The following is a 71,806-nucleotide window of genomic DNA, read 5'->3' on the forward strand; positions in this document are numbered from 1 at the left end:
AGGACATTGTACATTGAACTCGTCATCATATCTGGTTGGCAAGCATGCGAATGGTGTACGGAGTGTATGGTTGATGAAACAGTGAATCAAGCATGTGTTGATGCATTGTTGTAAGTACTGGTATGTAGAAGAGAGGGAAATATCAATGTGTAGGGTTATTGGGGATGGGGGAGGGTTTGATAAAAGTTAGTAGGGCTCTTTTTAATTTTCTTATTAGTACAGGATTAGATAGTAGGGTTTAGTTTCTTTTAATGTTTGTTTCTTAATTCATTTAGTCTGTCAACTGTGATTGACTACACACTCCAGTACAGCAGTCAGCGGCATTCACCTCTTAACGTTTGTTTACGGACACCCATAATATTATAGTAGAAGAAGAAGAAAATCAAGGGATTTGCGCTGCTATTCTAGACATTACATTAATCCTACTCAACCTCTTAGCTGTCAGCAGATTGTCGCGTTCGGAGAAAAAGAAAACATAGCCATGGCGGCAGAGATTCATTCGAGGCCTCAAAGCTCAAGACCAGTTCTTCTAAATAAGATCGAAGGACACTCTGACGCGGTCAATGCTGCAGTTTTGATACCGAAAGAGGACGGAGTGATCACGGTTAGCGAGGACAGGTAGGTTGGCTGACGCCCCATTAGCTACCATGCTAACGTTAGCAGTTATCCAGACCAAGATCTAGCTATTAGTTAGCCAGATAACGGTAGCTGGCTAGCTTGTTAGCCTACTTACTAGGTTATCATTTGCATGGGGACCAGACAGTACATTTCTAAATGCACCGTCTGGAACATCATGACACTGTTTGATTCTGGAAATGGTCCTCAGGTCCTCTACAAGCCGGAATGTTGAATACAATTATATTTGAATTTACTCTGCCGATTGTCCGTGATGTTGGTCCTTCAGCTTTTCGAAATTCTTGACAGAATATCCACAGGAAAGGATTGTTTTGTCGACTTTTTACAACACCGGTACTGAAGTTGAAATTTCTATCACCCTGGCACATGCTCAAAACCATGTAAACACCTGCAAGACCATAGAGATCCTATTAAATTACTAGAGGGGCTAGCTACAAAGATTTGTATAACTAACCCAAGATTGACCAGAGCCTGTCTTTCCAATGGGAGCAAATGAATCATAGTGGACAGAACAAGAGAGGCGGTGGGCAGAGCCAAGCACGAGCTAGTGAGATCCTATTGGCCCGTTTTAGCCTTTATTTGCATATTTCCGTCAGGGAATCCTACTCTGAAGTGCGCTTGTGCAATAACTCGATTCGCCCTTGCACTCCTAAACAACGCCATTTTTTTTTTAGAAACAACGCAATTTTTTAAAACTTTGACAAAGGGTAAAATCTACAAAACACAACTAGACCAAATGTTGCTAGGCCAAAATCCATCTCGTTACATCTTCTCCCACTGCCAGCCACTGGGCTTCCTCTCATCACCACATTTGGTAGTGAGTGGAAACGCCAAACGGATGCTTCACATATATACATCCGGTGAAATATCTTGCTCATTGTTGTATCTGTGCTAGCTATGTCATGAACCTAAACAGTTCCATAATGGGGCGAAAATGGAAGCCATCTTCCTCAGGGAGAAATCCAAAACCAGTCTAATTGGAATGAATGGCAGTAGAGGCATAAGTGCTGCGTTTCCTACTTTTACTTATGCAGGAAAATAAAAGTAAGGCATGTGATGTATCAGAAATTGTCTGATGGAATTATAGTAAACCTAAAATATTGTCATATAATTATAAATACAGTTTATACATCTTTTATACACATTTCTGCATAAATAGCCTCTAAAATATATGTAAACAGACCATAAATGTCTCAGATTTAGTTTTCTTGGAAAGCTGTGATTGCTATTAAGATACAATATCAGTACTTGTTGCATTTACAACTTGTCTAAGTCCTATCATCAACTGATTTGAGCCAGTGTATGGCTGTGGATTGACTGCATTGTTTGAATGGAATAATTCCTCTAAAACGGTCTGGCTAGCTAGCTAACACGCATACAGTGCAGATAAATTCTTATCACAGCACTGGCAAACCATGGTTGACCAACTCCCTGACCAACATGGCTGATCTTTGGACCATCATAATTAGGTTCATGTCCATTTTAGTATTCTAATTCCTAATTCTATGTGCAAGATTTCGGTTGGTATGCATGGTTTTGTTAAGTGAATTATTTAACAAACTATTTCAGTGTCTGTGCGTCTCCCAAAATCAAGAAACGGACAGAGTCCCGGTCTGCATAGTCAGAGATATTTATTCATTGAGAATTCTGCCATCACAATTTCAGAGTCCATCTTTTATACTCATACGTCATACAAAAATACCTCCTCTCTGTAGGCAGGTTGTAGTTTTCCACTTTATAATTGCTCTCCTGACCATCAGTTCACACACATACACACACACACATACATACATACACACACATGCATACACACACACATGCATTTTCTTATCATAGTCTCTCTCCTCCCTAAATTCCTCAGTTATCTTGGTTTCTCAGTTGCCTGTAGACAGTTTTCCTTGTCCTTTGTTGTCTGTCCTAACTATTACTCACATTGCTAAATAGTAGCACAATGTCATCATCTTTACTGGTCCTACACTCACACATTACCAGGTAGTAGATTCTAACACATCTCACACAGTTTCAGAGTGTAAAAATTAGTCACTACTAAGAAAGTACTAATCATACTTAAAACAAGAACATTTCACAATTATATTTAAGGGTGGAACATTTAGTCATTACTTTTAACCTGCATATATAATTAATTTCTATATCAGGTTTGCATGCGTTTACTTCTGTCTTGTGCGTGTGCCTTGTGTCATGAGCAAAACACATCTTGATTACCACACACATAGACCCACGTTTTGAAGTCTGTTTAATAATACTTTCCTGTGGATATTTTGTCTCAAATTTCGACCAATTGAGGGACCAACACCAGGGACAATCGGCAGAGTAAATTCAAATATAATTTTATTCAACATTAGTGACAGACAAAGGACATTTAGGATTTGTCTATGGAAATGTGCGTGGCGTTGTCTACATCATTTCAAGACATCGCCACGTTCCGTGGCTAGGTTATTATCAAACATGACCAAACTGCTCGCTGTCCTCTGCCTAAAAAGCCTGTAAACCAATGATCTATATGTACACGCACCTCCATCTTGGCACTCCCCCACCATTGGAAAAAATATGGAATATGGAAGTTATACAAAATGCATTTGTTCATGTCTACCTTTTGTTTTTGCCACTTTTATTCTATTAGACACCTTCATGCATATTTAAAAATGGTATTATGTGAGCTAAACATTTTATAATATTTTATATATTTAAAAACATTTAACTTAAGTATAATTTTTTGATATGACTAATGTTACTGTCCCCACCAGGGGCGTCATGCACCTCAAAAACTGAGGGGGCACAAATTACGTGAGGATGGGTGGGGGCTAGCACCCCCGTCTGTAAATTGGATAATTTTGCATTTTTCAAACACCTGAAACAACCTTTTCCTGCAATCTAGAGCCATAATCATTTTGCTTAATTCTATGTATATCTAAGCATACCTGTTGAGCTGTCTGTATCTTCCTGACTGGTGGTTATTTTTTTTAAAGAAACTAAATATGCTTCTCTGCTGAAATCTGTGTAAAAGATGGAAAATGATGGTAGTCTTATTCAGTACATTTAGTAATTGCTTGCTTTTCTAAAGTCTACCAACCTTGCAAGCAGGCATGCCAACTAAGATAGTTAGATAAGCTAGCTACTCTAACTTGATTGATATCCTGAAATGGCTTCTTGGTAGCTAGTTATGAGGGTGGGAGATCGGGAACCTATCGGGGCTAGCTAAATCCAACTTCAAAAAATTGCTAGGTGGCTATTGTCAGGGTTGAGTGTAGAGGTGGTGTAGAATCAGGCGCAGGACACACAGAGGTTTCGAACAGCGTCTTTAGTAAAGTCCAAAAAAACGAGCCAAACAAGGCAACAGGCTACAGGCGAACTTTACGCACAACAGTAAAGTATGCTAAGGCGCACAAAGTGCGGCACTCTCTCTCAAAACACAAAATACAGAGAGAACAGAAATGACGAACTAGCACACAACGTGACAAGGAAACAATTACACACAACACCTGACCAAACTCAAGAGAACTAAATAGGACGCCTAATGAACACTAATAAGGAACAGGTGTAGCAAAACAGACAAAACAAATCAAACATAGAACGGTGGCAGCTAGTACTCCGGAGACGACGACCGCCGAAGCCTGCCCGAACAAGGAGAAGGAGCAGCCTCGGCCGAAACCGTGACAGTACCCCCCCCCCTTGACGCGCAGCTCCAGCCATGCGCCGACCCCGGCCTCGGGGACGACCAGGAAGACGCGGAGCAGGGCGCGTGGGATGACCACGATGGAACTCGGTCAGAAGAGACGGGTCTAGGATGTCCCTCCTCGGCACCCAGCACCGCTCCTCCGGGCCGTACCCCTCCCACTCCACGAGATATTGGAGACCCCCCCATCCGGCGTCTCGAATCTAGGATGGACCGAACAGTGTACGCCGGAGCCCCCTCGATGTCCAACGGGGGCGGAGGAGTCTCTTCTATCTCATAGTCCTGGAGTGGACCAGCTACCACCGGCCTGAGGAGAGACACATGGAACGAGGGGTTAATATTCTTGTAATCAATGGGCAGTTGTAACCTGTAACACACCTCGTTCAATCTCCTCAGGACTTTAAAAGGCCCCACAAACCGCCAACCCAGCTTCCGGCAGGGCAGGCGGAGGGGCAGGTTTCTGGTCGAGAGCCAGACTCGATCTCCAGGTGCGTACACTGGCCCCTCACTGCGGTGGAGATCGGCGCTTGTCTTATGTCGACGGATGGCCCGCTGCAGGTGGACGTGTGCAGCGTTCCACGTCTCCTCCGAGCGCCGCACCCACTCATCCACTGCAGGGGCCTCGATCTGGCTCTCATGCCAAGGTGCCAGAACCGGCTGGTACCCTAACACACACTGGAAAGGGGTTAGTTTAGTGGAGGAGTGGCGGAGAGAGTTCTGTGCCATCTCGGCCCAGGGAACATATCTCGCCCACTCCTCCGGCCGGCCCTGGCAATACGACCTCAGAAACCTACCCACATCCTGGTTGACACGTTCGACCTGCCCAATACTCTCCGGGTGGTAACCCGAGGTAAGGCTCACCGAAACCCCCAACCGTTCCATAAACGCTCTCCAAACTCTGGAGGTAAACTGGGGGCCTCGATCAGACCCTATATCCTCGGGTACCCCGTAATGCCGGAAGACGTGGGTAAATAGAGCCTCAGCGGTCTGTAGGGCAGTAGGAAGACCCGGCATGGGAAGGAGGACAGGCCTTCGAGAACCGATCCACAACGACCAGGATGGTGGTATTCCCCTGGGAGGGGGGGAGGTCTGTAACAAAATCCACCGAGAGGTGAGACCAGGGTCGTTGTGGAACGGGCAGGGGTTGTAACTTACCCCTGGGCAAGTGTCTGGGCGCCTTACACTGGGCACACACCGAGCAGGAGGAGACATAAATCCTCACATCCCTGGCTAACGTTGGCCACCAGTACTTTGTGCTAAGGCAGTGCACTGTCCGGCCAATACCTGGATGCCCAGAGGAGGGTGACGTGTGAGCCCAAAAAATGAGTCGATCCCGGACCTCGAGCGGGACGTACGTCCGACCCACCGGACACTGTGGAGGGCTAGGGTCGGTGCGTAACGCCTGCTCGATCTCCGTATCGACCTCCCATACCACCGGTGCAACCAGACAAGACTTAGGTAGTATGGGAGTGGGCTCAACGGACCTCTCCTCCGTGTCATACCGCCGAGACAGGGCATCTGCCTTCCCGTTCTGGGACCCAGGGATGTAAGTGATCTTAAACACGAACCGGGCTAGAAACATAGTCCACCGAGCCTGGCGAGGATTTAGTCTCCTAGCTGCCCGAATGTATTCCAGGTTACGGTGGTCAGTCAAAATGAGAAAAGGGTGTTGAGCCCCCTCAAGCCAATGCCTCCACACCTTTAGGGCTTGTACCACGGCTAACAGCTCCCTGTCCCCTACGTCATAATTACGCTCCGCCGGACTGAGCTTCTTCGAATAAAAAGCACAGGGGCGGAGTTTAGGTGGTGTGCCGGACCGTTGTGAGAGAACGGCCCCGATACCGGCTTCAGACGCGTCCACCTCCACTTGGAATGGTAAAGCGGGATCCGGATGCGCCAGCACCGGAGCCGAGGTAAACAGGTCCTTCAGTCTCCCAAAAGCCCTGTCCGCCTCAGCTGACCACCGCAAGCGCACCGGACCCCCCTTCAGAAGGGACGTTATGGGAGCTGCCACCTGTCCAAAACCCCGGATAAACCTCCGGTAGTAATTCGCAAAACCCAAGAACTGCTGCACCTCTTTAACCGTGGTTGGGGTTTGCCAATTACGCACGGCTGACACACGGTCAACCTCCATCTTCACCCCTGACGCAGACAACTGATAACCCAAAAAGGAGACCGACTCCTGGAAGAACAGACATTTCTCTGCCTTGACATACAGGTCATGCTCCAACAACCTCCTCAACACTCGGCGCACCAGGGCTACATGCTCGGCTCGGGTAGAACTGTACACCAGAATATCGTCTATGTACACAACTACTCCCTGCCCCTGCATGTCCCGGAAAATCTCATCTACAAAGGATTGGAAGACTGATGGAGCATTCATTAACCCGTATGGCATGACGAGATACTCGTAATGACCGGAGGTAGTACTAAATGCTGTCTTCCATTCATCGCCCTCTCTAATGCGCACCAAGTTATATGCGCTCCTGAGGTCCAATTTTGTGAAGAACCGTGCCCCGTGTAATGACTCCGTCATAGTCGCAATCAGAGGGAGTGGATAACTATATTTTACAGTAATCTGATTGAGACCGCGGTAATCAATACACGGGCGCAAACCTCCATCCTTCTTCTTCACAAAAAAGAAGCTAGAGGACGCGGGCGAAGTGGAGGGCCGTATGTATCCCTGTCTCAGAGACTCGGCAATGTATGTCTCCATCGCCCTCTTCTCCTCTTGTGACAAAGTATACACATGGCTCCGCGGGAGCGCAGCTCCTGCCTGGAGGTCTATCGCACAATCCCCCCGTCTATGAGGCGGCAACCGCGCCGCTCTCGTCTTGCTAAACATGAGTGCCAAATCCTCATACTCGGGGGGAATGTGCAGTGCGGGCATCTGGTTCGGACTCTCCACCGAGGTCGCCCCTACGGAAACACCCAGACATAGCCCCTCACACTGGGCAGACCACCCCTTAAGAGCCTTCTCTCGCCACGAAATAGTAGGATCATGGGTAATCAACCAGGGAAGCCCCAGTACCACCGGATACGCAGGAGAGTCGATCAGATAGAGCTGAATCGTCTCCTCATGACCCCCCTGCGTCTCCATCCTAAGTGGCACTGTGACCTCCCTAATCAACCCGGATCCTAACGGACGGCTATCTAGGGCATGTACCGGGAAAGGATTATTTACCGAAAGGAGAGGGATCCCTAACTCTACACAGAATTTACGATCCACAAAATTCCCAGTTGCGCCTGAATCTACTAGCGCCTTATGCTGGGAACGAGGTGCAACCTGTGGAAAACAAACAGGTATAGTTATGTGTACGACAGAAAGCTCTGGGTAAGTGGGGCGCCTACTCACCTGGGAGGACTCCCCAATGCGTGGGCTGCCTTCTCTTCCACCAGGAGACCCTCCCCAGCACCTAGCCGCGGTGTGCCCTCCACGGCCACAGTTGGTGCAGGGGACGGCCCCCCTCGGGCTCCTTCTCCTCCGTTCTCTAGCGCCAGCACCTCCGAGCTCCATAGGACTCGGCTCGGAGGTGCTGGAGGGTGGAATGGGCAACCCCCACCCGGGACGCCCGCGAGAGGCGAGCAGGGTGTCCAGCCGAATGGCCATGTCAACCAATTGGTCAAACGAAAGCGTGGTATCCCTACACGCCAACTCTCTCTGGACGTCCTCCCGGAGGCTGCAGCGGAAGTGATCTATGAGGGCCCGCTCATTCCACCCTGCATCTGCCGCTAGAGTCCGGAACTCCAGTGCAAACTCCTGAGCGCTCCTCATCCCCTGCCGGAGGTAGAATAGACGCTCCCCCGCCGCCTTCCCCTCTGGTGGATGGTCAAACACTGCACGGAAGCGGCGGGAGAACTCCGCATAGGTGATAGTAGCGGCGTCTATTCTCCTCCATTCGGCGTTGGCCCACTCCAACGCCTTGCCGGTGAGACAGGAGATGAGGGCGGAAACGCTCTCGTGTTCCGAGGGAGCCGGGTGTACGGTGGCGAGGTAGAGTTCAACTTGCAGCAGGAACCCTTGACACCCGGCAGCGGTGCCGTCGTACGCCGTCGGGAGCGAGAGCCGAATCCCACTGGGTTCCGGAAGTTGGACAGGCGGACTGATCGATGGTGGGGGCGTGGGTACCCCGCTGGTCTCCCATCGATGGAGGGTGTTCATAACTCTATCCAGAGCGTGTCCGATTTGATTAATCCTGTCCTCCTGTCCACGAAGACGCTCCTCGATGATTTCACTGGGTGCGGTAGCTCCTGCTGATTCCATAACTGGTGTGTAATTATGTCAGGGTTGAGTGTAGAGGTGGTGTAGAATCAGGCGCAGGACACACAGAGGTTTCGAACAGCGTCTTTAGTAAAGTCCAAAAAAACGAGCCAAACAAGGCAACAGGCTACAGGCGAACTTTACGCACAACAGTAAAGTATGCTAAGGCGCACATAGTGCGGAACTCTCTCTCAAAATACAGAGAGAACAGAAATGACGAACTAGCACACAACGTGACAAGGAAACAATTACACACAACACCTGACCAAACTCAAGAGAACTAAATAGGATGCCTAATGAACACTAATAAGGAACAGGTGTAGCAAAACAGACAAAACCAATCAAACATAGAAACATAGAACGGTGGCAGCTAGTACTCCGGAGACGACGACCGCCGAAGCCTGCCCGAACAAGGGGAAGGAGCAGCCTCGGCCGAAACCGTGACAGCTATTAGTATTACATAGAAACCACAACAAAAATAGTGTGTAAAGCTGTCATCAAGGCCAAGGGTGTCTATTTGAAGATCTCAAATATAAAATATATTTTGATTTGTTTAACACTTTTTTGGTTACTACATGATTCCATATGTGTTATTTCATAGTTTTGATGTCTTCACCATTATTCTACAATGTAGAAAATAGTAAAAATAAAGAAAAACCCTTGAATGAGTAGGTGTTCTAAAACATTTGACCGGTAGTATATATATGTGTATGTATGTATGTATGTATGTATGTATGTATGTATGTATGTATGTATGTATGTATATATATACAGTGGGGAGAACAAGTATTTGATACACTGCTGATTTTGCAGGTTTTCCTACTTACAAAGCATGTAGAGGTCTGTAATTTTTATCATAGGTACACTTCAACTGTGAGAGACGGAATTTAAAACAAAAATCCAGAAAATCACATTGTATGATTTTTAAGTAATTAATTTGCATTTTATTGCATGACATAAGTATTTGATACATCAGAAAAGCAGAACTTAATATTTGGTACATAAACCTTTGTTTGCAATTACAGAGATCATACGTTTCCTGTAGGTCTTGACCAGGTTTGCACACACTGCAGCAGGGATTTTGGCCTACTCCTCCATACAGACCTTCTCCAGATCCTTCAGGTTTCGGGGCTGTCGCTGGGCAATACGGACTTTCAGCTCCCTCCAAAGATTTTCTATTGGGTTCAGGTCTGGAGACTGGCTAGGCCACTCCAGGACCTTGAGATGCTTCTTACGGAGCCACTCCTTAGTTGCCCTGGCTGTGTGTTTCGGGTTGTTGTCATGCTGGAAGACCCAGCCATGACCCATCTTCAATGCTCTTACTGAGGGAAGGAGGTTGTTGGCCAAGATCTCGCGATACATGGCCCCATCCATCCTCTCCTCAATACGGTGCAGTCGTCCTGTCCCCTTTGCAGATAAGCATTCCCAAAGAATGATGTTTCCACCGCCATGCTTCACGGTTGGGATGGTGTTCTTGGGGTTGTACTCATCCTTCTTCTTCCTCCAAACACGGCGAGTGGAGTTTAGACCAAAAAGCTCTATTTTTGTCTCATCAGACCACATGACCTTCTCCCATTCCTCCTCTGGATCATCCAGATGGTCATTGGCAAACTTCAGACGGGCCTGGACATGCGCTGGCTTGAGCAGGGGGACCTTGCGTGCGCTGCAGGATTTTAATCCATTACGGCGTAGTGTGTTACTAATGGTTTTCTTTGAGACTGTGGTCCCAGCTCTCTTCAGGTCATTGACCAGGTCCTGCCGTGTAGTTCTGGGCTGATCCCTCACCTTCCTCATGATCATTGATGCCCCACGAGGTGAGATCTTGCATGGAGCCCCAGACCGAGGGTGATTGACCGTCATCTTGAACTTCTTCCATTTTCTAATAATTGCGCCAACAGTTGTTGCCTTCTCACCAAGCTGCTTGCCTATTGTCCTGTAGCCCATCCCAGCCTTGTGCAGGTCTACAATTTTATCCCTGATGTCCTTACACAGCTCTCTGGTCTTGGCCATTGTGGAGAGGTTGGAGTCTGTTTGATTGAGTGTGTGGACAGGTGTCTTTTATACAGGTAACAAGTTCAAACAGGTGCAGTTAATACAGGTAATGAGTGGAGAACAGGAGGGCTTCTTAAAGAAAAACTAACAGGTCTGTGAGAGCCGGAATTCTTACTGGTTGGTAGGTGATCAAATACTTATGTCATGCAATAACATGCAAATGAATTACTTAAAAATCATACAATGTGATTTTCTGGATTTTTGTTTAAGATTCCGTCTTTCACAGTTGAAGTGTACCTATGATAAAAATTACAGACCTCTACATGCTTTGTAAGTAGGAAAACCTGCAAAATCGGCAGTGTATCAAATACTTGTTCTCCCCACTGTATATAAATATATATATATATATACAGCTCTGGAAAAATTTAAGAGACCACTGCACATTTTTCTTAAATCAGCATCTCTACATGTATGACAGCCATTCCATTCCAGTGTCTGTTGAATTCCAACACAGGCACACCTCATTCTACTGAATTAGGTACTGATTAGGTGATCACATGAACCAAATCTTATTTAACGAGGAAAAGTATAAAAACCACTGCTCTGGTCATCACTATCCTCTTGCAATAGGACCAGCTGGATGGCAAAAACAGTGCTAATAGTACCTCAAAAGTAATATTAATCAAAAAATAACTATTGACCATGCCAAAAGAGTTCAAAAGGAAAGTTTTGAGTGAGGAAAAGAAGGGTTCAATTCTGGCTTTACTGGCAGAGGGATACAGTGAGCGTCAGGTTGCTTCCATCCTTAAAATGTCAAAGACGGCGGTTCATAAGAACAAGGTCAAGCAGCAGACATTGGGAACAACAAAGCTACAGACTGGCAGAGGGCGAAAACAACTCTCTACTGACCGGGATGACCGCCAACTAATTCGAATGTCACTCAACAACCGTAGGATGACATCAAGTGACCTACAAAAAGAATGGCAAACGGCAGCTGGGGTGAAGTGCACGGCGAGGACGGTTCGAAACAGGCTCCTAGGGGCAGGGCTGAAGTCTTGCGAAGCTAGAAAAAAGCCCTTAATCATTGAGAAGCAAAGAAGAGTCAGGCTGAGGTTTGCAAAAGACCATAAGGATTGGACCGTAGAGGACTGGAGTAAGGTCATCTTCTCTGATGAGTCCAATTTTCAGCTTTGCCCAACACCTGGTCGTCTAATGGTTAGACGGAGACCTGGAGAGGCCTACAAGCCACAGTGTCTCACACCCACTGTGAAATTTGGTGGAGGATCGGTGATGATCTGGGGGTGCTTCAGCAAGGCTGGAATCAGGCAGATTTGTCTTTGTGAAGGATGCATGAATCAAGCCACGTACAAGGTTGTCCTGGAAGAAAACTTGCTTCCTTTTGCTCTGACATTGTTCCCCAACTCTGAGGATTGGTTTTTCCAGCAGGACAATGCGCCATGCCACACAGCCAGGTCAATCAAGGTGTGGATGGGGGACCACCAGATCAAGACCCTGTCATGGCCAGCCCAATCTCCAGACCTGAATCCCATTGAAAACTTCTGGAATGTGATCAAGAGGAAGATGGATGGTCACAAGCCATCAAACAAAGCCGAGCTGCTTGAATTTTTGCGCCAGGAGTGGCATAAAGTCACCCAACATCAATGTGAAAGACTGGTGGAGAGCATGCCAAGACGCATGAAAGCTGTGATTGAAAATCAGGGTTATTCCACCAAATATTGATTTCTGAACTCTTCCTAAGTTAAAACATTACTATTGTGTTGTTTAAAAATGAACATGAACTTATTTTCTTTGCATTATTTGAGGTCTGACAACACTGCATCTTTTTTGTTATTTTGACCAGTTGTCATTTTCTGCAAATAAATGCTCTAAATGACAATATTTTTATTTGGAATTTGGGAGAAATGTTGTCAGTAGTTTATAGAATAAAACAAAATTTTTATTTTTACCCAAACACATACCTATAAATAGTAAAACCAGAAAAACTGATAATTTTGCAGTGGTCTCTTTTATTTTTTTCCGCAGCTGTATATATACAGTGGGGGAAAAAAGTATTTAGTCAGCCACCAATTGTGCAAGTTCTCCCACTTAAAAAGATGAGAGAGGCCTGTAATTTTCATCATAGGTACACGTCAACCATGACAGACAAAATGAGAAAAATAAATCCAGAAAATCACATTGTAGGATTTTTAATGAATTTATTTGCAAATTATGGTGGAAAATAAGTATTTGGTCAATAACAAAAGTTTCTCAATACTTTGTTATATACCCTTTGTTGGTAATGACACAGGTCAAACGTTTTCTGTAAGTCTTCACAAGGTTTTCACACACTGTTGCTGGTATTTTGGCCCATTCCTCCATGCAGATCTCCTCTAGAGCAGTGATGTTTTGGGGCTGTCGCTGGGCAACACGGACTTTCAACTCCCTCCAAAGATTTTCTATGGGGTTGAGATCTGGAGACTGGCTAGGCCACTCCAGGACCTTGAAATGCTTCTTACGAAGCCACTCCTTCGTTGCCCGGGCGGTGTGTTTGGGATCATTGTCATGCTGAAAGACCCAGCCACGTTTCATCTTCAATGCCCTTGCTGATGGAAGGAGGTTTTCACTCAAAATCTCACGATACATGGCCCCATTCATTCTTTCCTTTACACGGATCAGTCGTCCTGGTCCCTTTGCAGAAAAACAGCCCCAAAGCATGATGTTTTCACCCCCATGCTTCACAGTAGGTATGGTGTTCTTTGGATGCAACTCAGCATTCTTTGTCCTCTAAACACGACGAGTTGAGTTTTTACCAAAAAGTTATATTTTGGTTTCATCTGACCATATGACATTCTCCCAATCCTCTTCTGGATCATCCAAATGCACTCTAGCAAACTTCAGATGGGCCTGGACATGTACTGGCTTAAGCAGGGGAACACGTCTGGCACTGCAGGATTTGAGTCCCTGGCGGCGTAGTGTGTTACTGATGGTAGGCTTTGTTACTTTGGTCCCAGCTCTCTGCAGGTCATTCACTAGGTCCCCCCGTGTGGTTCTGGGATTTTTGCTCACCGTTCTTGTGGTCATTTTGACCCCACGGTGTGAGATCTTGCGTGGAGCCCCAGATCGAGGGAGATTATCAGTTGTCATGTATGTCTTCCATTTCCTAATAATTGCTCCCACAGTTGATTTCTTCAAACCAAGCTGCTTACCTATTGCAGATTTAGTCTTCCCAGCCTGGTGCAGGTCTACAATTTTCTTTCTGGTGTCGTTTGACAGCTCTTTGGTATTGGCCATAGTGGAGTTTGGAGTGTGACTGTTTGAGGTTGTGGACAGGTGTCTTTTATACTGATAACAAGTTCAAACAGGTGCCATTAATACAGGTAACGAGTGGAGGACAGAGGAGCCTCTTAAAGAAGAAGTTACAGGTCTGTGAGAGCCAGAAATCTTGCTTGTTTGTAGGTGACCAAATAATTATTTTCCACCATAATTTGCAAATAAATTCATAAAAAATCTTACAATGTGATTTTCTGGATTTTTTTTTCTCAATTTGTCTGTCATAGTTGACGTGTACCTATGATGAAAATTACAGGCCTCTCTCATCTTTTTAAGTGGGAGAACTTGCACAATTGGTGGCTGACTAAATACATTTTTTCCCCACTGTATATGTATGTATATATTAAACAGGACGAATCTGAGGGGGCATGTGCCCCTGTGTCCCCTATGGGCATAATGCCTCAGCAATCCAGGGTTTATATACACTACCGTTCAAAAGTTTGGGGTCACTTAGAAATGTCCTTGTCCTTTAAAATAACATAAACTTGATCAGAAATACAGTGTAGACATTGTTAATGTTGTAAATGGCTATTGTAGCTGGAAACGGCTGATTTTTAATGGAATATCTACATAGGCGCACAGAGGCCCATTATCAGCAACTATCAGTCCTGTGTTCCAATGGCACGTTGTGTTTGCTAATCCAAGTTTATCATTTTAAAAGGCTTATTGATCATTAGAAAACCCTTTTGCAATTATGTTTCTCAAACTAGACATTCTAATGTATTTGTCCTCTTGCTCAGTTGTGCACTGGGGCCTCCCACTCCTCTTTCTATTCTGGTTAGACAGTTTGCGCTGTTCTGTGAAGGGAGTAGTACACAGCGTTGGTTTTTTGCCAATTTCTCGCATGGAATAGCCTTCATTTCACAGAACAAGAATAGACTGATGAGTTTCAGAAGAAAGTTATTTGTTTGAGCCTATAATCGAACCCACAATTGCTGATGCTCCAGATACTCAACTAGTCTCAAAAAGGCCAGTTTTATTGCTTCTTTAATCAGCACAACAGTTTTCAGCTGTGCTAACATAATTGCAAAAGGGTTTTCTAATGATCAATTAGCCTTTTAAAATGATAAACTTGGATTAGCAAACACAACGTGCCATTGGAACACAGGACTGATGGTTGCTGATAATGGGCCTCTGTACAACTATGTAGATATTCCATAAAAAAATCAGCAGTTTCCAGCTACAATAGCCACTTACAACATTAACAATGTCTACACTGTATTTCTGATCAATTTGATGTTCTTTTAATGGACTAAAAAATAGCTTTTCTTTCGAAAACAAGAACATTTCTAAGTGACCCCAAACTTTTGAACGGTAGTGTACATTATTGCTGTAAACAATGGCTTGTTGTGGGACGAATCAACTTTGCTCCAAGAGGCTACTGCCTAAACAGTTTACAGCTTTCGTAGGTGTTAGCTATAGCAAATAGTGTTTATTTATTGATTTTAGCAAGTTAGCTAGCTAATAGGTATGGAATGCATATCCTCAGGGCATATAATTGATGTGTGTAACGCTAGCTGCACAATCCTGGCACCGACATCAGGATATTATTGATTTGTGTACGAGTTGGTGTACATTTTTCTACCTGTTGCGCTACATACTAAGGCTGGGGATTGCCAGGGACCTCACGATACGATATTATTACAATACTTTGGTTACGAGACTTATTGCGATTCTCACGATTCTATATGTATTGCGATTTGATACTGTGATCTTATTGCGATTCGATGTTCCAAACATATTGCTCACCATATGTCTGCTGCAGAGGGACGAGAGCCATGAGAAAACTAGTTTTGATCAGTCATGGAAATTAAAGTCCTCAAAACAAATGGGCTCCCTATTTAAAAAGAAGATGGAGAACAAGCTATGAAGGAAAAATACTGGAGTTTTGGTGCAGGTACAGCAAACTAGTGCAAAAATAAAATCGTCAAAAAATGTCCCGATTATGTAACTGTATGTTTTAGTTTTCAGTCATTGTGTACACCCCCTGACCCCTAACCACACAATTTAGACACAAAAGAGATGTAAGCCTAAACACCTTCCTCCAAAAAGTCATGCATAAATGGTGAGGAAGAGAGAGTAGCATGGGCACTTCTCTAGAGAGGGAGGCCATCCTCTTCTGGTCAATTTTAGGGCAACAGGCATAGATCAGAGCAAATTAATGTGGCGGTCATGCTTGGTCAATTGTACATTGAGGAGCAATATCCTGAGCAAGGTATAGAGACAATTGAAAGCTCTGAAGCGACACCCTTCCCTGCCAACCATAGGATAAGCTTCTCATGGTTGAAGAGAAAAGGAACGTTTTTGAGGAATAGAGAATCAAATAGTATGAGATGTTAGTTCAGGATTCTTTATTTTATATCTCATGACTGGACTGTTGTAATGGCACTGTACTCTCCTTTCGTGTCACGAGTCACAATGATGTCACGAGTCACAATGATCTTGTGGCTTGAGAATTACATTACATTTACATTTCAGTCATTTAGCAGACGCTCTTATCCAGAGCGACTTACAGGAGCAATTAGGGTTAAGTGCCTTGCTCAAGGGCACATCGGCAGATTTTTCACCTAGTCGGCTCGGGGATTAGAACCAGCGACCTTTCGGTTACTGGCACAACGCTCTTTAACCACTAAGCTACCTGCCGCCCATTCATGGCGTTATAAAACTGTATTGTATTGCAATAGAGGAACTGACGTTTTTACACAGTTATTTTCGTCCCAAGTAGCCCAAGGTCTAGTACTGTGATCCCTATTCACATTTGAGACTTATCATGCTGCACTTTCAGGAACGGTGCCAAGAGGGGCACTTGTAGTTTGAATATGACATTTCCTGTGTCCTATGTCCAGAACTATCCGGGTATGGCTGAAGAGAGACAGTGGACAGTACTGGCCCAGCATCTACCACACAATCTCCTGTAAGTACCACAACCGATTAGAAGTAGTCCTTAGTTGACACATCCAGTAGATGCTAAAAATAGCTGAAGTGTATACTATTGAATAAAAACATTGGCCATACACAATTGTTTTTCAATGCATATTTTTCTTTTCTGTACTAGCGCCGTGCTCCTGTATGTCGTACCACCATGACAGCAGGCGCATCTTCATAGGGCAGGACAACGGGGCCATTGTGGTGAGTGAGCTGAATGAAGCCTTAAAGATTACCTCATGCTTAAACCCCAGTCTATCTGTGTTTGACTGGACTCATAACATGCCATTCTGGTTCACACTGACCCATTTTCCAATGTTTCCCTACTTTGAATGAGAAGCAAGCTACAGGTATGAAGTTACATGGAATATGAGTGTGACTGGTAACTGATCTTTACTATTGTTTGGTGGTCCTAACAGGAATTCCTTCTGTCTGAAGATTTCAACAAGATGAACCATGTGAAGACCTATCCTGGTGAGATCTGAGATCTGAGAGGGGGTTTCCTGCCTTTACAAAGCCAATGAGAACTAAGAAGCTTTGGTGATGTAGACATGATATGATCTCTAGTGTTCCTTAATGGAGTCTTGTGTATCAGTAACGGTATAATGATCTGCTATTGCAGTGATCATTTCTCTTTAGTGTGTATTAGATGTATGTGTGTCTGTCTACTGGGCTGTGTTCTGCAGTCCCGCCCAGTCCCATGGAAAATCATCTGGTCCCTACCCAGCATGCCTATGGGCAAATGTCCCTCTGTGGACTCGAACAGGAAATAGAGGCTGATGTCATTGCTGCTTAGAACACATAATAATAATAATAATAATAATAATAATAATAATAATAATATGCCATTTAGCAGACGTTTTTATCCAAAGCGACTTACAGTCATGTGTGCATACATTTTTACGTATGGGTGGTCCCGGGGATCGAACCCACTACCCTGGCGTTACAAGCGCCATGCTCTACCAATTGAGCTACAGAGGACCACATGCATGCACACAATCACAGAACCAGACCCACAGTGTAAGAGGAGAAAGTAATCATTGTCCAAGCAACAACAGCTTGATGATCCACCACCACCTCATATTGGCTGAATATTGTTAGGTTATTACAGTCCCCTTCCCCCCAGGCTCAGAGAATATGTTATCTGTGACTAACAGCCTAGCCATGCAGCCTGGACCTTTCTCTCATCACTGGAAAATCCCTGCTTTGGGAAACTTGAGTTTTAAGCATTCGATGCCAAAAAACAGATGTCACTGTGGAAGTTTCCAGCAGTTCTCTTCCAGCAGAGAAAATGAGCCCAGAACAGAAAAGCTCCATTAAGTGATCTATAGTAATTTAACTCACTCAAACCTTTTGTAGAAAGTTGAATGTAGAATGAATTAAACATTTGTGTGTGCGTGTATTTAACCCATTGGTGTTTGTGTGTGTGTCCAGCCCATCAGAACCGTGTGTCAGACATGGTGTTTTCTCTGGAGAGCGAGTGGGTGGTGAGCACCGGACACGACAAGAGTGTGAGCTGGATGTGCACCCAGAGCGGCAGTATGCTGGGACGCCACTACTTCGGCTCCTGGGCCTCCTGTCTACAGTATCCTTCTCTGTGTGTATGGGTGTGTGTGTGAGAGCTGGACAGGTGTCCGTTTGTATTGTAATGTTCATATTCCAAAGAATGATTTCTTGTGTCAAAGGTCACTTCCTGTCTGTCCTATGTACTCTTCCTGTGTATCTTCCTTGACTCTGTGTCTAGGTATGACAATGACACCCAGCATGCCTTTGTAGGGGACTACTCAGGACAGATCACCCTGCTGAAACTGGAGAGACAGACTTACTCCACCATCACCACACTGAAGGGCCACGAAGGTAACACACACACCACAGGAGGTTGGTGGCACCTTAATTAGGGAGGACTGGCTAGTGGTAATGACTGGAGCAGAATCAGTGGATTGGTATCAAATACATCAAACACATGGTTTCCAGGTGTTTGATGCCATTCCATTTACTCCGTTCCGGCCATTATTATGAGCCGTTCTCCACTTAGCAGCCTCCTGTGATGTACACACAAGGACACATGTATACTGTACATCTGCCTATGCACAATATGGAAATGGACACCGCAAACTGCTCAGATGCCATCTCTAACTGACAATCATTTAAAAAGAGGAAATCTTGCTAGCAGATTGAATGGCGCTATACTGTATCATCATGCAGTTTTGCAGTGCTGTGATTTTTCTCTCACTCTGGTTGCCTGTTTTCTCTAGTAATTTCCCTGTGATTCACCACAACCTTCTAAAATCAAATACAATTTTATGTTTCACATGCTTCGTGAACAACAGGTGTAGACTAACAGTGAAATGCTTACTTACGTGTCCTTCCCAAAAATGCAGAGAGAAAACAAGAGAAATAATAGAAAAATAATAACACAAGGAATAAATGCACAATGAGTAACTATAACTTGGCTATATACACAGGGTACCAGTACGGGGTAATTGAGGTAGATACACTATATATACACAAAAGTATGTGGACACCCCTTCTAATCAGTGGATTCGGCTATTTCAGCCACACCCGTTGCTTACAGGTGTATAAAAAATCGAGCACACAACCATGCAATCGCCATAGACAGACAGTGGCAGTAGAATGGCCTTACTGAAGAGCTCAGTGACTTTCAACGTGGCACCGTCATAGGATGCCACCTTTCCAACAAGTCAGTTTGTCAAATTTCTGCCCTGCTAGAGCTGCCCCGGTCAACTGTAAGTGCTGTTATTGTGAAGTGGAAAAATCTATGAGCAACAACGGCTCAGCCGCGAAGTGCTAGGCCACACAAGCTCACAGAACGGGAGTGCTGAAGCGTGTAGCGCGTAAAAATCATCTGTCCTCGGTTGCAACACTCAAGTTCCATACAGCCTCTGGTAGCAACGTCAGCACAAGAACTGTTCGTCGGGAGCTTCATGAAATGGGTTTTCATGGCCGAGCAACCGCACACAAGCCTAAGATCACTATGCGCAGTGCCAAGCTTCGGCTGGAGTAGTGTAAAGCTCGCTGCCATTGGACTCTGGAGCAGTGGAAATGTGTTCTTTGGAATGATGAATCACGCTTCACATTCTGGCAGTCCGATGGACAAATCTGGGTTTGGCGGATGCCAGGAGAACACTACCTGCCCCAATGCATAGTGCCAACTGTAAAGTTTGGTGGAGGAGGAATAATGGTCTGGGGCTGTTTTTAATGGTTAGGCTAGCCCCCTTAGTTCCAGTGAAGGGAAATCCTTAATGCTACAGCATACAATTCCATTCTAGACGATTCTGTGGTTCCAAATTTGTGGCAACAGTTTGGGGAAGGCCCTTTCCTGTTTTAGCATCACAAAGCCCCCATGCACAAAACGAGGTCCATACAGAAATGTTTTGTCGAGATCGGTGTGGAAGAACTTGACTGGCCTGCCCAGAGCCCTGACCTTAACCCCATCGAACATCTTTGGGATGAATTGGAACACCAATTGCAAACCAGTTTTAATCGCCCAACATCAGTGCCCAACCTCACTAATGCTCTTGTGGCTGAATGGAAGCAAGTCCCCGCAGCAATGTTCCAACATCTAGTGGAAAGCCTTCCTAGAAGAATGGAGGCTGTTATAGCAGCAAAGGGGAGACCAACTCCATATTAATGCCCATGATTTTGAAATGAGATGTTTGACGAGCAGATACACTACATGACCAAAAGTATGTGGATATGTATATACAGTGGGGAGAACAAGTATTTGATACACTGCCGATTTTGCAGGTTTTCCTACTTACAAAGCATGTAGAGGTCTGTAATTTTTTATCATAGGTACACTTCAACTGTGAGAGACGGAATCTAAAACAAAAATCCAGAAAATCACATTGTATGATTTTTAAGTAATTAATTTGTATTTTATTGCATGACATAAGTATTTGATCACCTACCAACCAGTAAGAATTCCGGCTCTCACAGACCTGTTAGTTTTTCTTTAAGAAGCCCTCCTGTTCTCCACTCATTACCATTATTAACTGCACCTGTTTGAACTCGCTACCTGTATAAAAGACACCTGTCCACACACTCAATCAAACAGACTCCAACCTCTCCACAATGGCCAAGACCAGAGAGCTGTGTAAGGCCATCAGGGATAAAATTGTAGACCTGCACAAGGCTGGGATGGGCTACAGGACAATAGGCAAGCAGCTTGGTGAGAAGGCAACAACTGTTGGCGCAATTATTAGAAAATGGAAGAAGTTCAAGATGACGGTCAATCACCCTCGGTCTGGGGCTCCATGCAAGATCTCACCTCGTGGGGCATCAATGATCATGAGGAAGGTGAGGGATCAGCCCAGAACTACACGGCAGGATCTGGTCAATGACCTGAAGAGAGCTGGGACCACAGTCTCAAAGAAAACCATTAGTAACACACTACGCCGTCATGGATTAAAATCCTGCAGCGCACGCAAGGTCCCCCTGCTCAAGCCAGCGCATGTCCAGGCCCGTCTGAAGTTTGCCAATGACCATCTGGATGATCCAGAGGAGGAATGGGAGAAGGTCATGTGGTCTGATGAGACAAAAATAGAGCTTTTTGGTCTAAACTCCACTCGCCGTGTTTGGAGGAAGAAGAAGGATGAGTATAACCCCAAGAACACCATCCCAACCATGAAGCATGGAGGTGGAAACATCATTCTTTGGGATGCTTTTCTGCAAAGGGGACAGGACGACTGCACCGTATTGAGGGTAGGATGGATGGGGCCATGTATCGCGAGATCTTGGCCAACAACCTCCTTCCCTCAGTAAGAGCATTGAAGATGGGTCGTGGCTGGGTCTTCCAGCATGACAACGATCCGAAACACACAGCCAGGGCAACTAAGGAGTGGCTCCGTAAGAAGCATCTCAAGGTCCTGGAGTGGCCTAGCCAGTCTCCAGACCTGAACCCAATAGAAAATCTTTGGAGGGAGCTGAAAGTCCGTATTGCCCAGCGACAGCCCCGAAACCTGAAGGATCTGGAGAAGGTCTGTATGGAGGAGTGGGCCAAAATCCCTGCTGCAGTGTGTGCAAACCTGGTCAAGACCTACAGGAAACGTATGATCTCTGTAATTGCAAACAAAGGTTTCTGTACCAAATATTAAGTTCTGCTTTTCTGATGTATCAAATACTTATGTCATGCAATAAAATGCAAATTAATTTCTTAAAAATCATACAATGTGATTTTCTAGATTTTTGTTTTAGATTCCGTCTCTCACAGTTGAAGTGTACCTATGATAAAAATTACAGACCTCTACATGCTTTGTAAGTAGGAAAACCTGCAAAATCGGCAGTGTATCAAATACTTGTTCTCCCCACTGTATAGGTAGGGATAAAGTGACTAGGCAACAGGGTAGATAATTAAGCAATAAGGCCAGAGGAGGTGTGGTATATGACCAATATACCACGGTTAAGGGCTGTTCTTATGCAGGACGCAACGTGGAGTGCCTTGATACAGCCCTTTGCCGTGGTATATTGGCCATATATCACAAACCTCTGAGGTGCCTTCAATGGCTATAGTTCATTATTGTACTCCTGAGTGGCGCAGTGGTCTAAGGCACTGCATCGCCGTGCTAACTGTGCCACTAGAGATCCTGGTTCGAATCCAGGCTCTGTCGCAGCCGGCCGCGACCGGGAGACTCATGGGCGGCGCACAATTGGCCCAGCGTCGTCCAGGATAGGGGAGGGAATGGCCGGCAGGGATGTAGCTCAGTTGATAGAGCATGGCGTTTGCAACGCCAGGGTTGGGGGTTCGATTCCCACGGGGGGCCAGTATAAAAAAAAAAAAAAAAAAAAAAAAAATGTATTCACTAACTGTAAGTCGCTCTGGATAAGAGCGTCTGCTAAATGACGTAAATGTAAATGTAAAATTACATGTTCTATGTTTGAGCTGCTTTTGAAAGCAAAAGTCGAATTGAAAACATTATTGGCTTTGTTGAATTCGATTTTCATAATAGCAAACTAGGACTGATGGTTTGGTTAGCTAAACTTTGGTTACTAAGGCAACTAGCTACTGTACTATCTACTCTAGTAAACTTGCTAGCTACTTCAGTGGATGTTGAACACATTTCTACCTGTAAATGAACACATTTCTAGCGGCAAATGTGTTAAATTATAGCCATGGTATAACGGATAATCAACAAGGGGCTATGCGTTCAATGGAAAATAATGAACGACGTGGAATGTGTGTTCCACAACGCGCTAGTGGAATGGAACTTACCTTCCGCGGAGGTGCATTATTTTCTAGAGAACGCAAGTTCCACTCCGCTAGCGCTTCATGGAACACACATTCCACGTCGTTCATTATTTTCCATTGAAAGCATAGCCCCTCGTTGATTATCCTTTACGTAGCAATCGCGTATGTGATGAGTCAAAAGAGTGCAAAAAGGGTCAATGCAGATAACCAATAGCTACCCGGACTAACTATTTACCTGTCTTATGGCTTGGGAGTAGAGGCTGGGATGTTCAGGGTCATGTTGGTTCCAGACTTGGTGCATAGGTACCGCTTGTCGTGCGGTAGCAGAGTGAACAGTCTATGACTTGGGCGGCTGGAGTCTTTGACAATTTTAGGGCCTTCCTCTGACACCGCCTGGAATAGAGGTCCTGGATGCCAGGGAGCTCGGCCCCAGTGATGTACTGGGCCGTACGCAGTACCCTCTTGTAGCACCTTGCAGTCGGATGCCAAGCAGTTGCCATACCAAGCGGTCACACTACCAACCACCAGTCTGTTGTGTCATAACTTCCTGTTCTCGCGCTCTCCCCCCCCCCCCTCTCAGGTAGTATTGGAGCTCTGTGGTGGGATCCTGTTCAGAGGCTTTTGTTCTCAGGGGCATCTGACCACAGTGTCATCATGTGGGACATCGGGGGCCGCAAGGGACGCACACTACTGCTCCAGGGACACCAGTAAGAGGGAGGGAGTGTATGTGTGTGTGTCATATGCTTGTCAGTAGCAAGGCTCTGTAGGTCAGTACCAGCTATCACAGGGAGCTGTTCACTACGGAATGTTTTACCATCTGTGAGCTCCTCAGATGGCGTAGCTATCAGTCAGTGGAGTTCCTCTGAAGAACTATCATTATGTTACTATATTAAACAAGTCAGCTTTATGTCTGGGATTCTTTGGAAGATCACTTTGAATATTTTCTACATTATTCCTTCTCTCCTTTTTTCTCACCCCTCTCTCTCTTTCCTCTCTCTCTCCTCCCCGTCTCCAGTGAACGAGTGCAGGCGGTGCGCTACCTGCAGCTGACCAGACAGCTGGTGTCCTGTTCTGCAGATGGAGGCATCACAGTGTGGAACATGGACACTCCCAGAGAAGAGGTAGGTATATCAGTAGCCAGGAATACATCTCAATGCCTCTGTTCATCTCCTCCTCTCCTTCTGGCCCCAAAAACATGCTGTAGTTTGCCCACCTCTGACTTAGAGGCTGCTGAACTCCCAGTTGGTAGAGCATGGCTCTTGCAACGCCAGGGTTGTGGGTCCGATTCCCACGGGGGGCCAGTATGAAAAATGTATGCACTCACTAAAACTGTAAGTCGCTCTGGATAAGAGCGTCTGCTAAATGACTAAAATGTAAAAATGTTACGGAGCATCACCAACTCCCTACTGCCCTCTGGTGTTGAAGGTTCAACACTGCTACAAAGTAGCATCTCTCTCGCTCTCTCTCTCTCTCTCTGTAACTCTCTCTCTGTAACTCTCTCTCTGTAACTCTCTCTCTGTTCCTGCTTGACTCTCTACAGGCTCCTCAATGGTTGGACAGTGACTCGTGTCAGAAGTGTGAGCAGCCTTTCTTCTGGAACGTCAAACAGATGTGGGACTCAAAGACCATTGGGCTTCGGCAGGTGAGAGGGCAGGCAGCCTCTGGTATAGTCCAGAGCCTTGTATAGAGACTATAATACATAGCCATTACTGTTGTAAGAATTGCCTTGTAACTGTATAATATTAATGGTAGAAATACAGGAACTAGGAGTGATCAGTCCATATTCTTTTACCCTTGGCTGATGCTGATGTGAGACTCTAAAACCATTGGGCTTCGGCGGGTGAGAGGGCAGGCGTAGCCATTATTGTAATACAAATATCCTTGTGACTGTATAGTAGTGGTAGAAATATACATACAGGCAGATAGAAATACAGGAACTAGGAGTGATCAGTCTTTATTCTTTGACTCTTGGCTAACCCTCATGTGTTTCCTGGTTCAGCACCACTGCAGGAAGTGTGGCAAGGCGGTGTGTGGGAAGTGTAGTTCCAAGCGCACTACATACCCTGTGATGGGCTTTGAGTTCCAGGTGCGAGTGTGTGACACCTGCTACGACACCATCAAGGACGAGGAGTGAGTAATAGAGCATAATAGAGTAATAAAAACATCCCAAAACAATCTTACTAAGATGAGTGTCTGCTAAATGACTCAAATGTAATGTTAATAATATAATACTGTAATGGAGTATAATAAAAATGTGTGACTCAGATTTACTTTTGTCTTCTTCATCCCACCTCCTCATTCCTTGTCTCGTCTTCCAGTCGTACTGCGTTAGCAACGTTCCATGAGGGGAAGCACAACATAGCCTTTATGGACATGGACCCTTCCAGAGGCCTGATGGTGACCTGTGGCAGCGACCGTGTCATCAAGGTCAGACATACTATCAGCCCTGATCACTCACTGGTGGTCAGATGGACAGTCCCTGATCAATGGGGATTAAACCCAGTACTTTTTTTGTATATGCTTGGAAAGTGGGAATGTTGTAGAACGTCAAAATGTAAACATTAATGGAGACATCTTGCAGTTTTGGAGACAGCATCGCCTTTGCTAGCAAAGAGATTTACAGTGGCTAGTTAACAGTAAGTAAGTGAATTGTTTCACCCCAAAGTTAGCCAAGATTATTAGCTAGCCAGCTAAAATTGTTTAGAGTTAGTTAGCAGTCTCTTCGACACTATTTTGCTAGCTACGTTAGCACTGCCGTGTCTCCAAAAATTACAAGCTGTCGGTTGTTTACATTTTACCATTGTGACGTACATCCATGCATATCCACTTTCTGTGCGTATTAATGTCATCTTTGCATATTCATCTGTCTGTTTTTCATCTGACTTTACTAACTCTCTGATTGGCTCTTTCTTTCGACAGATATGGGACATGACGCAAGTGGTTGGCTGTAGCATAGCAACAGGCTTTTCCCCACGTTGATTAACCCCCGCCCTCGATCGGCCCCCAAACTCTGTCCTCTGCTCTACTGACAGGTGTCTCTGTCCTTGGGACCTCTGTTGCCATGGCAACTCCTCTGTCTCCTCGTCCTTCTGGCTCCTCTTCTGTGTCTAGCTGCTTGTGTTCTCTCAACTCCCACTGGACGTTTGGATGAAGATACGTGTGTGTGTGTGTGTATTGTGTAAATGGGTGGGTACTAGTGTTCGTAACCTTTCGCTTGATTTGGTGTCAGTTTTGTACGAGAGAAGTTAAGTATCAAATGTGTCTCAGGTCTAACTTCCAGTGTGTACCCGTTCAGCGGAGCGCCAAGCACAATGTTCTAAATGTGTGTGAATGGAAGGAGCAGTGTTGGTGTTTTGTGTTTACTTATGTTAGACTTCTGTCAGGTTTCTTTGACATAGTGGGTCAGCTATAATTCCTCTTGCACTGTAATAGTGGACTGCTAACACCCACCTATTGGCTGCTGACCCAACTTTCTAGATTTTAAATATTGTAATGCTAACCATAACAACACAGCTTTTATATATGCATATGCATAGTGTGTACAGTATGAGATGTAGTGTGCTTATCGCTGTATATCCCTCACTGATCATGAGGTCAGTTTCTCTCTTTCTCGCTAGTCCTACTCTTTCCCCCTCTCTCTTTCTCATTCTCTCTCTTCACTAGTTGGCCTTAAACTCACTTGTTTATCTCAGGAGGAGGAGATGGAAGAGTCATTAGAGGGCATGGCTGTATGTGCCAGGTTGACGGCTCGAGCTGTCACCATGGCAACCCTGGCCGAGCAGTAGCCACAGCTGTTCTCCCCCAGACTGTACAAATATCACTTCTTGTCCTGATAACCAAGACCCCATACTCTGTTGCCTTTGCGATAAGTTAAGATGAATTTGCGTATACTGTAATGAAAACCGGTGTAAGGTTTTGAACGAGAGGTTTTTGTTAGGCTTTTGCTCTCTTTAGACAGGCACTTAGGTACTGAAATGGTACTGTATGAAAGTCAATGTAGCACTATAGTTCCCATGCACGCTGATGTTTTATGCTCTTTCATCTCACTTTGGGATTGTGGGTAAAATTAGAAGCTGCTTGCGTTTCCTCCAAGGCCTTAAGAGAGAGGGACGCGCCAAGCCTTCTAGAACCTTCAAAACGCTCACGACTGTTCTCTCACACGTACGCACATGTACACACTCTGCTCTGTAGCATAGCTGCATTTTTCTCTCAACCGTCACCCATGAATACTTAGCATTCAACACTATTGACTTGCTTCTAGTTTCTGTCTGTCAGTCACTCTCCCACTCTGTTTTGCTTCCAGAGCACCATAAGGTTCTCCACTGCACTGAAATGCACTAATTGTGGTTTAGAGAGCAGATGTACTGTGCATTTTAAAACACTTTTTTGTAAGTTCGATTTTTGGGAGATTTGCTTCGTTACGGCTTGAGTTGCGTAGCGTCCTTAAACTGGTAAATATTTGGCTAATTTGTGGTATGTTAGACTAACGCTTGCCTTAAGGTAAAACTGAACATGACGTGGGAGTTCCGATTTTCAAATGTAATCTCATTCCAGTTTTGATCACGTAGTGTATAATATTTATATTTGTAGCAATGTGTTTATGATTGTTTCTGGTTGTTTACGTCATGTACACTTCATGTATAGGATGGTGGTGGTGAGTTCACACAGAGACAGGATGTGGTCACACAGACAGGATGATGTCACAGGATGATGTGGTCACGAGATGTGCTGATGTCACTGAGAAATCTGTCACAGATGTGCTTACCCTGTCATGTCAGAAACATGATGACATCTCTGGGAGACATGTTTATGACATCACAAATATTGTGACATCACAGTGAGGTCACAGAAGCGGCAGGTAGCCTCAGCGGTTAAGAGTGTTGGGCCAGTAACTGAAGGGTCGCTGGTTCGAATCCCCGAGCCGACTAGGTGAAAAATCTGTCGACGTGCCCTTGAGCAAGGCTCTTAACCCTAATTGCTCCTGTAAGTTGCTCTGGATAAGAGCGTCTGCTAAATTACTAAAATGTAAAGTACAGTCATTAGGGATGTGCAGTGTTTTTGGGGACACTTTTGCTACAGTACAATCAAGGCTCAAGTTCAGCTTTTTTAAAATTGTGTTAGATCAAAAGAAATCTCTGGTGCTCTGTAAACATGACCCTAACCTTAACACTATGAGTTATAGAGGATACCTGAGTTATAGAGGATACTTGGGACAGTTAACTGGAGTCCCAGTGATTTCTGCTCCCAACTAGATTAATTCCATTATGAGGAGTAACCAAGCCACTAACATTTAGAAGCTAATATTTGTGATTCCCTCCACATATTGATCCCAGCACAATTGTGATCAAAACTATTCTGTGGGTATGTTGGTTTGTAATGAAGTGTAAGTCAGTTTGATGGGTCGATCCCATGAAGAAGAATTTGTATACTTTTTACATTATTATTTGTTTATTAATTTTTTTATAGTTATTTGTAATCTCTGGTTCTTTTCATCATATGGTGGTCATATATGTAATTTCACTAAACCCCATCCACATATTCACACAGGTATAAAATAGTAAGATCTCAAACTGGAGCCATATCTAGCAGAGGAGGCTAGTGGGAAGATCTATAGGAGGACAGGCTCATGGAATAAATGGAACGGAGTCAAACATTGTTTCCGTATGTTTGATGTTTGATACCGTTCCATTTATACCATTCCGGCCATTACAATGAACCCGTCCTCCTATAGCTCCTCCCACCAGCCTCCTCTGAATTCTACAGTATACATTCTCTATTACTCTGTTAACCTCTTTGTTGTTGTTTGTCATTATATCATGTCATACTGCTCGTAAAATAATAATGTTTTTCTGACGTTGTTATATATCTCTAATTGTATTTTTAAAGAGAAACTCTTGATAATATTGACAGCACTGGCTTTAGTCTCCCTGTGGCACTCTGTTCTGTCACGATGAGGAAATAAATAAAAGCGTAATAAAGATATAAATTCAGACCTGTTATTAAGTTTATAACTCTTGTGTTGGATGCCTCCCGTCTGCAATACAGTAACACTCAGAAAAGACTTGGAAGCTGGGTTTTATATCAGTGAATATTTTTTTTAATTCAAGGATGAAATCACAAAATACATGACTGCCTCAGTTTATCGCCTCATCAATAAGCATATATATATAGCTTATCACTTCCTCAAACTGTTTAAGTGCCCCTTAAACATCAATAGTATTAAATAAATATACCTTAGCTGTATTGGAAATGTCAGGTAATGCTGTGGTTCCCTCCTGTGCCTCAGGTCTGAATAGGTAAAAGGCCCATCTACCTGCTGATAGTGAGAGGTCTCTTCATGCCTGGGCTCAGTATAACCACACAAAGGGGTATACTACAAAGCAAGATCAATGATTTAGCCAGCTAACTTGCCAAAATATTCTGAAATAACTTAAAATTTTTTAAGATAAGCATGAAATTGGCATGGTATAATTGACTCAACAACCAAAAACACATCTAAGTTTAGGCTTCAATAGTTATTTCTGGTTGTTAATCAAAGTTAGCTGGCTAACTCTGATCCAGCTTTGTAGTATATCCCTCTGGTGTTTGCCCTCCTCCTGATGATGTCATTTTGTTAATGTACACCAATGCATTTAATCAGTTGTGTACACAAGCTTTGTAGACGTTTCATGGATCAACAGAAAACTTCATAAGGTTGTAGTACTGAAGAAGCACTTGGGTAAATTAGTTTGTGAACCCCTTCAAAGCAGAGCAGAGCAAACCAACCAACCATGTGTTGTTAGACTGGGCCCATAGCAACAGGCTGTGATGTGATTTGTGGATGAATAAGAAAGTGACTTTGGTCACATCAGATTCCCATCTGATTGACAGCTTCCATTGAGTCACTGTGTGAAGTGGTAGAAAAACAACATACTGTGATTGTTGGGTTAAATGTACAAGTAACTGAAAAGTGCTTTCCCTATCAGCAGTAGGTAAATAACCCTTTTCAGGGAACCCCAAATCAGCATCATCACCATCAAATACTAACTGTAAGTCGCTCTGGATAAGAGCATCTGCTAAATGACTAAAATGTAAAATCAAACACTGTTCTGTTTTAGCCCTCAGTGCAGGAGTCTTTAGCTTAGAATATTAAGTGTTTTAAGCCATGTAGAGGTTACATATTTAAAAAGTGCTCTAGTTCAATAAATATCTAAATTGTTAAAGTAGTGCAAATCAAATCTAGTATGACGCCTCCTCCTCCCCCCCTGACAGGTATGTGTAGACTGTTGTTAGCTATGCTGAACTGGTTCCCAGGATACGGCACTGGTTCCAGTGTGTACTGTAGTACTGGTATGGTACGTGTGTGTGTGTGTGTGTGTGTGTGTGTGGTAGTGGTCTCAGTGGGGCTGGAAGGTCTTGGCCAGATCCTCCATCACACTCATGAACTTCTGCTGCTCCAACTGGGAACTGTGAGTCCAGGCCAGGGGCAGGTGGGCCGACACCATCCTCCGATCTGACACACACACACACATAAAATAACATCTGTTTTACAACCTGGTTGGTTAAAAGATAAGCATTTACTATTCACATTGTGATTGATCCATCCTATAGCCGTGTCAATGAAGTTAGCTAGAAAATACAGTTGAGTCAAAACAATTCAATGTAGGCCTAGCTGTTGACCCCAGATCCCCTGACAGGTATTGTGTAAACGCAGGCGCAGAGATGAGGGGGTGTCTGTGTTAGTGACTCTATTGAAGTGTTTCTTTTCTATGCCGCTGTGCTGGGGAAGGTTACTGAGGTCGCCGCTTTGGAGGGAGAGGGCGTGTGTCCGAGGGGGGTTCCACTGTACTCTCTGGCAGTATCTGGTACCGAGAGCTCCAGCTGCATTGGACCAACGCCAGAAACCCAGCCCAACCAACCCCCACCCCGCTATCCCCAACCTCCCCCGTCCTCTCATGCCCTCAGTCCAACCCACACAGACAAACACTGCATTCAGACAGCACTCATCTTCTTTCTCTCTCTCTCTTCTTCCCCTCTCTCTAAACCCCTCCCATATGCTCCAAATATCCTCTCTTCTTCCCCTCTCTCTAAACCCCTCCCATATGCTCCAAATATCCTCTCTCTTCTTCCCCTCTCTCTAAACCCCTCCCATATTCTCCAAATATCCTCTCTTCTCTCTTTCCCTCTCTAAACCCCTCCCATATTCTCCAAATATCCTCTCTCCTCTATTTCCCTCTCTCTAAAGCCGTCCCATAACCCAAATATGTCTCTCTATTCTTCACTCTCTCCCCTTTCCCTCTCCTTCGGTCTCTCTCTTCTCCAATTCTGACTGACGTCCACTATACCGAGAAGCCTGGCTGTTTTAAAGAGCTCTTGCTTTCTCCAGAAGCACAGTTTGAGAACGGCTTGTGAGGAGAGAGAGTGTGTGTGGATATGACAGTTAACCCATGACACTCCACGCTAGACCTCACTTTGCTGTCTTACTGTAGCTTTCTCTCTCTTCTGGTCATTACCACAAAACACGTATTAAATCGCTCCCTGTAATCGGTAAACAAACAGGGACAATCCCATGCTTCAGACAATGCTTTACTTTTGTTTGGGATACTTAATTTAATCGAGAACTTGTGTGGTAAGTATGTTCCATGTTTCTTACTGCCTACCCTGGAAGAAGCTTCCGCTGGGCTTGGTGGCGGCGGCCTCTGAGATAGCCAACCACACCACGGTGTCAGCCCCCTGCTCCGGGGTCCGCAGACTGTCCTTCATAGACTGGTGGAAGTCAGGCATGGCGTTGGCCACCGCTACAACACCAGAGAGAGACGGGTCAGTAACACAGATATTTTATTTTAATAATCAATTGTTTATCAGAGTGTATTATATTCAAAACTGCATTTAGACTATTAGATTTGTATTAAAACATAATCGGATTTATGTGTTGAAATAGTAAGAACCAAAGCTGTTTGCTGCCGGTGATTGTGTAGCTGTGGTGTATTGGTACAGTACCCGGCGTGTCCACCCAGCCAGGGTGCATCACTGAGAAGTGGACGTTGCTATGGGTCTTGGCCCACTGCTCTGTCATCACCACCTGTTGCCTCTGAAACACACACACACCAGCAGCTGGGACCAGTTCAAACACAAATCTCAAACGCAACATTTCTGACCAAATACAATTAGCCCTAGACCATGTGACACAAGCACAGACCAGCAGGAGACCACCACATCATGTATTTAATGGAATTGTCTCCAACTCTATATGAATGTCTGACCCATAACAAAATGTGACATCTGCCCCTGCTCCCCTCACCTTGTGCTGTGCGTAGACCATGGTCCCGTCATAGCGACCTATTTCTGTCTGCAGGTTCCCTGTCCTCAGCTTCTGGACCAGCATCCCTCCAGATGAAACTGTGATCTGAGGAGGAGGAGGAGGGAGGGGAGACAGGAAACATTAAAGAATCATAAACGGGACACACACTAAAGTATGTTTTTTTGTAATTTAGTGAAATTACATCTAAGGGAACAACCACCAGTGGTGGTTCCAGTGGGTTGTGGGTTTCAAACTCACCACTCTGGGCTCTGCACTCTTCTCCAGTAAGGGAATCAGGCCCTTGGTCAAGAGATACACACCTAGAGATAGAGAGAGATGTGTGTCTTTCAAGAGGTTTTGAACGGAAGGGGTTTTGAGACTGAAGTATTCACATTCACCTCTCTCATTGACTCACCCATGACGTTACTGGCAAAGCTCTTCTCCATTCCCTCAGTGTTCACATCCCTCTCACTCATGATGCAGCCTGCATTATTTATCTGTCCACATCAATCAATAATCCTACATTATGAATACTGTACACATGTAATAATACATAAAACATGGGAAAAACTCCTTGTACATTATGAGGGGAGAGAGAGTGTGAGAGAATGATGAAAGGCAGGGTGATGACTAGAGGTAGAAGAATATATGTTACAGGGTTATCACTTTGATTCAGACATATGTTCAGCACTCACCAGTACATTCAAGGCTTTGTACTTCCTCTTGAAGGCCTCTGCAAATTCCCAAACCTTCCGTGTCTCCGACAAGTCCAGAATGTGGACATATATTTCCTGAAATTACATGATTATTACACTCTGGTTTATAATATCAAAAAAAAATCCCCCCACACACACACATTTTGAGGGTGAGAGAGGCCCAAACTCACTCACTTTATTTCCTGACTCCTTGACAATGTCAGCCCTGGCCTCCTCTGCTTTGTCCTTGTTCCTACACACCATGTGGACCGTACCACCTGGAAAGGGGATGGGGGATAACAGTAGAGCAAGAGTGGCTGAAGCAGGGGTGTATTCAGTGCGGTGAAATGTGATGATGGTCTTCCCCCGAAGACACACATGCACTCATTAACTCACACTTCACACACACACACACACTCTCTCTCTACTCTACAGACACACACCGTACCTCTCTTGGCGATGGCCATGGCTGTAGCTCTCCCTATGCCACTGTTGGCTCCAGTGATCATGAAGACCCTGCCTGCCATGGACACTTCCAGGTCCTTTTCCACAAAGTGCTTGGCTGCAGAGAGGAACGCACTCCTGCAACACACACAGGTAGACAGACAGCGGTCAGGTGGAGGATATCCATCCACTGCTCCACTCCACAGGGTGGTAGTGGGTGACTGAGGACCTCAGTAACAATACACCCCTTTCGACTTGAAATAATTTATTAAATGATTGATTGAAAACAGATTAGAAGAAAGTTGGTCAGTGCCAGTGCACATAGATGTCCTGGGGTCAGATAGGGTCAGAGCGGGGAGACAGCATCTAAAATGGAACAAATTCAAAACAGTTTAGATATTCAGTCAGCAAGACAAAGGTCTAACAAAGAGAAAGACTATCACATCATCTCTTAGGTCATGTGAGAAGGAGAGAGGAGGCGGTTCTGAGGCCACCGCTGGGGACAGCGACAGCGGCCTGTGCTGCATCAAGGGTTTCAATGGCTGCCATTGTTCCCAATGGGGGATGAAGGGAGCAAGGTTTTAGGCTAAATGCATGCTCTGTTTGGTGGTGTCATGCAGGGTAAACACAAGTGGAGTCCAGGGTCAGAGAGACTGGTTGGTATCTGCAAGAAAACACAACATTGAACAAAGGAAGTGCTGAATAAATGACAAAGGTATCTCTTCAGTTGGATTGGATTGTTGTTTAGAATGAGGAAGGGCAGTGTGTGGTCTGATGCTATTGGTAAGCCATTTATCAACAGTTCCACATGATGGCCTTGACTTGAGCTGGTGGATATCCAAATAAGTTTGCAAGCTTTGTAGTTAGCATTGATGACCCAAATGATTAGTAATTTGATGGCAAAAAGTCAACGGTTCTTTAACAGTTTTGTCCATTTAGTGGTTTTGACACCACACAGCCCTATTTTCCAGATCTTGGATCAGTTTTGCCTATCCTGATGCAATACTTAATCAATGAGGGTAAGAAAACTCAAATGACAGTGGTAATCAATACAGACATGAATACATATGTATTGCACATACAGGTCACTGACTGAGGCACATTCAAAGGTCATACTGTATGCTGCAGCAAAACTACAGGACTAATCAAGACAGGTTTGGAACACTGCTTAACCATTGTTCTCCATCTGTTTAATTTGTTGATGTTTTTTTTTTTACAGGTGAACATCTAGAATCTATCTGAACCACTGTGATGTTCACTGGATGTTCACTGTGATGAATGTAATACTATCATGCCAAAGGATGAACACAAACAGAGAGAGAGAGAGAGAGAGAGAAAATATACATATTGTTCTGGAAATAGGAAATATTTACTTTGAATCATTCCGTTTGATACTTTATTGATTTAGTTTGTAATTTGTGACATTTGTAGCCAGGGGTTTGATTCCATGAAATACCCAAATCAACTATAACAAATGTGTGCGTATGGGCCCAACAGGTAGGAGACCAGTGATCAATTGCCCACTGTTTTCCAGAGTAAATATAAAAGCATCAATGTGATGATGATGATGATGATGATGACAGAAACGCCATAGCGGAGCAAATCTTACCTGGTGAATTCAGTCATTCCTTTCAGAAACCACGCGGAGTTTCGGTAAAGAGACATCGTTGTATTACCCATGGAATCCTCTCGTCCCGTCGTCCGTTATTGCACTCTCTCCTCCGGTTTTAACTTGGACCAAACCCACGTGTGTGAATTTACATTGGATGACACCTTCGGCCACCCAGCGTCGAGTAGGGAACAACAACTGAAGCACAATCAAACTCAGTGTCAACTGGTGTCAGCTCGACACTGTCCATGATGTCTATAGGCTTGAATGAATTAAATTAAATAGATTTCCTACTGAATCTCCAATAGGCTTTCATGGCAAATTCAGGAGTTGCATGCACAGCATTTCAAATGTAAATTAAATTTCAACAACCTCATATTTCAGTGACAGAAGAAAATTAAATCAGGTAATTATTAATAATACTTCTGGGGGAAATTAGACTATCGTCGGTTTTTATAGGCCTGTAGGCTACAATAGAAAAAGCCAAAAGAACACGCAATATGTCTGTCGCTCGAAATGAAATAACAGACACACATAATTCGGCTTGACAAACAGGATAATATCTATATTTGATCATAAACCAGAGAGTACAGTACAACAATGCACCTTGCCAAGGAAGCTCCTGTGAAAGGTGTGAACCAATCCCGACCAAGCAAAGCAAAAAACGGGGCGCGGCACATTCTAGAGAAGGTGTGGTTTCGCAATTTAACCCACAGCATTGTGGGAAGGTTGAGATGCCCATCCCTATGTACTGGTTTTACCAAGAATGTAGATAACATATTTTCCCTCAAGTGTCGGCCTTACCCTCACATTGCAGCTTCACGATGGTGAGTAAAATGTCTGCTTTAGGTCCATGTTTTGACATATTTTACAGGGCAAGTAAATTCTCTCTGTCGAACATGCACGTGTCCAAAAGGTGAGTAGGCTACAGTAACTGTAACGGTGTCTGCGCGTAAGGACTATTAACTTGCACACAGGCTACGCTACAGTACACTGAGTTCCTTTGGCTGGTCGTTGGACATGAGCCTTGTCGTCTCCACCTGTTTGCCCGGAGGCTACAGTAGCCTAAAGAAGCGTTGCTGGCTGGCACCACTGAAACCACCTCTCCCACTTGAACAGTTGTGCCTTCTGTCATGCATAAGAAGCTGTTTATCGATGGGTTGTTGCACAATGTCTTGTTTTTATAGTAGAACGTTTTGAAAGTCGTGTGTAAGTTACATTTTTGCTTAAATTGCCCATTTATAAAGCTAACTTCGTGGAGGATTGTGAAATATTGTTTTTGTCTGGCACAACAACCACTTATCAGTTAGAAGTGTTGTTTTGAATTATGGTTTGGATTGCAACATATCTAGGCCTAATGAGTGTGTAATTGTGGGGTGTGTTCAAAGTATCTGAGTGTGTGAGTAAGTAGCCTATATGAATATGGCCATTCATGTATTACATGAGCATACTATGTCTGGGTGTATTTATGTATTTCTTTAATAGGTTGCCTACAATAATACCCATTCTATTTCTATGATTTGGGCCCCATGTGGGTCAACTTCCTGCCCCCTCTCCCCACAGATGCGCTTCCTGCTGCTGTTCAGCCGGCAGGGGAAGCTGCGACTGCAAAAGTGGTTCACTCCGGTGACAGAGAGGGAGAAGAAGAAGGTGATCAGGGAAATGACTCTGATGGTGCTGGCTCGCCCTCCCCGCTCCTGTAACTTCCTCCTCTGGAGGGATCTCAAGATTGTTTACAAGAGGTGACTGAGGAAGTAGAATCTCTGTCTGGGCCGGATCTGTCTGTGGTTTACCTTCAATCTTTCTCTTATCCTTCTCTCTGTCTCTGATTTGCTTTATTTGGCAGATTATTATTTTAATCTGCCAAATAATATTTTTGACTTCTGTCTTTCCTTCTTTTGTCTGTTTTTCTGTTGCCCCCTATTGCTGTCTGTTTCCCCCCTGTCCCTATTGTCTCTGGGCTGGAACAGACTACGGTGCCTGTGTGCTGTAGGGGTGTGGATGGATGGAGGGAGGGAGGGATGGGGGGTAGACTGGAACCATCCTTGGCCCCTTTATTAGTGGTTAATGTTTAACCTCCTAAACCCCTTCCTCCTCACCAATCGTCCTTACATACACACATGGCACACGCTCAAGTTAAATATAAACTGATTGTACAAAACATTAGAGACACCTTCCTAATATTGAGTTGCACCCCCTTTTGCCCTCAGAACAGCCTCAATTCATCAGAGCGTGGACTCTACAAGGTGTCGAGCGTTCCACAGGGATGCTGGCCCATGTTGACTCCAATGCTCCCCACAGTACTTGTGTCAAGTTGGCTAGATGTCCTTTGGTTGGTGAACCATTCTTGACACACACGGGAAACTGTTGACCGTGGAAAAACCCTTGTTGACACACACAAACTGGTGCGCCTGCCACCTACTACCATACCCCGTTCAAAGGCACTTAAATATTTTGTCTTGCCCATTCACCCTCTGAATGGCATACATACACAATCCATGTCGGTATTGTCTCCAGGCTTAAAAATCCTTCTTTAACCTGTCTCCTCCCCTTCATTTATTCTACACTGATTGAAGTGGATTTAACAGGTGACATCAATAAGGGATCATAGCTTTCACCTGGATACACCTGGTCAGTCTGTCATGGAAAGAGTTCCTAATGTTTTGTACACTGTGCACATGTTAAACACATAACAGACGAGCAGATTGTTCTACCCTTACAGTCACTAATGGTTTAACCTAAAGCATTAACCTCTATGGTAAAGTATGACAATGTATGCACTCACTAACTGTAAGTCGCTCTGGATAAGAGCGTCTGCTAAATGACTAAAATGTAAAGTGACTCCCTTGCATATAAACATAACAACTATAACCCTGTTCCTTGACCCCCTGCTCCCTTGCAGGTATGCCAGCCTCTACTTCTGCTGTGGTCTGGAGGACCAGGACAATGAACTGTTGACCCTGGAGGTGCTGCAACGATATGTCGAGCTGCTGGACAAATACTTTGGCAACGTAAGCATAATGTACAGGCAATGTAAGGGATATTCATTGGCAGGTTAAGGTCTCTCTGGGGGAAAGGTTCAATAAAACAAGGGGAAAGTAGAGGTTAAATTGGTGAATAGAAACTAAATGTTAAGGTCTGTGATTTTACACTATTGTCAACATTGTACAATCTTAATGGTGTTTTACCGCTCAGTGGTGTGTTGTTGTGATTCCCTGTCTGCTCTGTGTTGCCATGTCTGCTCTGCTGCAGGTGTGTGGGTTGGATATCATCTTTGACAAGGCCTACTTCATCCTGTTTCTATATATGTGTTTGTGTTTGTACTTGTTTTACTATACTTGTGAGTACCAGAAGTCCTCACAAGAATAGTAACCCAACTAAAATTCGGAGAAGTGAGGACACTTGTAAAAAGGCTTTTTTAGGCCTCCTAGGGGTTAGGGTTAAGGTTAGAATTAGAGTTCAAATTAGGGTTGGGATTAGGGGTTAAGGTTAGGTTTAGTGTTAGGGAAAATAGGATTTTGAATGGGAATCAATTGTTGGCCCTCACAAAGTCCTTACAAGCAGGGGTGCAACTTTGTTTTTAGAAGTGGGGGGGACATAACCTGGCGAGTGGTCTGGGGGTCCTCCCCCAGAATTGTTTTGCCATCTAAAGCTAATTTCCTGCATTTCTACACAATTTAATATGACCCTTTTTGGGGTCACTTTTATTGTAAATAAGAATAGAATATGTTTCTAAACCCTTCTACATGAATGTGGATTCTACCGTGATTATGGATAATCCTGAAGGAATCGTGAATAATGATGAGTGAGAAAGTTATAGACTCTCAAATATCATACCCCCCAGACGTGCTAACCTCTCACCATTACAATAACGGGAGGTTAGCATTTTTTTGGGGTTATGATATTTGTGCGTCTAACTTTCTCACTCATCATTATTCACGATTCATTAAGGATTATCCGTAATCATGGTAGCGTCCACATTAATGTAGAAGTGTTTAGAAACATTTTATATTCTTATTTACAAGGAAAGTGACTCCAAAATGACACAATACATTATTTACCATTCATTTCTTTTGGGCACAAAATAATATGAAACACAACCAAAACAAACAGCAAATGCATCCAACAAATTTGTAGCGTTACAAGCTTGATGTAGTCAGTGTGCTATGAACGTGGGACCAAATACTTATATTTTTACTACTTTAATACACATACAAGTGAATTTGTCCCAATACTTTTGCTCCCCTGAAATGGGGAGGGGGGGGGACTATGTACAAAAAGTGCTGTAATTTCTAAACGGTTCCCTCGATATTGATGATAGTACCATCAAATGAAAGCTGAATAGTCGTTGTTTGATTTAGAGCCAAAAGGAGGAAAAATGCTTCTGTCCCAATAATTATGGAGGGCACTGTAATTCATATCATAGTAGTACTATAGAGCTCTTTTTACTTGCACACAATATAGCTGGGTCACCCTAGGGGTCCACTGCCCTGCAGCGCCCCAATCCAACACACCCCACTCAGCTTTAGGATCTTAGTGAAACATTCATTATTGGTTTCAGATGTGTTAGGCCAAGGCCAGAGTGACAACCATCAGTACGGCATACCCCCAGGGCCAGGACTGAGCAGCCCAGCAGCTAGGGATTTCCTAAATACAGTGAGGGGAAAAAAGTATTTGATCCCCTGCTGATTTTGTACGTTTGCCCACTGACAAAGAAATGATCAGTCTATAATTTTAATGGTAGGTTTATTTGAACAGTGAGAGACAGAATAACAACAAAAAAATCCAGAAAAAACGCATGTCAAAAATGTTATAAATTGATTTGCATTTTAATGAGGGAAATAAGTATTTGACCCCTCTGCAAAACATGACTTAGTACTTGGTGGCAAAACCCTTGTTGGCAATCACAGAGGTCAGACGTTTCTTGTAGTTGGTCACCAGGTTTGCACACATCTCAGGAGGGATTTTGTTCCACTCCTCTTTGCAGATCTTCTCAAAGTCATTAGGGTTTCGAGCCTGACGTTTGGCAACTCGAACCTTCAGCTCCCTCCACAGATTTTCTATGGGATTAAGGTCTGGAGACTGGCTAGGCCACTCCAGGACCTTAATGTGCTGCTTCTTGAGCCACTCCTTTGTTGCCTTGGCCGTGTGTTTTGGGTAATTGTCATGCTGGAATACCCATTTTCAATGCCCTGGCTGAGGGAAGGAGGTTCTCACCCAAGATTTGACGGTACATGGCCCCGTCCATCGTCCCTTTGATGCGGTAAATTTGTCCTGTCCCCTTAGCAGAAAAACACCCCCAAACATAATGTTTCCACCTCCATGTTTGACGGTGGGGATGGTGTTCTTGGGGTCATAGGCAGCATTCCTCCTCCTCCAAACACAGCGAGTTGAGTTGATGCCAAAGAGCTCGATTTTGGTCTCATCTGACCACAACACTTTCACCCAGTTCTCCTCTGACTCATTCAGATGTTCATTGGCAAACTTCAGACGGCCCTGTATATGTGCTTTCTTGAGCAGGGGGACCTTGCGGGCGCTGCAGGATTTCAGTCCTTCACGGCGTAGTGTGTTACCAATTGTTTTCTTGGTGACTATGGTCCCAGCTGCCAAGAGATCATTGACAAGATCCTCCCGTGTAGTTCTGGGCTGATTCCTCACCGTTCTCATGATCATTGCAACTTCATGAGGTGAGATCTTTCATGGAGCCCCAGGCCGAGGGAGATTGACAGGTCTTTTGTGTTTCTTCCATTTGCGAATAATCGCATCAACTGTTGTCACCTTCTCACCAAGCTGCTTGGCGATGGTCTTGTAGCCCATTCCAGCCTTGTGTAGGTCTACAATCTTGTCCCTGACATCCTTGGAGAGCTCTTTGTTCTTGGCCATGGTGGAGAGTTTGGAATCTGATTGATTGATTGCTTCTGTGGACAGGTGTCTTTTATACAGGTAACAAGCTGAGATTAGGAGCACTCCCTTTAAGAGTGTGCTCCTAATCTCAGCTCGTTACCTGTATAAAAGACACCTGGGAGCCAGAAATCTTTCTGATTGAGAGGGGGTCAAATACTTATTTCCCTCATTAAAATGCAAATCAATTTATAACATTTTTGACATGCGTTTTTCTGGATTTTGTTGTTATTCTGTCTCTCACTGTTCAAATAAACCTACCATTTAAAATTATAGACTGATCATTTCTTTGTCATTGGGCAAACGTACAAAATCAACAGGGGATCAAATACTTTTTTCCCTCACTGTAGGTATCTCCCCTGACGTGGGCATGTTTTCAATAAAGACTCCTTTTGTCGTACAGGATTCCATATAAGGCAACCAGACCTTATGAAAGTTGCACAGTATACCCTGAATCTTGTAATAAATCAAATATAGTGATACATAACTTGACATTTCTGCCATCCATTGTGACCTTGTGGGAGGATAACCATCCAAAAAATGCCAATGCATTTATTATCTGCTATAAATGCTAGGTTACACAGTTTCTTCTGATAAGTCTCCAGTATCAACATTTCCAAGCAAACAGGGAGAAGGGAGACTCTGTAGATATGCGGAGATAAAATAACACTCTTTGCCAGAATTCAGCCACCCTTCACAAGACCATAACATATGCAAATTTGTCCCCTTTTGTGCTTTACACCTCCAGCAGAATAATACAATTTCTGAGTGCATGATATTCAGTTTCACTGGCATATAGTACGTTCTATAGATGGTTTTAAACTGCAGTAATTTATGTCTGAGATTATATGAGCATGACTGGGCATTCAAATGTATCTGTATCCATTCATCATCAGTCTCCCAGGTCTTCCTCACATTTTTGTTTTATATGTTTTGTGTCATCGGGAAAAGCCTCTATCAACCCTCGATGCAGTTTGGAAATCAACTTTAGAGGTTTATCAGACTGCCTTTAAAATTGTCATGCCTCATCTGATCAAGATGGAACTTTGTATCCATTCACTGATTTGTTATAATATACTGCAAAATTCACCTGAGCTCCGTAGACTGGTCTTCCCTGGCTCTCTGGCCCTGTCACCATCTGATCCTGCTAAGACATGATGAGCATAGTGTTGTGTACTGACTGTGCACCATGACAGTGAAGCCTGTAGAGCTGTTTATACCATGTCAGTGTGAAAAGTAGGGAATTAGCTAGGGAAACTGACAGCTCAATAATGTTAGATTGCTATACTGACTGATCGGGGCAAAAATACTTTTGGCTAGCTGTAATGGTACAACAACTGGCGAAAACAAGCCAAGTTAATTTACTTCTGTTGAAACGGGACAAAACAAAGGCTACAAAAAATGTCCTTACACACAGCAGCTGTTAGATACTGCTACCTGCTAGCGCTGAACTGGCTGTGGTAGCTACGACAGAAATTCAGTTGAGAGGGGTTGAGACATTAGCTAACGGTACATGTCAGTTACACTACTAGCTCAGCACTGGGAATAAAAACGTTTTTTCTGTTAAGTCAAACAGCAGTTACTTTGCCAGCTACAAAAAGCACAACACACACAGACAACAGCTGCCTCTGTTCACATGCTCTGTGGCAGGGCTGCCAGTTCTAGCAAAGATTTTAGAACAATTACCACTCAACCCGCCCAAAAGGCCTGAAAACTAGCCCAATGGTTTTTTTCCACAGCAAGAGAGGATTTATACAATAAACCCTTTTTCCATAATGTTATCGAGCCAATTAAGAAGGAATATTGACGTAACGGCTTTAGAAAAATGTGGTTTTCATCAAAATAATAATTATTGCAAACTATGACATGACGTAATAAACCAACTTGAATATGTCGCAAGAGAATATCATTTGCCCTTATTAAACTCGGCAGATCATTTTCTATCAATGGATGTCGATTTAACTCATTTGATTGCTATGATAAGTAATAAGGCACGAGGGGGTATGGTACAGTGCATTCGGAAAGTATTCAGACCCCTGGACTATTTCCACATTTATTTACGTTACAGCCTTATTCTGAAATGGATTCAAGTGTTTTTTTCCCCCTCATCAATCTACACACAATACCCCATAATGACAAAGCAAAAACAGGTTTTCAGAAATTTTTGCAAATTTATAAAAAATAAACAAATATTTCATTTCAAACAGACAGCCAGGGACACACTCGCAGACATCATTTACAAACTAAGCATTTGTGTTTAGTGAGTCCGCCAGATCAGAGGCAGTAGGGATGACCAGGGATGTTCTCTTGATAAGTGTGAGAATTGTCCTGCAAACTAAGCATTCAAAATTATTTTCTTTAGGAATGTAGTGAAGTAAAAATTGTCAAAAATATGAATAGTAAAGTACAGATACCACACAAACTACTTAAGTAATACTTTAAAGTACTTAATTGAGGGAGTTCCATAACTTCCATTTCAAATGTACACCCGCGCAGCCCCCGAGACCCAAGAACTGAGCATGCGTAAAACATTTATTTTTTGTACTTCGCTTGATACCGTTTTCCATAAGTGAAGCCGACATTAGAATGGAGTTTAAACCACCTCCGAGCAAATTATCTAATGAGCACTAGTGCGCCCAAAGTCGTTTTCCAGTGCTTCGTCGCTGTTATTTCTTGATGCCATGTTTTATGGGAAAAGGGTTGAAAAAAAACAGGTGTCTCCATAATGACAAGTTAAAAAGTTGTCACGACATGCGCACCTGCTGCTCTGTCTCTTCTCACTCAAGTGACTCACCCAATAGTGGACTAAGCTGCCTGCTGCTCTGTCTCCTATCACTCAAGTGACTCACCCAATAGTGGACTAAGCTGCCTGCTGCTCTGTCTCCTATCACTCAAGTGACTCACCCAATAGTGGACTAAGCTGCCTGCTGCTCTGTCTCCTATCGCTCAAGTGACTCACCCAATAGTGGACTAAGCTGCCTGCTGCTCTGTCTCCTATCACTCAAGTGACTCAGCCAATAGTGGACTAAGCTGCATGCTGTAGTGCTCTCTCCCCACCACTCACTCAGCAACAGCCTGCCTCACTGCCTGATAGTCAGCAGCATCAGGTCACAGTGAAATATAAAACAAATATTTTTAGAGAAATGCTATGGCGGTGCAACTTAGAAGTAGCCCAAAAACCTGCAACCCGTGACCAATACATTTTCACCCGCGACATCGTTTTCAAAGTAGTCCAACTTGCAGGAAAACCACAGACCTGGCAACCCTGCTCTGCAGTGTCCATGCAGTCCTAAATCCAGCCAGCTGAAACCACCAAACAGCCTACCCAATCGAGGCGTCCGCATGGTCCTAAAGCACATCGATGCCTCTTTTTGTATCACAATACACTGCTAAAACTGGGGGGGGGCAAAAATGCAATTACAGAATGTGGGGGGAACATGTACCCAGTGAAAGTTGTGCCCCTGCTCAGAAATATAGTAACACATAGTTGTGTGTGTGGTTATTGGGGAATTACATGAAAAGTGGAGGCTTGTGCTGAAAAGAAAATGATGTGGTTGGTCCATCAGCCAAATACATCAACAGATGCATACAGTCACACTGAGACACCACCCTAATCTATTGTTACACTTTCAGATGGCTTCTATTTTGGCATTGTATCAGGAATCAGGATCCATAGTAAACAAATAATACTACCATACTAATCTATTGGAGTGCCGACTCCCGACGGAAATGTATGAATGAAAGTGACGTACACGTAGTGAAGTGCGCCAGACAGGACTTGACAGGCAACCAAAATAAAAGACCTCTGGCTGACGATAGCGCCGTCATACGCACCTCCCATAGCGCACGGTCTCTCTGCAGTCCCCTATAACCCTGCCTCATTCTTTGGCCGATCTTGGGAGTTAGTGAGTCATCGATGGACTTTAACTGTGTGCATGTGTGCTGCGGGTGTGTGAGCTGGACATCATCTTTAACTTTGAGAAGGCCTATTTCATCCAGTGTGTGTGTGTGTGTGTGTGTGTGTGTGCGGCAGGTGTGTGAGCTGGACATCATCTTTAACTTTGAGAAGGCCTATTTCATCCTGGATGAGTTCCTGGTGGGAGGAGAGATCCTGGAGACCTCCAAGACAGCTGTGGGCACCGCTATGGAGGAGGCAGAGACACTACAGGAGGTGACACACACACACACACACACACACAGTTACTTAAGTGTGACACTTGCCAAAATACAGTGAGGGAAAAAAGTATTTGATCCCCTGCTGATTTTGTACGTTTGCCCACTGACAAATAAATGATCAGTCTATAATTTTAATGGTAGGTTTATTTGAACAGTGAGAGACAGAATAACAACAAAAAATTCCAGAAAAACGCATGTCAAAAATTTTATAAATTGATTTGCATTTTAATGAGGGAAATAAGGATTTGACCCCCTCTCAATCAGAAAAATTTCTGGCTCCCAGGTGTCTTTTATACAGGTAACGAGCTGAGATTAGTAGCACACTCTTAAAAGGAGAGCTCCTAATCTCCGTTTGTTACCTGTATAAAAGACACCTGTCCACAGAAGCAATCAATCAATCAGATTCCAAACTCTCCACCATGGCCAAGACCAAAGAGCTCTCCAAGGATGTCAGGGACAAGACTGTAGACCTACACAAGGCTGGAATGGGCTACAAGACTATCGCCAAGTAGCTTGGTGAGAAGGTGACAACAGTTGGTGCGGTTATTCGCAAATGGAAGAAACACAAAAGAACTGTCAATCTCTCACTGCCTGGGGCTCCATGCAAGATCTCACCTCGTGGAGTTGCAATGGTCATGAGAACGGTGAGGAATCAGCCCAGAACTACACGGGAGGATGTTGTCAATGATCTCAAGGCAGCTGGGACCATAGTCACCAAGAAAACAATTGGTAACACACTACGCTGTGAAGGACTGAAATCCTGCAGTGCCCCCAAGGTCCCCCTGCTCAAGAAAGCACATATACAGGGCTGTCTGAAGTTTGCCAATGAACATCTGAATGATTCAGAGGAGAACTGGGTGAAAGTGTTGTGGTCAGATGAGACCAAAATCGAGCTCTTTGGCATCAACTCAACTCGCCGTGTTTGGAGGAGGAATGCTGCCTATGACCCCAAGAACACCATCCCCACCGTCAAACATGGAGGTAGAAACATTATGTTTGGGTGTGTTTTTCTGCTAAGGGGACAGGACAACTTCACCGCATCAAAGGGACGATGGACGGGGCCATGTACCGTCAAATCTTGGGTGAGAACCTCCTTCCCTCAGCCAGGGCATTGAAAATGGGTTGTGAATGGGTATTCCAGCATGACAATGACCCAAAACACACGGCTAAGGCAACAAAGGAGTGGCTCAAGAAGAAGCACATTAAGGTCCTGGAGTGGCCTAGCCAGTCTCCAGACCTTAATCCCATAGAAAATCTGTGGAGGGAGATGAAAGGTTCGAGTTGCCAAACGTCAGCCTCGAAACCTTAATGACTTGGAGAAGATCTGCAAATAGGAGTGGAACAAAATCCCTCCTGAGACGTGTGCAAACCTGGTGGCCAACTACAAGAAACGTCTGACCTCTGTGATTTCCAACAAGGGTTTTGCTACCAAGTACTAAGTCATGTTTTGCAGAGGGGTCAAATACTTATTTCCCTCATTAAAATGCAAATCAATTGATAACATTTTTGACATGCGTTTTTCTGGATTTTTTTGTTGTTATTCTGTCTCTCACTGTTCAAATAAACCTACCATTAAAATTATAGACTGATCATTTCTTTGTCAGTGGGCAAACGTACAAAATCAGCAGGGGATCAAATACTTTTTTCCCTCACTGTATGTAAATATGTTTCTTCTGTTCTCTCAACAGACAATTGAGGAGCATATGAGTAAGCCGACCTACTGAACCAATAACAGGGACGTGAGTCGAATCTTAAGACTGAAGAATAATTTTCTCAATTGTGCCATAAGTGCCACAACATTTCAAAAAAAGGTTTATTAAACTGTAATACATAGTTTGTTGTTTTTATTTAAGCACTTTCTATTATTATCATGTTTTATGTACTTTTTCTCCCCAATTGGTAGTTACAGTCTTGTCCCATCGCTGCAACTCCCGTACGGACTCGGTCTAGAGCCATGCGTCCTCCGAAACATGACCCTGCCAAGCCGCGCTGCTTCTTGACACACTGCTCGCTTAACCTGGGAAGCCAGCCGCACCAATGTGTCGGGAGAAAACACCATACAACTGGCGACCGTGTCAGCGTGCAGTGTGTCAAGAAGCAATGCGGCTTGGCAGGGTTGTGTTTCGGAGGACGCATGGCTCTCGATCGAGTCCATGGTCTGTAGTGACGCCTCAAGCACATAAATGTTATTACAGTTGAAGTCAGAAGTTTACATACACTTAGGTTGGAGTCATTAAAACTTGTTTTTCAACCACTCCACAAATTTCTTGTTAACAAACTATAGTTTTTGCAAGTCGGTTAGGACATCTACTTTGTGCATGACACAAGTAATTTTTCCAACAGCTGTTTACAGACAGATTATTTCACTTATAATAAACTGTATCACAATTCTAGTGGGTCAGAAGTTTATATACACTAAGTTGACTGTGCCTTTCAACAGCTTGGAAAATTCCAGAAAATGATGTAATGGCTTTAGAAGCTTCTGATGGGCTAATTGACATCATTTTAATCAATTGGAGGTGTACCTGTGGATGTATTTCAAGGCCTACCTTCAAACTCAGTGTCTCTTTGCTTGACATCATGGGAAAATCAAAAGAAATCAGCCAAGACCTCAAAAAAATATTGGAGACCTCCACAAGTCTGGTTCATCCTTGGGAGCAATTTCCAAATGCCTGAAGGTACCACGTTCATCTGTACAAACAATAGTATGCAAGTATAAACACCATGGGACCACGCGGCCGTCATACCGCTCAGGAAGGAGACGCGTTCTGTCTCCTAGAGATGAACGTACTTTGTTGCGAAAAGTGCAAATCAATCCCAGAACAACAGCAAAGGACCTTGTGAAGATGCTGGAGGAAACAGGTACAAAAGTATCTATATCCACAGTAAAATGAGTCCTATATCGACATAACCTGAAAGGCCGCTCAGTAAGGAAGAAGGCACTGCTCCAAAACCGCCATAAAAAAGCCAGACTATGGTTTGCAACTGCATATGGGGACAAAGATTGTACTTTTTGGAGAAATGTCCTCTGGTCTGATGAAACAAAAATGGAACTGTTTGGCCATAATGACCATCGTTATGTTTGGACAAAAAAGGGGGTTGCTTGCAAGCCGAAGAACACCATCCCAACCGTGAAGCACGGGGGTGGCAGCATCATGCTGTGGGGGTGCTTTGCTGCAGGAGAGACTTGTGCACTTCACAAAATAGATGACATCATGAGGAAGGAAAATTATGTGGATATATTGAAGCAACATCTCAAGACATCAGTCAGGAAGTTAAAGATTGGTCGCAAATGGGTCTTCCAAATGGACAATGACCCCACGCATGCTTCCAAAGTTGTGGCAAAATGGCTTAAGGACAACAAAGTCAAGGTATTTGAGTGGCCAATCACAAAGCCCTGACCTCAATCCTATAGAACATTTGTGGTCAGAACTGAAAAAGCGTGTGCGAGCAAGGAGGACTACAAACCTGACTCAGTTATACCAGCTCTGTCAGGAGGAATGGGCCAAAATTCACCCAACTTATTGTTGGAAGTTTGTGGAAGGCTACCTGAAACGTTTGACCCAAGTTAAACAATTTAAAGGCAATGCTACCAAATACTAATTGAGTGTATGTAAACTTCTGACCCCACTGGGAATGTGATGAAAGAAATAAAAGCTGAAATAAATCATTCTCTCTACTATTATTCTGACATTTCACATTCATAAAATAAAGTGGTGATCCTAACTGGCCTAAGACAGGGATTTTTTTACTAGGATTAAATTTGATGAATTGTGAAAAACTGAGTTTAAATGTATTTGGCTAAGGTGTATGTAAACTTCCGACTTCAACTGTAGTTTAAATTATTTTATAATTACATTATATTTGATAGGATCACATATGTTTTACAATAATTGTAGCCTACTTTGCTTTATCTGATTTTTAAGCAAATATGTTATTTTAGCATGTTGCGGCTGCATTTTCAAAGGTTTGATTTCAGTTGTGAAAAGATTGTAACCACAACTTCTTACCACTCTGAAAGTCACATTTATTATTTTAATTCTATGTTGGCTAACATAGCCACTGCCTACACAAACATGTGATAGTGCCTTGTAATATTTCTCAGTTGGCAAGATGGAGCCAGAGGGTTCTAAGATTGAAGCTAAAGATTGAGATTTTGGAAAGTGGTGCCTACTCACAGTGCCATTAATGTTGTAATGTCTGAATAAATAGTTTTGTTTCTAGAATAGTCTGTCTTTTAAATGTTAGTTAGGGTACATTGTTTCCACCTGTTGTAAATTGATTATCTCTTGGTTTTATTAGTGGAATTGACTAGGACTACCCTGTTTGCCCCAGGCTAAGAAATTAGTCATCCTAGTTCATTGCGACCGGAGCTGTCCATGGTGCTGAAATCATAGAAATGGAATCTCATTCTGTGTGGCTGAAATGCCCATCTTCATGTTTGCTCATTATTGTAGCTTCAAATTGCCCAAATTGATTGCAATAAAATACTAGCTTATCTGTCAAACAAAGATGTTTGATTGATCGAGAGTTTTTAGATTTTACATCAAGCCGAGGCTACATATCGTTATTGCTGACACATCGAGACATATGGTGTTTTGAATGTGATATTCTGCAGCCTGTTCACCATCTCTGTGCGCTCCAATTAGTAAACACTACACAGTAAGGAAAAAATAAAGTCCATGCTTTATTAACCTCATACGTCACACGTTACCGAACACATGTACGAAATATAATTTACGAGGAGAAACACAAATGGATGTAAAGAATCTAACACTGATTCGGCTGTATGTGCACTGACATGTACGGCTAGTATAAAGTGGTCTATTGTAACTAGTGTTGTTCTAACTAGCCTATCAAAAACATTGAATATTATGCCACACATTCAGTTACAACCACGAATAGGCACTCCCTTGTAGCTACATCAGATCAAGTTAATGTATAAATTGGCTTTTAAAGCATGAGCTGTAGTAAATCTACTGAATAGACTAAACTCCATTGCATGTATTTATTTGTCAAAATACTTTATTATCATTCCCCCTCATCAAAACAATATAATATGGATCTACATCCCCACCATCTACAGTCCTTTGACAGTTTTGGCGTAAAGGTCCTTATCTTCGCCCCCTTTGTTCTCTGGGTTCAGATAGCCTAGAATTTTCATCAGCGTGTTGTCATCCAAGCCCTGTGTTTGCGACACATCGCCTGTGTCCTCCTCGGGTTCTGACTGTCTTTTCTGAGGCGGGCTTCTGTCTGAGTCCATTTGGTCAAAGTAGTCCTGCATCGCCTGCTCGAACGTTCCCAGCACAATCTGATCGTCTTGTGAGGGAGGCTGCAAGGCACGCTTGTTTTGGTCTGCCTTGTTTGCTGCCTGCAGAGACTGTGCCAACATCTGGGCAGCCAGATACGTCGCCAGCTTGTCTTCGTCGACAGTGTTGTCGTAGTCGTCCTTTCCTTTCTCTGGGACGTTTGGCTCAGAGAACATGTAGTCTCTCTGCCTTTCAGCTGGTGCGTAAAACCTTGACGGCGGGCTTGTATGCTGTTTCTGCTTCTTGAGCGCTGGTGCTTTCTGATTTGCCACGCTTCCCAGGTCGAGGATTTTTAGAATGTCTTCTGTGTTTATTTCTTTCGGGGCGTTGCTTGTTTGGGTCTCAGGCAGCCGTCTGTTGAAGAATGTCTCTGGAGGGATCTTATTTTTCTTGTGAGAGGAGATCTGAGTTGGTTTGTCCTCTACCCTGGCCAGATCATTGGGTGTCCAAGACTGTGCCTCTGTCCTCAGTGGTGTCCTGTCCTGTTTTGTCATCTCCACACTCTTCAGCATGTCCATCAGGTCTTCTGGTGGGATCTGTAGTTTCTGGGAGATTTGGATGAGTTGGTAAATGGCCTGTGGATCTACCTTGTCGCTGTGCTGAGTTTGAGCTGCCCTCCTCTCTTCCCTCTCCTCCTCCTCTTCTAGCTCTCTCTTCCGCTCCTCCTGCTCTGTTTTCTCAAGCACCTTCAGAAGGTAGTAGTCATCCGGGTCATATTCTCCCGGACCTGGCTGGCTTGATCGCTTGACCTCATCAATCTCCTCATCATCTTCATCATTATCATCATCATCATCCTCCAAGCCTCTGTCGAACTCCTGCCTGTTGTCTCTCTCCTCGTCCTCCGTCTCCACCTGCTCCTCTAGGGGCGTCCAGTCCTCTCCCCCTGTCACATCCTCATAGGCCAGGTTCCTCACCTTGAACGTGTCGTCATCATCATCATCATCATCATCATCATCATCATCATCATCTTCATCATCCTCAGTTTGGCGTTTGTGTCCAGCCTTGGTGTTGGCTATCCTCCCCAGTTCCTCAAACACAGACTGCAGGTTGGCCAGGTTCTGGGGCGTGTACTTCCCCTCCATGTTCTCATTGGTGCGTTTGAAGGGTCTCTCACGGCCCGGGGCTCTGCCTTCTTCCTCCCCCTCACCATCCTCCTCGTCTTCAAACATCAGCGGGTACTTCCTGTGAGGCCGGCTGGCACGCTGCTGCGACCACGGATACGCTACGCCCTCTCCCACCTGGCTCTCCTCATCCTTCGCCGGTCTCCGCCCTTTGCCCAGAGCGTGGTGGGCTGCACTGGGCCTCACAGGGGCTGGCTTGGGGCCCTTCTTGGTCTGCTGGAGGGTACTCAGCACAGCCTGCAGCCACTCCTGGGTCTTGTTCTCCTTGTTGACCTCCCCTTCCTCATCCTCCTCATCTTGGTCCTGGCCTATCTTACTCTGACTGGTCTGGGCAGCAGAGGCTAGCCTCAGCATGGAGAGGACTTTCTCTGAGTCTGTGTCCATGTTGGTGGTGTCGTAGTCTGGGGTGAGGGGAGCCTGCTCCTGGGGGGCTGATGCCCCTGCCCCGGTCCACTGGCGGAGGCTCTCAATGTACTCCAGGGCCTTGAGCATGTCTGCGTTGGGGGGGAGGTAGAGGGTGTCTCCTCGCTGGGGGTCCAGCTCACTGCCCCTCAGTCTGTGTTCTCTGAGAGAGGCCCCCTGGACACTGCCGTAGCCCAGGAGGAAGAGGGGGAGCAGGGAGGGAAGGAAGGCCATCCCTGCCAAGGAGAGTTTGGGGAGTGACAGCATGGTTTCTTCAGCCTGGAGACAGACACAACAGGGAGAGAAATGTCAGCGCTGACCTTTTAATGCTAATGCCTTTTTTAGTGTAAGAGCTGTTTGAAAAGACTGTCTGAAATTTCAGCCTGTTTTGTGGGATGGAGATTTGGCCTACCTGGCACTAAATTAGTTAGACCAATAAGAAAATGAGTTCCAAACCTCTCTGCCAATAACAGCTAGTTTTCGGTTTTCCCCTTCACACTCTGATGGTCCTAGCAAAATTCTTGCTTGAGAAATTGCTCTGTGCTAAGAAGCTTTAAAAAAAATGTTTTACCATTTTAATTGAAAATAATTACAGTAAGGTACTTAATTGCTACCCAGAAATGATTTGACATTCGAGATAAAAACGGCTTAATTGGCACTTTTTTAATGATAAGGCCAGTTTAAAGGCTTTTGTAATGATCAGCTTTCATGATCCTCATAACAATTCTAAAATCTTTCGTTTTCAGCCCTGCCTTTTATTCCCGTTTGATGCTTCAGCTATATTGCTATAGCCTATTAGTGATAGTGATATGCAATGAGGTTCTGCCACTCTAGCTAGCATTCTGACAGTAGCTGCAGTTTTTACCCAGAGAATGAAAATCGCATCTGCTGAAAGCCCAAATGATTGTTTGCGGAGCAGTAATACCATGGGCATTCAGCTCGCCTTTAAATCTCATTGTTTTTCAAATTGCTGCTCTCCGGAATGAGTCACAATCCAGTTGTCTAGGTAACCCTTCGGCTGATGCTGGCTGCTGTCGAAACACAACTACCTACACCCAAGACCTTTCCAGTACACTAAAACAATGTTGTTGCACAAGCCTTTCACTGAGAAAAAGCAATGGAACTTTATAATCATGCACCTAATTTGGATACAAATATTGAACACTGCTATTTATAAATCAACTAGTGGATTAATTGTTTTAAAAAAATCTAATTATTGTTTAATTTAGGCTATGTATTATCTGCTTAGCCTACATAATAAAACTACATTACTTTAGCAAATCACTAAAAACGAAACTATAGTAAACTTGAATAGTTAGTCTAAGAAAGACAATTTAAAACAGATTATGCATCTCTTCACTGCGGTAGCCCTGTTTGCAATGCATCAGGTTGGTTAAAGCTAAATGAATTTTAAAATGGAAATAAACATTATTAGAATAACTGAAAATAGTCAAACTGAATTCAATTTTCTCAAAATAAGAATACTTTCGATGTACGCCCTATTTAAATCTTACCTCTGTGAAATAGTTTCAATCGATAGTCGTGAGTGAACTTAGCATCTCTTTCTCTGTGAGTGCGAGCAGGGATTCTCTGTGTTCAGCACCGGGGACAGCTCCTCCCGTTATATGAGGCGCCACCTGACTCGTGCGTCACTGCGACATATGCAATACTCGATCCGAAGAAACACACAAACATAATTAGAACTGGTTCACGTTTGTTAAATTACTTTCTAATCTCTTCGCCTTAACTTTCAATTGGAAAGGCTTATGTGATCACTGTTTTGTTATGTCTAATTATATTGGTTGTTAACCAACAGCGATGACTAACTAATATATCTCATATCTGAACGGTAAGGTCGTGATTAATTAGCCCACTGCACAAGGTCTATTTATATGGTGATAGATCTATACAATCATGCCTACGAGTTTCCAGACAGAGTATAGGCTAATTATAGATTACAGGCCCAGTTATATAAATTTGCTCCAGGGACTTAAGCCTACATGAGGCATTTTGTAGGCTTATGCTAAATAATGCTGCAATATTTGTGTTTCAAACTAAACATTTGTGTAGGCTATAACAGAAACTTTACACAGCATTTTGGATAATGATGTTGGCCAATCAAGGAAAAATGCTACATCTATTGATGAAACCATATTGATAGAGATCAGTTCCTGTTCCCGTATCGCCCCCCATCTCCTAATCCGTAGCCTACCATAACTGCTGATGTTCGCAGTAAATTGCGTTTAGCACCTATGTATGCAATAACAAAACGGGGCTCGCGGGCGTCCCTCTCGAAAGAAAATAAAGTCCATCGATGACTCACTCACGCCCAAGATCGGCTAAAGAATGAGGCGTAGTGATGAGGACTGCAGAGAGATGGTGCGCTATGGGAGGTGCCTGTTACGGCGCTATAGTCAGCCAGTGGTCTTTCTATTTTGGTTGCCTGTCAGGTCCTGTCTGGCGCAGGTCAGGGGGATGTCGTCACTTTCATTCATACATTTCCGTCGGGAGTCGGCACTCCGATGACTCCGGTAGGATGATTTTGTTTACTATGGATCCTGATTCCAGATACGCTTTCAGATATCGCTTCTAGTTTGGCATTTTAACAATAGATTAGTGTGGTGACTCAGTGTGACAGTATGCGTCTGTTGATGTATTTGGCTGATAGACCAACTATTTTTTTTTTTTACATTCAGCCACAAGCCTCCACTTTTCATGTAACTCCCTAATGACTGCACACACACACACCAAGCAGTAAAGGACGCAAGGCTCAAACAGCTTGGCTGATTGCTTGTGGTTGTGGCTGTGCTCCGGGTAAACAGAAACCAATTACCACTCAGTTCCACCCTCTCCCTCCTCCTACAGCCCATCTGCCCAAAACATGGGCCTTTATGGTCAAATAGAAACTTCCTTGCAGGCAATTAGCAGCAGTCTCAAGTGTAACTACAGTAATACACATTGGTGTCATATCTTTGCAAGTGGTATCTGCATATGTTCCACCATCTGTTCGATGTGATATCAAATTGTATCGGCCTATTAGAGAGACATAAAAACCTGCTGTCTCCAAGTGCCTCAGATACTAATCAACCTGCTTTATCCTAGGCCCTGGCTGTAGCCTAAAAATGCTTTCTGATTTCAATAAGATAACATCAGTGAACTTCAGGCCAATTTGTTCTTAATGTTTGCTTTGCATCATATAGACATTGATCTGTAGTAGGCTATTGTTCTGTTCAGTATCAGTAATACACAGACATCTGACATATCTATACTAATCCTATTTGAATTGATCTAATCGATCAAATTTATTCCAATGCCATATCAATTATCCATATCCTTGATGATGTCATATATAAGGGAAACTGCATCATGACAATGATACTGCTCCTTAACCCCAGCTGTCAATGTCCTGGCAGGGTGGATGGAGAGAGACAGGCAGAGAGAGACAGGCAGAGAGAGACAGGCAGAGAGAGACAGGCAGAGAGAGACAGGCAGAGAGAGACAGGCAGAGAGAGACAGGCAGAGAGAGACAGGCAGAGAGAGACAGGCAGAGAGAGACAGGCAGAGAGAGAGAGCCAGAGAGCGAGAGGTAGAGAAGGATCAATTGTATTGGTCTAGAAGCTTTGACGTCAATGGCTCAATTTACAGGTGGGTCTTGTCCCTCTTTGTGTGTGTGTGTATGAAATGGGCTGGTTGTGTCAGCCGTTGTCTGCATGTGTTTGCATATCTCTCTGTCTGTGTTGGGGGGGCATGAACACGAGTCACTGAATTATGTACATTTTATGGCAATGGCTATTTGCTTCAGATAAACACATTGGACACACAGTCTGACCCACTTGAGTGGGGAAGACTATGCAATTATTTCAATACACTCCAGCCTCCAGAGCCCCAGGATGCCATATGAATACTCATCAATGTGGCATAGGCCTTATTATTGTGAGGGGATTTACAGGGACAGTGGGGAAAAAAGTATTTAGTCAGCCACCAATTGTGCAAGTTCTCCCACTTAAAAAGACGAGAGAGGCCTGTAATTTTCATCATAGGTACACGTCAACTATGACAGACAAATTGAGGAAAAAAAATCCAGAAAATCACATTGTAGGATTTTTAATGAATTTATTTGCAAATTATGGTGGAAAATAAGTATTTGGTCACCTACAAACAAGCAAGATTTCTGGCTCTCACAGACCTGTAACTTCTTCTTTAAGAGGCTCCTCTGTCCTCCACTCGTTACCTGTATTAATGGCACCTGTTTGAACTTGTTATCAGTATAAAAGACACCTGTCCACAACCTCAAACAGTCACACTCCAAACTCCACTATGGCCAAGACCAAAGAGCTGTCGAAGGACACCAGAAACAAAATTGTAGACCTGCACCAGGCTGGGAAGACTGAATCTGCAATAGGTAAGCAGCTTGGTTTGAAGAAATCAACTGTGGGAGCAATTATTAGGAAATGGAAGACATACAAGACCACTGATAATCTCAATCTCAATCTTCGTTGCCCGGGCGGTGTGTTTGGGATCATTGTCATGCTGAAAGACCCAGCCACATTTCATCTTCAATGCCCTTGCTGATGGAAGGAGGTTTTCACTCAAAATCTCACGATACATGGCCCCATTCATCCTTTCCTTTACACGGATCAGTTGTCCTGGTCCCTTTGCAGAAAAACAGCCCCAAAGCATGATGTTTCCACCCCCATGCTTCACAGTAGGTATGGTGTTCTTTGGATGCAACTCAGCATTCTTTGTCCTCCAAACACGACGAGTTGAGTTTTTACCAAAAAGTTCTATTTTGGTTTCATCTGATCATATGACATTCTCCCAATCCTCTTCTGGATCATCCAAATGCACTCTAGCAAACTTCAGACGGGCCTGGACATGTACTGGCTTAAGCAGGGGGACACGTCTGGCACTGCAGGATTTGAGTCCCTGGCGGCGTAGTGTGTTACTGATGGTAGGCTTTGTTACTTTGGTCCCAGCTCTCTGCATGTCATTCACTAGGTCCCCCCGTGTGGTTCTGGGATTTTTGCTCACCGTTCTTGTGATCATTTTGACCCCACGGGGTGAGATCTTGCGTGGAGCCCCAGATCGAGGGAGATTATCAGTGGTCTTGTATGTCTTCCATTTCCTAATAATTGCTCCCACAGTTGATTTCTTCAAACCAAGCTGCTTACCTATTGCAGATTCAGTCTTCCCAGCCTGGTGCAGGTCTACAATTTTGTTTCTGGTGTCCTTTGACAGCTCTTTGGTCTTGGCCATAGTGGAGTTTGGAGTGTGACTGTTTGAGGTTGTGGACAGGTGTCTTTTATACTGATAACAAGTTCAAACTGGTGCCATTAATACAGGTAACGAGTGGAGGACAGAGGAGCCTCTTAAAGAAGAAGTTACAGGTCTGTGAGAGCCAGAAATCTTGCTTGTTTGTAGGTGACCAAATACTTATTTTCCACCATAATTTGCAAATAAATTCATAAAAAATCCTACAATGTGATTTTCTGGATTTCTTTTCCTAAATTTGTCTGTCATAGTTGACGTGTACCTATGATGAAAATGACAGGCCTCTCATCTTTTTAAGTGGGAGAACTTGCACAATTGGTGGCTGACTAAATACTTTTTTTCCCCACTGTATGTAAATTGTGAGGCATTTGTGTGTTGATGTAGTTGTAGCTCGACATACTACTCTTACATAAATGTGCCCTTTTTATTTTTCTGTTTTCATCTCCTGCTAAAAAAGGAACACTTTTTTTTTTTTTTTTTCATTTCTACAAGTGGATGAGTCAGACGTAGCTTTTGTACAGACAGATTGTGCTGGGAGAGAGAAAGCAGAGACTAACACAAACATCCTCTGCTGTTGTTGGATGTGAGATGAAAAGCAGATTTCTTTTCAAACTAGAATTATGAAGTACATTTTTTAATTTGTATGATGGATTGATGAGGGTGATTCAGCGATTGAGAGGATAATGAGGGAAGTACAGTATATCATGTTGTAAAAAGCAACGGTACAAATACAGAGCCCTGAGGAACACCACCAATTAAAATATGTTCTTTAAACAATCTAGATGTCTCTGCTTTTTTTGTTGAGTGCTCAAACTCATTTCTACCTCGTATTAGTCCTTTTGGAAGTTTTTCTTGGTAAGCCCATCTCAATCTATGTCTGTACTATTAACCAGCAAACACATTCATGTTGATCATAAAGGTTTTGCATGTTTCTCAGAAGATGTCTTTGAGTTCAAATGCCATGTAATCCACAGTGAGACAGAATTCAACTGGTTACCATGGTGCACACCTGTCCTTAGTGTTTGGCGTCATGTGGTAAAGAGCCCTCTAGGTAAATTTCACTACACTCTTAGGAAAAAAAAAACCTTTACTCAGTACTTTGTTGAAGCACCTTTGGCAGCGATTACAGCCTCGAGTCTTCTTGTGTATGACGCTGCAAGCTTGGCAAACCTGTATTTGGAGAGTTTCTCCCATTCTTCTCTGAAGATCCTCTCAAGCACTGTCAGGTTGGAGGGGGAGCGTTGCTGCACAGCTATTTTCAGGTCTCTCCAGAAATGTTCGATCAGGTTCAAGTCCAGGCTCTGGCTGGGCCACTCAAGGACATTCAGTGACTTTTCCTGAAGCCACTCCTGCGTTGTCTTGGCTGTGTGCTTAGGGTCGTTGTCCTGTTAGAAGGTGAACCCTTGCCCCAGTCTGAGGTCCTGATCGCTCTGGAGCAGGTTTTCATCAGGGATCTCTCTGTACTTTGCTCCATTCATCTTTGCCTCGATCCTGACTAGTCTCCCAGTCCCTGCCACTGAAAAATATCCCCACAGCATGATGCTGCCTCCACCATGCTTCAACGTAGGGATGGTGCCAGGTTTCCTCCAGACGTGACGCTTGGCATTCAGGCCAAAGATTTCAATCTTGGTTTCATCAGACCAGACAATCTTGTTTCTCATGGTCTGAGAGTCTTTAGGTGCCTTTTGGCAAACTCCAAGTGGGCTGTCGTGTGCCTTTTACTGAGGAGTGGCTTCCGTCTGGCCACTCTACCATAAAGGCCTGATTGGAGGAGTGCTGCATAGATGGTTGTCCTTCTGGAAGGTTCTCCCATCTCCACAGAGGAACTCTAGAGCTCTGTCAGAGTGACCATCGGGTTCTTGGTCACCTCCCTGACCAAGGCCCTTCTCCCCCGATTGCTCAGTTTGGCCGGGCGGCCAGCTCTAGGAAGAGTCTTGGTGGTTCCAAACTTCTTCCATTTAAGAATGGTGTAGGGCACTGTTCTTGGACCTTCAATGCTGCTGAAATGTTTTGGTACCCTTCCCCAGATCTGTGCCTCGACACAATCCTGTCTCGGAGCATATGGACAATTCCTTCGACCTCATGGCTTGGTTTTTGCTCTGACATGCACTGTCAACTGTGGGACTTTTGTATAGACAGGTGTGTGCCTTTCCAAATCATGTCAAATCAATTGAATTTACCACAGCTGGACTCCAATCAAGTTGTAGAAACATCTCAAGGAGGATCAATGGAAACAGGATGCACCTGAGCTCAATTTCGAGTCTCCGGTGCATCCTGAGACTCATGAATACTTATGTAAATAACTGCACATTTAAGGTGCTCCTGTGTAATGATCAAGCCGTTTATTCATCTTCTTGATATGCCACACCTGTCAGGTGGCTGGATTATCTTGACAAAGGATAAAATGCTCACTAACTGGGATGTAAACAAATGTGTGCACAAACTTTGAGAGAAATACGCTTTTTGTGCGTATGGAACATTTCTGGGATCTTTTATATCAGCTCATGAAACATGGGACCAGCACTTTACAGCACTTTGCGTTTATATCTTTGTTCAGTGTGTGTGTGTGTGTGTGTGTGTGTGTATATATATATATATATGTATATATGTATATATATATATATATATACATACATACATACATACATACATACATACATACATACATACATACATACATACATACATACAGTGGGGAAAAAAAGTATTTAGTCAGCCACCAATTGTGCAAGTTCTCCCACTTAAAAAGATGAGAGAGGCCTGTCATTTTCATCATAGGTACACGTCAACTATGACAGACAAATTGAGAAAAGAAAATCCAGAAAATCACATTGTAGGATTTTTAATGAATTTATTTGCAAATTATGGTGGAAAATAAGTATTTGGTCACCTACAAACAAGCAAGATTTCTGGCTCTCACAGACCAGTAACTTCTTCTTTAAGAGGCTCCTCTGTCCTCCACTCGTTACCTGTATTAATGGCACCTGTTTGAACTTGTTATCAGTATAAAAGACACCTGTCCACAACCTCAAACAGTCACACTCCAAACTCCACTATGGCCAAGACCAAAGAGCTATCAAAGGACACCAGAAACAAAATTGTAGACCTGCACCAGGCTGGGAAGACTGAATCTGCAATAGGTAAGCAGCTTGGTTTGAAGAAATCAACTGTGGGAACAATTATTAGGAAATGGAAGACATACAAGACCACTGATAATCTCCCTCGATCTGGGGCTCCATGCAAGATCTCACCCCGTGGGGTCAAAATGATCACAAGAACGGTGAGCAAAAATCCCAGAACCACACGGGGGGACCTAGTGAATGACCTGCAGAGAGCTGGGACCAAAGTAACAAAGCCTACCATCAGTAACACACTACGCCACCAGGGACTCAAATCCTGCAGTGCTAGACGTGTCCCCCTGCTTAAGCCAGTACATGTCCAGGCCCGTCTGAAGTTTGCTAGAGTGCATCCAGAAGAGGATTGGGAGAAAGTCATATGGTCAGATGAAACCAAAATAGAACTTTTTGGTAAAAACTCAACTTGTCGTGTTTGGAGGACAAAGAATGCTGAGTTGCATCCAAAGAACACCATACCTACTGTGAAGCATGGGAGTGAAAACATCATCCTTTGGGGCTGTTTTTCTGCAAAGGGACCAGGACGACTGATCCGTGTAAAGGAAAAATGAATGGGGCCATGTATCGTGAGATTTTGAGTGAAAACCTCCTTCCATCAGCAAGGGCATTGAAGATGAAACGTGGCTGGGTCTTTCAGCATGACAATGATCCCAAACACACCGCCCCGGCAACGAAGGAGTGGCTTCGTAAGAAGCATTTCAAGGTCCTGGAGTCCCCAGATCTCAACCCCATAGAAAATCTTTGGAGGGAGTTGAAAGTCCGTGTTGCCCAGCGACAGCCCCAAAACATCACTGCTCTAGAGGAGATCTGCATGGAGGAATGGGCCAAAATACCAGCAACAGTGTGTGAAAACCTTGTGAAGACTTACAGAAAACGTTTGACCTGTGTCATTGCCAACAAAGGGTATATAAGAAAGTATTGAGAAACTTTTGATATTGACCAAATACTTATTTTCCACCATAATTTGCAAATAAATTCATTAAAAATCCTACAATGTGATTTTCTGGAATTTGTTTTCTCATTTTGTCTGTCATAGTTGACGTGTACCTATGATGAAAATTACAGGCCTCTCTCATCTTTTTAAGTGGGAGAACTTGCACAATTGGTGGCTGACTAAATACTTTTTTCCCCACTGTATATATATATATATTTTTTAGTGAAGGGTTCTTTAATCTCGTCCAAAGAACCAAAAGGGTGTAGGTAATGCTCAGTCTTCTAACAGATGATGTTTACTGATGTTCTGAATCTCCACACTACAGTAGTGTCTGTTCCGGGCTCCTTCTTCATTCAGTGCTGTCATAACACGTCAGACCACAACAGGACTTCATCACAACCAAGTGGTGCCACATCTTTCCTTCATATTACTTCCAATGTATTCCTTATTTTCCTCTCCCTGTCTCCTTTGCCTAAGGCAGCTAACAAGCCACCGGAAGAATCAAGAAAAATCAACAAAACAGAACAAAAAATAAGTCAGCCTAGAAAGGGGTCATGATATTTTCATTTCTCTCTCTTGCTTTACCCCATGTCCCTGACAGTCTGAGTCGCAGCTTCCCTTCTTCCTCAATCCTTTCTGCCATGTTACACAATAAGACATGCTCAATTCTGTTTGGGGTGTAGAAATGGCTTCCCTTGGAGTCTTAAGATTCTTGTTGCACGTCAACAGGCCTGGCTATATCCCGGCTTGTTATGCTTACATTGTCTTGGGCTTTAATGTTTTTATTTGGAGAGATGGGGGTTGGGGGGATGCTTTGTGATTGGCACAGAGAAGGAGACCCACAGTAGCTTGGTTGGTTGTTTGTTTACCACCTCTGAAAGATGTGGCTCAGATAAAATATAAATCTCTCCCCGCCCACAGCTGACATTACGTAGAGACCTCTCTTTCCTGTGGTGACACAAACAAGTTGTAATTGGGGTAGGAGTCACACGGGAATTTCCCAAAAGAAACATCACATTACACTTTAATACTGTACATACCCACAACAGGGAGGAGAAAAGAGGAAGAAAGGACAAAGAGGGAGATAAGCTGTTCACCCCAGTAGAACGTTGGCTATGCCTGTCTGTGTTCATTTCAGTGAAGCACATGCAAAGAGTCTTCAGCAACTTGGCTTCCGTTTCAGCCCACTGAGTCCACAATCAACTTAGAGGAAATTCAACCTCCTCCCAATCCCCATCTGGACTGAAACCAAGCTGACACTGGAGGAAACCACCATGGTACTATATGCTAATTAATATTACATCTCTTTTCTCCCAAACACCACTGGTTTCTTTGATCCCATTCCATCCTTCTCCACTATTCTCAGGCCACAGGTGTCAAAAGAGACTTAATATTGATATCACAACTAACAGCAATTTGACCACCAAGATATATTTCCAGACCTCTAACATGTTGATTTAATTATATGTGTGTGTGTGTCTTTGTGTGCGGGTGTGTGTGTGTGATTGCACTTCTGCTGATACGTGAGAAATTAGAAAAACAGAACCACCTGATTTTATCTCCCTCCTAACCCATGGTACCCAAATCACCAGCATCAGTTAGTGTCAATCATCATCTCTGAACACCCAAGACGATCACTCTATAAAAATAAGTGACGATACGACAGCAACAAGACTCAAGGTTCGAGATAAGCATGAGACCTAAATTAATTATTTCCCATAAAATGTGGTTTCTGCTATTATACTGACCCAGCTAGCACATAACATTCGGAGAACCGTATGTTTCTTAGAGCTTGGTGAGAGTATAGTTGTCCTATGGTATTTTGCATACAACCTTCCAACAACTTTCTGGGAATGGTGCAGGATAGTGGCTTGGCTTTGGAACATTCTCAGCACATTTAAGGAACTTGACAAAGAAAAAGTTATTTTATTTATTATTATTTTTCACGTACAGTGGGGAGAACAAGTATTTGATACACTACCGATTTTGCAGGTTTTCCTACTTACAAAGCATGTAGAGGTCTGTAATTTTTATCATAGGTACACTTCAACTGTGAGAGATGGAATCTAAAACAAAAATCCAGAAAATCACATTGGACGATTTTTAAGTAATTAATTAGCATTTTATTGCATGACATAAGTATTTGATCACCTACCAACAAGTAAGAATTCCGTCTCTCACAGACCTGTTAGTTTTTCTTTAAGAAGCCCTCCTGTTCTCCACTCATTACCTGTATTAACTGCACCTGTTTGAACTCGTTACCTGTATAAAAGACACCTGTCCACACATTCAATCAAACAGACTCCAACCTCTCCACAATGGCCAAGACCAGAGAGCTGTGTAAGGACATCAGGGATAAAATTGTAGACCTGCACAAGGCTGGGATGGGCTACAGGACAATAGGCAAGCAGCTTGGTGAGAAGGCAACAACTGTTGGCGCAATTATTAGAAAATGGAAGAAATTCAAGATGATGGTCAATCACCCTCGGTCTGGGGCTCCATGCAAGATCTCACCTCGTGGGGCATCAATGATCATGAGGAAGGTGAGGGATCAGCCCAGAACTACACGGCGGGACCTGGTCAATGACCTGAAGAGAGCTGGGACCACAGTCTCAAAGAAAACCATTAGTAACACACTACGCCGTCATGGATTAAAATCCTGCAGCGCACGCAAGGTCCCCCTGCTCAAGCCAGCGCATGTCCAGGCCCGTCTGAAGTTTGCCAATGACCATCTGGATGATCCAGAGGAGGAATGGGAGAAGGTCATGTGGTCTGATGAGACAAAAATAGAGCTTTTTGGTCTAAACTCCACTCGCCGTGTTTGGAGGAAGAAGAAGGATGAGTATAACCCCAAGAACACCATCCCAACCATGGAGGTGGAAACATCATTCTTTGGGGATGCTTTACTGCAAAGGGGACAGGACGACTGCACCGTATTGAGGGGAGGATGGATGGGGCCATGTATCGCGAGATCTTGGCCAACAACCTCCTTCCCTCAGTAAGAGCATTGAAGATGGGTCGTGGCTGGGTCTTCCAGCATGACAATGACCCGAAACACACAGCCAGGGCAACTAAGGAGTGGCTCCGTAAGAAGCATCTCAAGGTCCTGGAGTGGCCTAGCCAGTCTCCAGACCTGAACCCAATAGAAAATCTTTGGAGGGAGCTGAAAGTCCGTATTGCCCAGCGACAGCCCCGAAACCTGAAGGATCTGGAGAAGGTCTGTATGGAGGAGTGGGCCAAAATCCCTGCTGCAGTGTGTGCAAACCTGGTCAAGACCTACAGGAAACGTATGATCTCTGTAATTGCAAACAAAGGTTTCTGTACCAAATATTAAGTTCTGCTTTTCTGATGTATCAAATACTTATGTCATGCAATAAAATGCAAATTAATTGCTTAAAAATCATACAATGTGATTTTCTGGATTTTTGTTTTAGATTCCGTCTCTCACTGTTGAAGTGTACCTATGATAAAAATTACAGACCTCTACATGCTTTGTAAGTAGGAAAACCTGCAAAATCGGCAGTGTATCAAATACTTGTTCTCCCCACTGTAGATTCCACGTCAAAATACATTCACAAATGTGTTATTTTAAATGTCATTACTTCAACAAAACATTTCCTAAAAGTTAAAGGTAAATTTCTTTACAATTTTGTAACGTTCTCCAACTGGTTACACATTGGGAATGTTCTCAAATAGTTCAGAGAACATTAAAAAACAACGTTCTTCTGTGGGAATTTCAGTACTTCAGCATAACGTTTCTTACAGGTTTCCTCATGGTTCTGTTTAAAGTCATTTCTCCAATTGTTCAGATAACTTTAAGAAACATCCCATAAAAAACACAACTTTAGTAACGCTCAGAGAACTTTCTAGGAATGTTAATTAAAAATATACATTCCATTCTCGGCACCAACAAAACTCTCTCTATCCTCCATGTTGTTAAGTGTGTTCAGATGTGTTGGATGCACCCACTAATTGGCCATACCTGATCTTAATGAGTGCTTGTTTCCTTTGAAATGGGGTCTGTTTAAATAAACTAAAATTAACAGCTTTGTATGCTTAAAAAAAACATACTGGACTAATTCCATGGATAGACAACCGATTATAGTTTTGAATCTCACTGATGCCGTGTCACAGTAAAAATAAATGTGTTTTCATGATTAATGCCTAAGGAAATGAATTTCCATGTGTCCTATCTGTGCAGTGAAAGTTTTAAGGAAGTTATTCAAAAACATCCAAATAACATTCTCAGAGAGTTAATAAAACCTTCCAGGAAAACTTTCAGGGAACCATAGTAAAATGTTATCCGAACCGCCCTGCAACCTAAAAATGTACATTCCCAGAACAGGCTAAATGTTTTACTGGTCAGGAAACGTATGGCTTCGTTCCCAGGACCAATGGGAAACCAAAAACATACGTTCCCACAACTTCCAAGTAACCAAATGTGCCAGCTGGGGAGGTGCAGACAGATTGTGTAGACAATACATTCTGCTGCCTGGGTGGCTGTGAGACAGAGTAGAAAACGGTCAAATAAATCCAGTCTACAGTAATATGGTAAATGATAGAAGAATACTGCTCTCATGCTGCTTCCCTGAAATCCCTACGGCTGGGTGACTAACTTGTTGGTCTGTCTCCTATGGCTGGGTGACTAACTTGTTGGTCTGTCTCCTATGGCTGTGTGACTTCTTGGTTTGTCTCCTGGGAGGAGGCTCTTTATTAACTGATCTGTGACCTGTCTTATGGGCCAGTGAGGATTTTCAGCTTCAGAGAGCAGTGTGGACAGTAGACTACACACTGATAGGCAGACTACAGCTACTTTAGAGTGGCAAACACACACAGTCTCCTGGGACTACTGAGCCTTAGTGTGGTGGGAAGTCTCAATCAATAAACCGCTCAGGCAGATGAAATGGACTGAAGTGTGTGTGTGTGTGTGTGTGTGTGTGTGTGTTTGTCTGTTTGTTGTGTGGGCGGCTAGGTTAGTGAAGAATGGTAGGTTTAATGTTATTGGAAGCAGCTCATGATCTCCCTCGTCATTGAGTCCTCTTGCTCTGCTACATCTATCTACATTCTGCGTCTGATTTGTTGTGACTTTAACTACTGTAACCATAACAACAGACAGAAAAGTCAAGTCTTTTTGATAAACTCGCTTAGGCTTAGATAGAAAGCAGACTATAAAACTGATGCACCATGTATCATCATAGAGGCTTCTCTAAAGCAGGTATTTCCTGACAGGCTGAAGGCGTGCTGTAATGTCTTTTATCATTCCCTAGGCTAGAGGAACAAGGCAATTGTCTTCTGTCAACCAGAATGCAATCTTCCGGTGGCTCTGACAAACTGCCCGCGACAGCCAGACAAATTAGCCCCTTTCCTGGGCCGTAGGAATCCACACTGCAAGACGCGACAGGGCGAAGGAGAGGTGAAATATGCTTAGTCCCCTCTTTTATTTGTTCCTTTATCTCTCTCTGTCTCTCTCTATAGTACACGCATCTCTCTCTCTGTCTCTCTCTATAGTGCACGCATCTCTCTCTCTGTCTCTCTCTATAGTGCACGCATCTCTCTCTCTGTCTCTCTCTATAGTACACGCATCTCTCTCTCTGTCTCTCTCTATAGTACACGCATCTCTCTCTCTTTCTTTCTCTCCCTGTCTTTTGGGCAGGGGTTGATTTGGGAAGTGTCACAAGAACAGGCTTATCTGAACAGGGTTAACAGAAGTATATTCAAAATTCAATTAGTTCCAATCGAGTGCCATGCTGAACATTAAAACCCTGTATTTCCCTGTCATGCAGGCAGCTAGCTACACAATGGATCAGACAAAACGCTTGATTACAAGGGAAAAAATGACTGCAATTATACAGGACTAGGAGTTCAGTGTGTGTGTGTGTGTGTGTGTGTGTGTGTGCACCAAGCAATCACACACACACACACACACACACACACACTGACCTATGCACATCAACACACACACATCACCTTACATCCGTCCACCACTTATCTCAAACTCACATCAACACATGCACACAAGTTCACACGTACACTCTGTCACACCTGCTGGTATTGAATCTCTTCTCTCATCTATTTGCTCATTGTCACTTCCCCTGCAGAGAATGCCACTTGGCTTTTGTGAGCGGCAGTATCCATGGTGACAAAGGAAATCACTCCATTGGTGTATGGCCCCCTCAGGAGCAGGTGATATGAAGTGGCTTTCAATTGGCTTTTTACAGCATATAGCACAGTGAGACATTGTGCCATTGTTACCCTCGGCAACAGGGGTCTCAGTGCAGTGGAGACATGCAGAGAAGTCACAGAACTCAACTCAAAAACATTCAAAACATCATTGATCACTCTCAACATTCAACAACACAATGTAGAAAGGAACACATAGATATAAACGTCACTGTTATAATCAGACCACTAACATAATAAATATATTGTACTAAAATAAACATGTACTTTGTTGTGAACAGTATAGAAACCAGTATAGAAAATCAGAAACACACTTGATGCTTTCTCTTTTCTCTGTCAATGGAGGAGAGAGTGAGGTAGAGTATGGGGAAAGAAGTGGAGAGGACCAACAACCAACAATTTATTTATTTTAATTTTATTTAACCTTTATTTAACCAGGTAAGCCAGTTGAGAACAAGTTCTCATTTACAGCTGCGACCTGGCCAAGATAAAGCAAAGCAGTGCGATTTAAAAAATACACAATAGAAAATCTATATACAGTGTGTGCAAATGTAGTAAGTTATGGAGGTAAGGCAATAAATAGGCCATAGTGCAAAATAATTAAAATGTAGTATTAACACTGGAGTGATAGATGTGCAAAAGATGATGTGCAAATAGAGATACTGGGGTGCAAATGAGCAAAATAAATAACAATGTAAATAACAATATGGGGATGAGGTAGTTGGGTGGGCTAATTACAGATGGGTTGTGTACAGGTGCAGTGATCGGTAAACTGCTCTGACAACTGATGCTTAAAGTTAGTGAGGGAGATAAGTGTCTCCAGCTTCAGAGATTTTTGCAGTTCGTTCCAGTCATTTGCAGCAGAGAACTGGAAGGAATGGCGGCCAAAGGAGGTGTTGACTTTGGGGATGACCAGTGAGATATACCTGCTGGAGCGCATACTACGGGTGGGTGTTGCTATGGTGACCAATGATCTAAGATAAGGTGGGGATTTGCCCAGAAGTGATTTATAGATGACCTGGAGCCAGTGGGTTTGGCGACGAATATGTAGTGAGGGCCAGCCACCGGGAGCGTACAGGTCACAATTGTGGGTAGTATATGGGGCTTTGATAGACTACATCCAATTTGCTGAGTAGAGTGTTGGAAGCTATTTTGTAAATGACATTGCCGACGTCAAGGATCGGTAGGATAGTCCGTTTTACGAGGACATGTTTAGCAGCATGAGTGAAGGAGGCTTTGTTGCGAAATAGGAAGCCGATTCTAGATTTAACTTTGGATTGGAGATGCTTAATGTGAGTCTGGAAGGAGAGTTTACGGTCTAACCAGACACCTAGGTATTTGTAGTTGTCCACATATTCTAAGTCAGACCCACCGAGAGTAGTGATTCTAGTCGGGCGGGCGGGTGCAAGCAGCGTTCGATTGAAGAGCATGCATTTAATTTTTACTAGCGTTTAAGAGCAGTTGGAGGCCACGGAAGGAGTGTTGTATGGCACTGAAGCTCGTTTAGAGGTTTGTTAACACAGTGTCCAATGAAGGGCCAGATGTATACAAAATGGTGTCGTCTGCGTAGAGGTGGATCTGAGAGTCACCAGCAGCAAGAGCGACATCATTGATATAGACAGAGAATAGAGTCGGCCCGAGAATTGAACCCTGTGGCACCCCCATAGAGACTGCCAGAGGTCCAGACAACAGGCCCTCTGATTTGACACATTGAACTCTATCTGAGAAGTAGTTGGTGAACCAGGCGAGGCAGTCATTTGAGAAACCAAGGCTATTTAGTCTGCCAATAAGAATGCGGTGGTTGACAGAGTCAAAAGCCTTGGCCAGGTCGATGAAGACGGCTGCACAGTACTCTTTTATCGATCGCGGTTATAATATCGTTTAGGACCTTGAGCGTGGCTGAGGTGCACCCATGACCAGCTCGGAAACCAGTTTGCATAGCGGAGAAGGTACGGTGGGATTCGAAATGGTCGGTGATCTGTTTGTAAACTAGGCTTTCAAATACTTTCGAAAGGCAGGGCGGGATGGATATACAGTGAGGGGAAAAAAGTATTTGATCCCCTGCTGATTTTGTGCGTTTGCCCACTGACAAAGAAATGATCAGTCTATAATTTTAATGGTAGGTTTATTTGAACAGTGAGAGACAGAATAACAAAACAAAAAAATCCAGAAAGACGCATGTCAGAAATGTTATAAATTGATTTGCATTTTAATGAGGGAAATAAGTATTTGACCCCCTCTCAAACAGACAGATTTCTGGCTCCCAGTTGTCTTTTATACAGGTAACGAGCTGAGATTAGGAGCACACTCTTAAAGGGAGTGCTCCTAATCTCAGCTTGTTACCTGTATAAAAGACACCTGTCCACAGAAGCAATCAATCAATCAGATTCCAAACTCTCCACCATGGCCAAGACCAAAGAGCTCTCCAAGGACATCAGGGACAAGATTGTAGACCTACACAAGGCTGGAATGGGCTACAAGACCATCGCCAAGCAGCTTGGTGAGAAGGTGACAACAGTTGGTGCGATTATTCGCAAATGGAAGAAACACAAAAGATCTCACCTAATGGAGTTGCAATGATCATGAGAACGGTGAGGAATCAGCCCAGAACTACACGGGAGGATCTTGTCAATGATCTCAAGGCAGCTGGGACCATAGTCACCAAGAAAACAATTGGTAACACACTATGCCGTGAAGGACTGAAATCCTGCAGCGCCCGCAAGGTCCCCCTGCTCAAGAAAGCACATATACATGCCTGTCTGAAATTTGCCAATGAACATCTGAATGATTCAGAGGAGAACTGGGTGAAAGTGTTGTGGTCAGATGAGACCAAAATGGAGCTCTTTGGCATCAACTCAACTCGCCGTGTTTGGAGGAGGAGGAATGCTGCCTATGACCCCAAGAACACCATCCTCATCGTCAAACATGGAGGTGGAAACGTTATGCTTTGGGGGTGTTTTTCTGCTAAGGGGACAGGACAACTTCACCGCATCAAAGGGACGATGGACGGGCCATGTACCGTCAAATCTTGGGTGAGAACCTCCTTCCCTCAGCCAGGGCATTGAAAATGGGTCATGGATGGGTATTCCAGCATGACAATGACCCAAAACACACGGCCAAGGCAACAAAGCAGTGCCTCAAGAAGAAGCACATTAAGGTCCTGGAGTGGCCTAGCCAGTCTCCAGACCTTAATCCCATAGAAAATCTGTGGAGGGAGATGAAAGGTTCGAGTTGCCAAACGTCAGCCTCAAAACCTTAATAACTTGGAGAAGATCTGCAAAGAGGAGTGGGACAAAATCCCTCCTGAGATGTTTGCAAACCTGGTGGCCAACTACAAGAAACGTCTGACCTCTGTGATTGCCAACAAGGGTTTTGCCACCAAGTACTAAGTCATGTTTTGCAGAGGGGTCAAATACTTATTTCCCTCATTAAAATGCAAATCAATTGATAACATTTTTGACATGCGTTTTTCTGGATTTTTTTGTTGTTATTCTGTCTCTCACTGTGCAAATAAACCTACCATTAAAATTATAGACCGATCATTTCTTTGTCAGTGGGCAAACGTACAAAATCAGCAGGGGATCAAATACTTTTTTCCCTCACTGTAGGTCTGTAACAGTTTGGATCTAGAGTGTCACCCCCTTTGAAGAGGGGGATAACCGCGTCAGCTTTCCAATCTCTGGGGATCTCAGACGATACGAAAGAGAGGTTGAACAGGCTAGTGATAGGGGTTGCGACAATTTCGGCAGCTAATTTTAGAAAGAAAGGGTCTAGATTGTCTAGCCCAGCTGATTTGTAGGGGTCCAGATTTAGCAGCTCTTTCAGGACATCAGCTATCTGAATTTGGGTGAAGAAGAAGCGGGGGGGGGGGGGGGGGGGGGGGGGCATGGGCAAGTTGCAGCGGAGGGTGCAGAGCTGGTGCCCGGGGTAGCCAGGTGGAAAGCATGGCCAGCCGGAAAGCATGGCCAGCCGTAGCAAAATGCTTATTGAAATTCTCGATTATCGTAGATTTATCGGTGGTGACAGTGTTTCCTAGCCTCAGTGCAGTGGGTAGCTGGGAGGAGCTGCTCTTATTCTCCATGGACTTTACAGTGTCCCAAAACCTTTTGGAGTTAGTGCTACAGGATGCAAATTTCTGTTTGATAAAGCTAGCCTTTGCTTTCCTAACTGATTGTGTATATTGGTTCCTGACTTTGTCACAACTTCCGCCGAGGCTGCCTCCCCCTGTTCGGGCAGGTTTCGGCATTCGTCGTCACCGGCTTACTAGCTACTGCCGCTCCCATTCTCATCACTCCACTTGTCTT

General features: G+C 43.9%; 3 protein-coding genes across 6 annotated transcripts; 1 reads left to right on the forward strand and 2 right to left on the reverse strand.

Moving 5' to 3' along the window:
* Positions 1 to 439: 439 nt before the first annotated feature.
* LOC311102117 (WD repeat and FYVE domain-containing protein 1) lies at positions 440 to 49,375 on the forward strand. Of its 3 annotated transcripts, XM_084143351.1 has the most exons (15): positions 440 to 618; positions 16,760 to 16,827; positions 16,969 to 17,042; positions 17,258 to 17,312; positions 18,273 to 18,423; positions 18,583 to 18,695; positions 23,627 to 23,753; positions 24,062 to 24,167; positions 24,587 to 24,688; positions 25,046 to 25,176; positions 25,365 to 25,473; positions 36,638 to 36,816; positions 37,977 to 38,085; positions 45,009 to 45,146; positions 46,840 to 49,375. In XM_084143351.1, exons 1-15 carry the CDS (start codon positions 482 to 484, stop codon positions 46,873 to 46,875), a joined length of 1,635 nt encoding a protein of 544 aa, XP_083999477.1. In that variant the 5' UTR covers positions 440 to 481; the 3' UTR covers positions 46,876 to 49,375. The 3 variants fall into 3 exon arrangements, with proteins under 3 accessions (XP_083999477.1, XP_083999475.1, XP_083999476.1); XM_084143349.1 differs by lacking the exons at positions 36,638 to 36,816; positions 37,977 to 38,085; positions 45,009 to 45,146; positions 46,840 to 49,375 and adding an exon at positions 25,966 to 26,106; XM_084143350.1 differs by lacking the exons at positions 440 to 618; positions 16,760 to 16,827; positions 16,969 to 17,042; ... (6 more) ...; positions 25,046 to 25,176; positions 25,365 to 25,473 and adding an exon at positions 35,821 to 35,901.
* On the reverse strand, positions 29,125 to 35,272 carry LOC311102118 (dehydrogenase/reductase SDR family member 12-like). Of its 2 annotated transcripts, XR_014609970.1 has the most exons (11): positions 35,075 to 35,160; positions 33,470 to 33,603; positions 33,217 to 33,299; positions 33,022 to 33,117; positions 32,742 to 32,823; positions 32,585 to 32,646; positions 32,327 to 32,431; positions 32,026 to 32,116; positions 31,686 to 31,823; positions 29,609 to 30,538; positions 29,126 to 29,448 (listed from the first exon to the last, which is right to left on the reverse strand). XR_014609970.1 is itself a non-coding variant. In XM_084143352.1 (10 exons), exons 1-10 carry the CDS (start codon positions 35,143 to 35,145, stop codon positions 30,423 to 30,425), a joined length of 978 nt encoding a protein of 325 aa, XP_083999478.1. In that variant the 5' UTR covers positions 35,146 to 35,272; the 3' UTR covers positions 29,125 to 30,422. The 2 variants fall into 2 exon arrangements, 1 of the variants encoding a protein (XP_083999478.1); XM_084143352.1 differs by having other exon boundaries at positions 29,125 to 30,538; positions 35,075 to 35,272.
* An 856-nt stretch (positions 49,376 to 50,231) lies between the features above and the next one.
* On the reverse strand, positions 50,232 to 52,250 carry LOC311101678 (secretogranin-2b-like; the record flags this gene model as incomplete). The annotated part of the gene is made up of 1 exon (XM_084142828.1): positions 50,232 to 52,250. One exon carries the CDS (start codon positions 52,248 to 52,250, stop codon positions 50,232 to 50,234), a length of 2,019 nt encoding a protein of 672 aa, XP_083998954.1.
* Positions 52,251 to 71,806: the final 19,556 nt, after the last annotated feature.

The sequence above is a fragment of the Coregonus lavaretus genome, assembly GCF_964263955.1.
Source record: "Coregonus lavaretus genome assembly, chromosome: 26".
Lineage (NCBI taxonomy): Eukaryota > Metazoa > Chordata > Actinopteri > Salmoniformes > Salmonidae > Coregonus > Coregonus lavaretus.

Bases quoted from the DNA above. Each gene is read 5' to 3' on its own strand.
- LOC311102117 (XM_084143351.1), top strand. From the start codon at position 482: ATGGCGGCAGAGATTCATTCGAGGCCTCAAAGCTCAAGACCAGTTCTT. The intron at 24,168-24,586 runs GTAGGTATATCA...GACTCTCTACAG, and splicing joins TGGACACTCCCAGAGAAGAG to GCTCCTCAATGGTTGGACAG. The intron at 24,689-25,045 runs GTGAGAGGGCAG...TTCCTGGTTCAG, and splicing joins AGACCATTGGGCTTCGGCAG to CACCACTGCAGGAAGTGTGG.
- LOC311102118 (XM_084143352.1), bottom strand. From the start codon at position 35,145: ATGGGTAATACAACGATGTCTCTTTACCGAAACTCCGCGTGGTTTCTG. The intron at 33,118-33,216 runs GTGAGTGAGTTT...ATGTAATTTCAG, and splicing joins TCAAGGAGTCAGGAAATAAA to GAAATATATGTCCACATTCT. The intron at 30,539-31,685 runs GTAGGCAGTAAG...TGTGTGTGTCAG, and splicing joins CAGCGGAAGCTTCTTCCAGG to ATCGGAGGATGGTGTCGGCC.